This window comes from Halichoerus grypus, chromosome 7 (genome assembly GCF_964656455.1).
Source record: "Halichoerus grypus chromosome 7, mHalGry1.hap1.1, whole genome shotgun sequence".
NCBI lineage: Eukaryota > Metazoa > Chordata > Mammalia > Carnivora > Phocidae > Halichoerus > Halichoerus grypus.
Genome location: NC_135718.1, coordinates 72,891,282 through 72,951,327, shown reverse-complemented (window position 1 = coordinate 72,951,327; position 60,046 = coordinate 72,891,282). Strand labels below are relative to the sequence as shown.

The 60,046-nt window shown below is 48.5% G+C and overlaps 1 protein-coding gene across 2 annotated transcripts; it reads right to left on the bottom strand.

Annotated features, from left to right (window-relative positions):
* Window positions 1–300: 300 nt before the first annotated feature.
* Window positions 301–46,885, bottom strand: GPR137B (G protein-coupled receptor 137B). 2 transcript variants are annotated; one of them, XR_004924978.2, is made up of 8 exons: window positions 46,340–46,885; window positions 26,371–26,420; window positions 20,742–20,964; window positions 18,633–18,782; window positions 15,930–16,058; window positions 6,843–6,879; window positions 4,240–4,364; window positions 301–2,626 (listed from the first exon to the last, which is right to left on the bottom strand). XR_004924978.2 is itself a non-coding variant. In XM_036116946.2 (7 exons), exons 1-7 carry the CDS (start codon window positions 46,745–46,747, stop codon window positions 2,515–2,517), a joined length of 1,197 nt encoding a protein of 398 aa, XP_035972839.1. In that variant the 5' UTR covers window positions 46,748–46,873; the 3' UTR covers window positions 301–2,514. The 2 variants fall into 2 exon arrangements, 1 of the variants encoding a protein (XP_035972839.1); XM_036116946.2 differs by lacking the exon at window positions 6,843–6,879 and having other exon boundaries at window positions 46,340–46,873.
* Between the last annotated feature and the right edge of the window lie 13,161 nt (window positions 46,886–60,046).

Below are 60,046 nucleotides of genomic sequence, written 5' to 3'. Positions count from 1 at the left end.
TAGACAATCACCTGCAGAAGGAGACACCTCTTATGCCTATTTCCAGTAGGTGCCCAGAAACACTCACATGCAGCCTTTAGTGTTGAATCAGACTTAGTACAAAATTTTCAGTGACACTGCCTCTTCTCCATATATTTTTAACTTTCAAATGACCAGGGTTTTAATTTCATCATGTTGCCTTAAAAAGACATTTAGGTATTTTACAACTGGTAATCCCCATTTCCTTGCCGCCTTTGAGCCTTTAATATTTCACAGGAGGAGTTTTGTTAGTGTACCTCCTTAACAGCACAACACAACTAGGAAATTAAAGAAATTTTAATGTCCCCTTTCATACCTACCATACCTATAATGTTTCCCAGGGTATACATGGTCATTTACTTTGAGAGAAAGACAGTTTAATACAATCCTATTTTTTATATTCTAGATGTGTTTACAATACTTGTGCTTTAGCAATACTTTTTTAAAAAGGGAAGAAGAGAAAAATAGGCTCTTAGAACATTTTTATCCTTTCCAATAAAAAAATAGTTCAAACAGCAGCTTTATCATAAAAATAGATTATGGCTTTTATCACTTAATGCTGGTTATTTCAATTTTCCTGCCAGTAATAGCAGGATAATAATGTGTTGATACAGCATGAATATAATAATTGGATGATTTTAATGATTTTTTTATTACTGTATTTTTAAAAATATACCTACCCTTGAATGACCTAATTGAAGTACTTTCTGAAAGCATGACTTAAAGTTTTAAGTGTATGCTGGGTCTGCCTTTAAATTCTCCCAAGAGAATTAGTAACAGACAGCATGACAAGTAGGGTGTTCTTAAAGCTTTGTAGAATAATAACAACTTATAACATTTTAAGGCAACCCACATAATCAGTGCAAATTTTGCTTCAGTCTAGAATTTTCCCTGACAGTGACCCCAATTCTTCCATATGCTGAAAGGCAAGAACACTGTTTTGTTATGTTATGTGTGATTATGTAGGATAAAGGCATTCCATACAAATGAAAAACCCAATCACAAGCCATTTAAAACTTGAGATGGCAATTTTAATTACCATCAAGAGAAGTAGACTTGATCTCTGTGAAATCAGTGCCCAGAGAGAAATCCTTTCTGAAGACCAAAATGGGAAATAAGAGACCTTTTGGAAATGGGTTTCGTCATGAAGGCAGAACTTATTAACATAACTTTCTCTTCATCTGCTGCTCCTCCTCCCATCCCGAGAGGTGAGATTCTCTAGGCAGAGCAGATACTGTCTCTCTGGAGACAGTCCTTCCTCCAGTACCTTCTCTCGGTTTTACAGAAAATCAGAGCATTTAACCTCCCTGACAGAGTTTCCTATCATAGGCAGTGTTACCTGTATAGATCTTGGAGGTTTTAGAATCACACCCGTGGCTGGAGAACCAGCTGATTTCACTGAAGCGAAAGACGACTGAGAAAGCAGTTTTCTGGAACATGCCTCTTTACATGGCTAAGGGACAGGAGTCGTGCTCCTGGATACTTAAAGCTGCCGCTTCCAATAGCCTGCCTTCAGAGCTATTTAGAAATACCAGGCATTATTTTAAATAGGATGAGAAATGACAGGAAAACTGTGAGGATTCCATACAGTCTTCTGGATCCAGGGCATTTATTATTCATCCCCTTTTGAGAACCTCTCCTCTGTTCCTTGAATGTAATGAATGGTCCGTGATCTGGGAAAGGTGCCGTCTTGGGAAGTACTGAGGTAACAGATACTAGATTTCACTGGGCTGAAAAACTATGCAAAGTTTCTGAATATAGCAGAGGAGGCTTAGCAGTGTAGGTCAGCTCTATCCATGTTTTTAACATATCCACTTATCACTGAAGTGTATACGTTAGTGCCCTGCTGAAAATCAGAGTAGCACATTCTTGGTGCCATTTAGGAGATTCTTTGAGATAACAACTGTCTGGACCTTAAAGAACTCGAAGGAAGGAACCAATTACCTGGTACGTAGTCTGCTGATTCTCTGCTACATTCTCACCTTTAACACTGGAGTTGTAATGGGCTTTCTAGATGTCAGTTGTGTTTGGAGTCTTCCAGGTGTGCAGCTCAGCATCTGCACGACCTGAAGAGGTAAGGATCTGAAGAATACTTAGGTCCAAAAGCCTTAAACAACCGTCAGACCACGTACTGTAATGCATAAAAGTCCGTGCAAACTACAAACATATTGCAATAACATTCTCAAAAAATCCTAGTATATATTTTAGCATTATTATTTAAGTTATATAAAATACATCTTTATAAAAGTACAGAATTCTTTTTAACGTTTAAATTATACCCACTGAAATGGGCAGCCAGGCTCACTTTTTAGTACTAAAATAAGGTTTTCTCAATCTAAATTATTGCTTAGTCCTATAGAGCCATTAGAAACCTGTAACAAAAATCAATCAAGTCCTATTTCTTAAGGAAAAGTGCCTTAAAAATTCAGCTGTCATTAAGTTAGTTTCTTTGAAGCTCTTCACTTGAGGAATCTTCCATAGAGCTGTTGACTGATGCTACCCATGGCTTGGTTTGTCAGGATCCAAAACGGAGTCTGGTTGGAAAGTTCCCACCGGTGCCAGGAAGCTGTTAGTCTGTTGTCCCCAATCATAGTAGTCTGGAGTAAAACTTAAATAGAAAAAAGGAGATAGATAGTATAATGTTTCAAGTCACCAAACTTTCTATTGATGACATATCTATTTTAGATGGATAAAACTGGGATTTTGTATAAACTGTAGACAATCCCAGTTTTTAAAGTGGCTTCTTGAAGCCCACGTGCAGTGGCTACAAGTTCACCCACAAAGATTACTGAACTCGGGGCGCCTGGGTGGCTTGGTCGGTTAAGCATCCACTCTTGATTTCGGCTCAAGTCCTGAGCTCAGGGTCGTGAGATAAAGCCTTGCGCTGGGCTCTGCGTGTGGAGCCTGCTTAAGATTCTCCCTCCCTGTCCCTCTCCTCCCCCCCCACTCACGCTTGCTCGCTCTACAAAACACACAATACAAACCTGAACTCCACAGAGCCCAGAAGCATAGTATTACTAGAACCATAAGCCAATCACTATGTGTAACAAAGTATTTTGCCAACAAATTGTATCTGGTACCTCTGGACAAATAACTTCTGTGCATCCACTTTATCATCCATATCGTCAGTAATATCAGTGACTGCCTGCTTCGGCTTCTGTGAGTTAACACCTATAAAGTGCTTAGAACAGTAGCTTAATATACAGTAAGCACTCACTAATGTACATTTTATTATTCTCCTCCTGTATGTAGTGGAAAAGGGATCTTCTTCCACCTACGGGGTGAGGGAGCTCAGCAGCATGCTGCCTTTGGCAGGTGAGGGCCTAGGGCTGCTCCCGCGGGCTCTGGAGGGATGTGCAGTGGGGGCACTGGGTAAGAGAGCAGTGGTAGGGGTGAGGCTCAGAACAACTCTGGACCTCGGGAAGTCCGTGTTTACTGGCTCGCTTCCAGACTTCTGTGTTCCTCACATCTGCTGGCGTGGTCTGTGGAGTGCTGCATTTTCTCTTCCTTATTCTATCTGGTGCCCTGCTCCCTCGTGCACCAAGAAAGCAGTATATCCTCCCAGCTTCTCCTCCCTTCTCCTGTCCCCAAACAAGGGCTCTTCCGAGCTCTTTTAAAATTTTCCAAGGACATTTACTGTTCATAATAAAGAGTAGAAAAGCTAGGCTGTCTTCTCTTTTATCATTCCATCCGGGACTGGGGGGGGGTAGTTTATATTAAAATGTTAATGATTGCCTTTAAATGTACAAAGGATTACCAATAATAAGCTTTCACTTCCAAGAAACACAGCCCTGAAGCCGCACCAGGTCCTGGGAGCACAAGCATGGAGTGGAGGGGGGCTCAGTAAGCCCTAGGGCAGCCTTGTTGCTTCTCTCACCCCTGCTGGCCCTGAGGGCCCAGATTCACCGGCAGGAAGAGGGGATGTGATGATCACTGGGCCATGGAGGGTGGCTGAAGCATCACAGGAGAGGGAAGGGAACCCCCGGAGCTCCCACCCCTCCTGTCTGCCACACCGGTAAGGAAGCAGAATCCTGGGCATGGGGCTCTTCTGGTGGCACTTTGTCTCTCATCATCAGGGGCTTCTCCTCCATTTCCTATGTGCCTCACATTCCGTCCGACTCCAGGGTTTTTATGGAAGCATTTTCTCTTGGATTGAATCGATTTCACTGGTGCAGTCCTCAGCCTCCTAACCGTGCCTTCTACCATGAACTAGGGTCTTACCTTCCCTGAAGTCCCTGAGGGGCAATGTTCCAGGCAAGGTCATCATCACTATCATATCTTCGAGGGTTGTCAAAGAAGTAAGATCTGGGACTGAATCCATGGCTGGGGACCATTCCAGGGCTGGTCTACAAAGACAGTTAATTGTTCAGTATACTCTAGACAAAGATAAACAAGATCTCTCTTGTTGGAGACTGAAGATGCTATACTCATCTGAAAGGAGGATGTACCTGTTCAACTACAGTGTTCATTTTAGTTGCTTTTATATTTAACTTTTTCTTTTCTCAGTATGGACAAAATCTTTCAGAGTTCTCTTTGCAGCAATGAATTTATCTTGTTTTAATCCCTTACTAAAACACTAGACAGTGCCCAAATTAACCAAATTAGACATAAAGCTGTATAGTAATGTGGATATTTACAAGATAAAATAATCATGATAATCAAATAATTTTGAAGAGGGTTTGTATCCAGTTTCCATATCCTGCTTCTATAATCATTTCCTCCTGTTTCTGTCCTAAAGCAGAGTTCACCATTCAAAAAATTTCAAATGACTTGTTTCAAAAGTAAGCAGAAGATCAGAACTGTATTATATGGTAAACCAAAACTGGCATAAGATCCAGAATTTATTTGACATCCTTGTACCTATCATCAGTGGTCTATTTTAAAGTTAAACAAGAGTAGGAAACAGGGTTGCCTACCATCTCATGAGTATTTATATGTAAATTCCTCCTTTTCTAGGACTAATCTAGTCAAATAACAGGAAACAAAACATAGATAAGGTGGGATGCGTTAAAATTTCTTATTTGTAGCAGTTCAAGAATGTCTACGTAAAAGAATGAAGTTGGATCCTAACCTCACACCTATACAAAAAGTAACTCAAAATGGATCAAAGACCTAAATATAAGAGTAAAAACTATAAAATTCTGAGAAGAAAAATATAGGAACAGATCCTGACCCAGGATTTGGCAAAGGATTCTTAAATATGATACCAAAAGCATGAGCAACAAAAGAACATAAAATTCATCAAAACTTAAAACTTCAAAAGATACCATCAAGAGAGTGAACACAGCCACAAAAAGGGAAAAAATATTTGCAAAATCACTTTATCTGACAAGGGACTTAGATCTAAAATACATAACATAAAGAACTCTTAAAACAATAAAAAGACAACTCAATTTAAAAATGGGCAAAGATCTGGAGAGACATTTCTCCCAGGAAAAGATATAAATGTCCAATAACACATGGGAAGATGCTTGGCATCATTCGTGACCAGGGCAACAGGCACACCCATCCAGGACATCTAGAATCTAAATGTCCATAACAAGTGCTGGGGAAGATGTGGAGGACCCAGAACCCTCCTGCCCTCCTAGCGCGAGCGTAAAATGGCGCATCCACTGCGGGCAACAGTCGGGCAGGTTTGTTTTTAAAAGTGTAACCTCCACTTCCGGGAAGATGGCAGAGTAGGAGGACCCTAAGCGCACCTCATTTCACTGATACAACTGGATAACACATCCCAGAAAAGGGCCTGAAGACTGGCAGGACCAACTCCACAAGTACATGTAGAGAACTGGACCCATGAGTGAGGGCAGGAAGAGTGGAGACGTGGTTGGGAGCTAAGGGGCCGTGGCCGTCTGCATGCTGAGGGCGGAGATAAACAGATCCTCACTCCTGGGGGCCTCCGAAAACCGGCTGGGCCAAATTTCCCGAGTTCTTACAACCAGCTGGAACTTAAAGCCTGGAACTTTAAATATCAGCAGGCTCAGTTCCCGGAGAGGCTGGAGAGGGAGAGGAAACCGGGTCTCAGAGAGACAGCCCAACAAACCGCCTGCAAAGGTGCAGCCCGGAAGGGCAGTTTGAAAGATGCCTGCGGCAGATGGGAGAGAGTTATTTACTAATCTCAGACCCCGGACCAGAGGGACAGATTTCCCTGGGAGACTCCTCCAGGAACAAAGGAGCTCCCCCGCCCAGCACCCCCAGCAGAACCAGGACGGGGCCAGCATTCATTACATAACTTGCTTCCACCGCGGCCTGCCCCCTGCAGCCGGGCCTGCCTCAGTCCTGGTGCTGCGGGTCCCCTCCCCAGAAGGCCTTTGCAACCTTGCCAACGTGGTGTGACCCTACTGTGTGTTTTGCAGGGCCTCGGTCCTGGCAGCAGCAGCGGGTCACCCCCTGTGGAGGATGCTCGCTCCCTGTTAAGACCACATGCCCTGCCTGCGCATTGCAGAGTGGCCCTGGCCAGCCTGTCTCCTCGAGGCTGTGTGTCACCTGTGCAAGAGGACTGGCATGCAGAACGTGCGGGCACCACACATCTCACTCACACACTTCGTGGAGCAGTCCGGGCTGGCCCAGGACTGGGCAGTGGGGGCACCACCCCTCTGTAAAAGGACAGTGCCACCCTGTTAGAAGTGCGCACCCACCTACTACTTTCAAGAGCTGGATAGGTAGCTGACTAACCTAACAGAAACAGACACAGAGGACTAGACAAAATGAGCAGAGGAATATGTCCCAAATGAAAGAACAGGACAAAACCACAACAAAAGACCTAAGTGAAACAAATATAATATGACTGATAGAGGATTTAAAGTAATGATCATAAAGATACTCACTGGACTTGAGAAAAGAGTAGAGGACATCAGTGAGACCCTTAACAGAGATAAAAAAGAACCAGTCAGAAATAATAAATGAAATTTAAAACGCACTAGATGTAATACGTAGCAGGCTAGAGGAAGCAGAGTAATGGAAAGCAATCTGAGCAGGTGAGAAAAATTATGCTAAATGAGAATAGACTTTGAAGCTCAGTGACTCCATCAAGCATAATAACCGTTGCACTTTAGGGATCCCAGAAGAAGAAGAAAGAGAAAAGGGAGCAGAAAATTTATTTGAAGAAATAATAGCTGAAGCCTCCCTACTCTGAGGAAAGAAACAGATATCCAGATCCAGGAGGCATAGAGATCCCTCAAAAAAATCAACCCAAGGAGGTCCACACCATGACACACAGTAATTAAAGTGGCAAAAAATAGTGATAAAAAATGTTAAAAGCAGCAAGAGAAAAAAGACCATTACATACAAGAGAAACCCCAAAAGGCTATCAGCTGGCTTTTTCAGCACAAACTTTGCAAACCAGAAGGGAGTGGCATGATATATTCAAAGTGCTAAAAGGTAAAAGTCTGTAGCCAAGAATACAAACAATCCTAAAATTTGTATGGAACCACAAATGACCCCAAATAGTCAATGCAATCTTGAAAAAGAAAAACTGTAGGTATCACAATTTCAGACTTCAAGTTCTATTACAAAGCTGCAGTAATCAAAACTAGGGTACTGGCACAAAATACATAGATTGGGGCGCCTGGGTGGCTCAGTTGGTTAAGCATCCGACTCTTGGTTTCAGCTCAGGTCATGATCTCAGGGTTGTGAGATCGAGCCCCACATCAAGCTCTGCGCTCAGTGCGGAGTCTGCTTTAGATTCTTTCCCCCTTCCTCTCCCTCCCTCACGGCTCCTCCCCTGCTCATGCGTCTTGCTCTCTTCTCTCTCTCTCTCAAAAAAAAAAAAAAAAAATAGACCAATGAAACAGAACAGAAAATCCAGAAATAAACCCACAATTATATGGTCAATTAATCTCCAACAAAGGCAAGAATATGCAATAAGAAAAAGTCTCTTCAACAAATGATATTAGGGGTGCGGGCACCTGGGTGGCTCAGCCATTAAGCGTCTGCCTTCAGCTCAGGTCATGATCCCGGGGTCCTGGGATCAAGCCCCGCATCGGGCTCCCTGCTCAGTGGGAAGCCTGCTTCTCCCTCTCCAACTCCCCCTGCTTGTGTTCCTGCTCTATCTCTCTCTGTCAAATAAATAAATAAAATCTTTAAAACAAACAAACAAAAACAAATGATAATAGGAAAACTGGACCACTTTCTTACACCACACATAAAATAAACTCAAAATGGATTAAAGACCTAAATGTGAGACCTGAAACCATAAAAATCCTTGAAGAGAGCACAGGCAGTAATTTCTCTGACACTGGCCATAGCAATGTTTTTCTAGCTATGTCTTCTTTGGCAAGGGAAAGAAAAGCAAAAATAAACCACTGGGACTTCATCAAAATAAAAAGCTTCTGAACAGCAAAGGAGTCAACAAAACTAAAAGACAACTTACTGATTGGGAGAAGATATTCACAAATGACACATCCGATAAAGGGTTACTATCCAAAATACATAAAGAATTTTTACAACTCAACACCCCAAAAAACAAATAATCCAATTAAAAAATGGGCAGAAAACAGGAACAGACATTTCTCTAAAGAAGACATCCAGATGGCCAACAGACACATGAAAAGATGCTCAACATCACTCATAATCAGGGAAATGCAAATCAAAATCACAATGAGCTATCACCTCACACCTGTCCAAATGTCTAAAATCAACAACACAAGAAACCAGTGTTGATAAGGATGTGGAGAAAAAGGAACCCTCATGCACTGTTGATGGGAATGCAAACTGGTGCAGCCACTGTGGAAAACAGTATGGAGTTTCCTCAAAAAAATAAAAACAGAACTACTCTACAAATCCAGTAATTGCACTACTGGGTATTTACCAAAATAATACAAAAACACTAATCTAAAGGGATACATGCACCCCTATGTTTACAGCAGCATTATCTACAACAGACAAACTATGGAAGCAGCCTAAGTGTCCAATGATGGATGAATTGGATAAAGAAGATGTAGTATACATATACAATGGAATACTACACAGCCATAAAACAGAATGAAATCTTGCCATTTGCAATGACATGGATGGAGCTAGAGAGTATAATCCTAAGTGAAATAAGTCCGAGAAAGACAAATACCATGTGATTTCACATATGCAGAATTTAAGAAACAAAACAAACGAGCAAAGCAAAAAAAGCAAAAAAAGAAAAAAAAAGAATGACAACCCAAAAAACAGACTCAGTTATAGAGAACAGAGGGTCACCAGAGGGGAGGTGGGTGGGGGGATGGGGGAGGTGGGTGAAGAGAATTGGGAGTACACTTATCCTGATGAGCACTAAGAAATACAGGGAAGTGCTGAATCACTATATTGTACACTTGAAACTAATACAACACTATATGTTAACTACATTAGAATTAAAAAAAAAGCTCAACACAGAGTTACCATATGACTTAGCAACTGCTCTCCTAGATATGTACCAAAGAGAAATGAAGACTTTTTTTAAAGATTTATTTATTTGAGAGAGAGAGCGCGTGTGCACGCGCGCATGCTTGTGGAGGGGGGATGGGCAGAAGGAGAGGGAGAGAGAATCTCAAGCAGACTCTATGCTGAGCAGGGAGCCCGATGCAGGGCTCGATCCCAGGACCCTGAGATCATGACCTGAGCCTAAACCAAGAGTCCGATGCTTAACCGACTGAGCCACCCAGGCGCCTCTGAAGACATGCTCACACAGAAACCTATACATTGATGTTTATAGCAGCACCGTTCCTAAGAGCTAAGAAATGGAAACAAGATGGGACATATCCATACAATGAAATATGATTCAGCCATAAAAAGGAATAAAGTACTTATACATACTACAATATGGATGAACCCTGAAAACCTTATGTTAAGTGAAAGAAGCCAGTCACAAAAACCAGACACTGTAAAGTCCCATTCCTGTGGAACTGCAGTGTAGGGAAACCTACAGACACAGATGAATAGTAGCTTAGGGGCCGGGGGAGGGGAAGTGATAGCTAATGGGTATGGGTTTCTTTTTGAGGTGACAAAAAATGTTCTCAAAACTGGGGTGATGCTTGTACATATCTGAATACACCCCAAACCACTGAACTGTACACGTGACACGGCTGAATTGCATGATATGGGAATTCTATCCCAATAAAGCCGTTCAAGCAACAACAACAAAAAACATGGAGATTCTCAAACTTCACAGTGCTTTCAAATCACCTGGGATGCTTCGTATTTAAAACGTGGATTCCCAGAAGCTACCCCAAGTACCCTCAGGACTCCGATGTGGATGGCAGAGAGCCGCACTTTGAATACAGTTACATTGGCCGAGTGCTGCTGGGTGGGGAGGCTTATTTACACCGACCGAATTATGGATCCAAATGGTAGATAACAGTTTAAAGAAATTCCCCACCTGCAATGTGCTTTTTTTTAAAGTCAATGAATAGGAGTTGGGTTATAAATTCCCCCCCCCCAACACCCACGCTAAGAAATATTAGACTGTTTTTTTCCTCCAAGCAATTATAGGAATTACAGATAGCAATAAGATTATTACTGAGTCATACAAAGTAGCAATTTAGTTTCTCCAAACCTTATGCCAAAGAAAGCCACAGCACAGCACCGTAATTAACATTATGGACTTGGGAGCCAGACTGCCTGGGTTTGATCCCAGCCCTGTCTCCGCCAGGCCACGTGATCTGGAGCCTGTTTGCTCATCTAAGCGTGATAATAGTTTCTATCTCAGAGGCTGAGTGTGAGGATTAAAGAACAGAATATATTTAAAGTGCCTAGCACATGGAAGCACTCTACAATGCTTGGCTGATTTTACCAAATTCTGCAGGTGCAGATGGCCTAAGGCTAGTTTACAAACACTGGCACTTCCCCAAGCCAAATCTGACACCCACATTCCCTGCTAATGAGAGTTCCTTCATGAGTAGAAATGGGAAAATGTTTTTCTATTTAGGATTATGCATCCCTCCCGCTGAAGTCACTTCCTTGTAAATTAGGAGGAAAGATTGTTAAGGGCATGAAGAATCATTTTAATTCACCACTCTGTTGTTGTAGATGAGCACTTATCCTCAGTGTGGTCCCTGAGATCTTTTCAGGCATCTTCAAGGTTGTAACTATTTTCACGATTAGCGATTAGGGTATTAAGATGTGACTTGCCTTTTCCATGGTCTCAACACCAGCACGAATGTCACGAAAGCCTGTTGCTCGGGCACATGATCAAACAGTGGCACCAGCTGCCCGGCCACCACTGTGGTCACCACCACTACACAGTCAGTTAGAAACCATTTCACTTAGGGGCGCCTGGGTGGCTCAGTCGGTTAAGCATCTGCCCTCGGACAGGGGCGCCCGGGTGGTGCCATCAGTTAAGCACCTGACTTGGTTTCGGCTCAGGTCGTGATCTCAGGGTCGTGAGATCCAGCCCCGCATCGGGCTCCACGCTCAGCGGGGAGTCTGCTTGGACTCTCGTTCTCCCTCTGCCCCTGCCTACCACCTACTTACTCTTGCTTGCTCTCTCTCAAAAATAAATAAATCTCAAAAAAAAAAAGAATGCCTGTGACAAAGCAATCCAAGTTATTAGTTTTATTAAATCTCAGTCCTTGTCTTTTTAATATGTTAGGTGACAAAATGAGAAGTAAGCATACAGCACGTCTGTTGTGAGAAAAGCTGTTTTCAGGGAGAGACCCCGTACAGCTGTTTGAGTTGTAGCTACATTTTCTCATGCAACTTCACAACTCAGACAAACCATGCTTTTTTGGACATGGGTGTTTGGCAGACCTTGTCTTGAAAGTAACTGAACTGTCAGACGGGTGGACAGTATTTATCACTGATCAAATCTGAGCTTTTAAGCAAAAATGAAAGCTTTGGAAAACTGGTATTCTCCCACCATGAGCTTGATGGCATCCCAGTACTTAAAAGATTTTCCTGAAATGATCAGTGGTGATATTTAATAAGTGAATTTTAGCATTCGGAAGATCTGCATAACTCAGTAAACCAGTATTTTCCAAGTGACCAATATAAAAGGTGTGCGTGGGTAAAAGATATATATTCAAAGTGCAAGATAAACTGATGGATGTTAATGTTTGACAATCTGAGGAGTTTATTGGTATGGTTTTAGATTCCATATTGCAACTGACTTTTAAGAAACCACAACTTGTTCACTTTTGATGCATATCAAAGAAAAATATCCACAATTATGTTAAAAGGTATTAAATTACTGCACTTTACTGCAAATATCTATTTCTGTGAGGCTGGGTTTTCTTTACATACTCAACCAAAACAATGTATCACAACAGACTGAATGCAGAAGCAGATGGAACCCAGCTGTCTTCTATTAAACCAGATACAAAAAATCTGAAAATTTTGAAACAATCCTACTCTCCTATTTTGTTTTGGAAAATGTTCTTTTCTCAGAAAAAAAAATTATGGTAACATGTAATGGGCTTGTTTATAGTGAATTAATATTTTTTAAAATTTTAGACACACACACACACACACATACACCTCCAAATAAGAGCTTTTGCAGGTCCTCAATAATTTATCAGTGTAACCCCGAAGAGTCAAAGAATCTTGAAAAAGAAGAACAAAGCTGGAGGCATCATGCTCCCTGCTTTCAAATGATATTACAGAGCTACAGTAATCCAAACAGTATGGTACTGGCATAAAAACAGACACACAGATCAATGGAGCAGAATAGAGAGCCCAGAAAGAAACCCACACTTACACGGTCAAGTACTTAACAACAAAGGAGCCATGAATACATAATGGGGAAAATGACAGTCTTTTCAATAAACAGTGTTGGGAAAACTGGACAGCCACATGGAAAAGAATGAAATCGGACCACTATCTTACAGCACACACAAAAATTAACTCAACATGGATTAAATACTTGAATGTAAGAACTGAAACCATAAAACCCCTAAAAGAAAACACAAGTGGTAAGCCAAGTGAAGCCACATCAAATGAAAAAGTTTCCACACAGCAAAGGAAACCATAAACAAAATGAAAAGGCAACCAACTCAATAGGAGATGTTTGCAAATCATATATCTGATAAAGGGTCAATACCCAAAACATATGAAGAACTCCTACAACTTGACAGCAAAATATAATCCAATTAAAAAACAGGCAAAGGACCTGAACAGACGTTTTCCCAAAGACCTACAGACGGCCAACAGGTACCTGAAAAGATGCTCAACATCACTCATCATCAGGGAAATGCAAATTAAAACCACAATGAGCCATCACCTCACACCTGTCAGAACGGCTAAAATCAAAAAGACAGGAAACAACAAGTATTGGCAAGGATGTGCAGAAAAGGGAATCCTCGTGCACTCACTGCTGGTGGGAACATAAATGGGTGCAGCCACTGTGGAAAACAGTATGGGAGTTCCTCAAAAAAGTAAAAATAGAACTACCCTATGACCCAGCAATTCCACTTCTGCATATTTCTCTGAAGAAAATGAAAGCATTCATTTGACAAGATACCTGCACCCTCATGTTCACTGCAGCATTATTTACAAGCGCCAAGACATGGAAACAACCTAAAAGCTCACAGATGGATGAAAGGATAGAGAAAATATATCTATAATGGAATATTACTCAACCACCAAAAAAATCCCCATCCAGATCCTGCCCTTTGCAACCACATGGATAAACCTTGAGGACATTATGCAAAGTGAAATAAGTCAGACAGAACAAGATAAATACTGTATGATCTCGCTTATGTGGAATCTAAGAGCAAACAGAGAAAACCCCAGCATGGGTATAGAGAACAGATGGGTGGATGCCTGAGGTGTGGGATGGGGAGTGGGCGAAATGGGTGCAAGGAGTCAAAGGATACAAGTTTCCAGTTATAAAACGACTAAGTCCTGGGGATGTCATGTACGGCACGCTGACTAGTTCGTAACAGTGTGCTGCATATTTCAAGGTAGTCAGAGTGGACCTTGGAAGTTACCACAAGGAAAAACATCGCAACTGTGTAGTGATGGACGGCAAGCAGACTTACCAGGGTCATTTTGTACCATCTACAGATACCCGAGCACTATGTTGTACCCCTGAAACTAGTATGTCAATTATAGCTCAGTACAAAAAATTAATCAGTGTAAAGTATCCTGAGACCAAAATGTTAAGAATCACGGCTCTAAATAATACTCCGAATAGCAGACCTGTTCAAGCACAGTAACTAAGTAACTCCATCTACACAGAGTGTGCTGAGGACGGGTGTCCCTGGATAATGAGATCTGAGAGTACACATTAGTCTGTATTCACTCAGTAAAACCGTACTTTGAACAGTATCACATTAGCCTTCCTCTCGTTAAATTTGGAAATCTACTCTCCTTCAGGCTGCCTTGGGTTTCGGGAGCCCAGTTCTGAAGCCTCTGAAACTCGAGCTGATGAAAAGGTACACGCAGAGCCTGGGGGAGGCCTCCACGAGCTCCGGGAGTCTGCTTTAGCAACCCCTCACAATCCCTTAGGCAAGCAAGGTGCCCAAAAAACTTCAGGGAAGGAAGGAAAACAAGGCAACTGGTCTCTCGGCCTAGAATCCACTGCCTACCTGTCCCATTTCTGCGCCAGGGAACCTGAAGTGTTTAGGATCTGACTTTACAGACGCCTCCAGCTGTTCCCAAAGCAAGTAAAGGTCAGATGAAGTGCAGGGCCACGGTCCTGCAGCTAAAAATAATGGAAGGGGAGGAAACGGATCCCGAGGTCTAGAAAACGCTACCCATTGCCTTCTCTGCAAGGGCCCCAGTCAGGCTGCGCTGCCCCACCCGCCCCAGGCCAGGCTCGCTTTTTTTCCCTGTTTCTGGCTCATCGGTGACTATCCAGAGCTGAGTAAGAAAAAAACAGGGTAGGGGCGCCTGGATGGCTCAGTCGGTTACGTGGCCGACTCTTGGTATCGGCTCAGGTCGTGATCTCAGGGTCATGGGGCTCCACACTCAGTGGGGGGGTGTGCTTGAGATTCTCTCTCTCCCTCTGCGCCTCCCTGCCGCTAGCATTCTCTCTCTCAAATAAATCTTCAAAAAAAAAAAAAAAAGAAAGAAAAAGAAACAGAGTAGAACACAATGGGTTGGTGACTATATCTGCTTTCCTTCCCGCCCACCCACACTTGTCTCTCATTGGCCAAAAACCATTCACTACACCTTTCCGTGGGTTTCATAGATCAGTGACTCAAAATGCTACCACTCGTTAGTGTGGCTGGAATAATTTACGGAGCAGAAGCTCCCAGGAGTTTCCTCACTCTCGCAAGTTGTGCATTTTCTGTCCTATCCTCATAGACACATTTATGCAAAGCTGGCTGAGCAGACACAGGACCAAACCAGGGGAGGGGGGTTAGCATCCCTCATGATGTTTTTATTTCCTTATCACCGAGTTCCCAACTCACCGTCTAGCATAACACAGGAATGAAGAACTCGAGTACAATTTTCTATTTTCCTTTGTTAAAATAAAAGCTTATATATTTAGTTTGCCCCAAGTCAAGGCTCAGATACCAGGGAGACTGTTGTTGCATTAGGAAAAATAATCACTATCTCCAGGCCTTGAGATGCAACTTTCATTTCTTCTGGAAAAGCTAAGCTGAAAAAAATGAATTTCCCTCAAAAAGAGTTAAAGCAAAAGACCATCTCAGACAGACAAGGGAACTTTTTACATCACAACAGGATGGAAGAGGCACGCTCCTGAAAAATCAGAGGAGAAAACCAGATTGCATGCTTTGTGATTAGAAGCAGGAGATATTTTTTGCAACTAGAAGATGGTTTACTGGGCGCCTGGGTGGCTCAGTCATTAAGCGTCTGCCTTCGGCTCAGGTCATGGTCCCAGGGTCCTGGAATCAAGCCCCGCATCAGGCTCCCTGCTCAATGGGAAGCCTGCTTCTCCCTCTCCCTCTCCCCCTGCTTGTGTTCCCTCTCTCGCTGTGTCTCTGTCAAGTAAATAAAATCTTTAAAAAAAAAAAAAAAGAAGAAGAAGATGGTTTACTTACAAGGTCCTTCGTAGGGTTTCTAACTCGGAAGAAGTAAACGACTAAGGTGGTGGGTAAGAGCTCCCACACAAAAAGGACCACTCCAAATACCACGTATCCAGCATCTCCCAGCTGATTCTTCAGATCTGCCTGTTGAGAAGCAAGGGGAGGACCTGGAGTCAGCAGGCTGAGAGCGGAGGGAAGAAGTTTTGCTGTGATTCTTCCTAACATGCACAGAGACTAATTCTAATACAGTGATTCCTCTCCCCTACAACATGCATGTTGAAATCAGGTAATACTCATGGTCAGGACCTCAGGAGGGGAGTTATTCCAACCACACAGGGCAGATAATTCTCATCTTCAAAACAGTCAAAGACAGGAACTGCCAATCTCTGATGTTTATTACTTCACCCTCCAAAACCTTCCTTATATCCAAGTTAAGTCTCTCAAATTTAAGTTGATTTTCTTTCCTTCAACAATCAAATAAAGGAGATGTTAGGTCACTCCCTCCCAAATTTTTGAGAACAGCATACAACCGTGACCCTGTCTCATCCCTGGGATAAACACATCAATTTTTAAACTTCTCTTCCCATTCTCCACATCCTGTTCTTTATCCTTTAAAGCTTGTTGCAGGCGAGATCGTCTGGAAAAAAAGCTGTTCGGAGCCCAGGATGTTTGTCTGGACCAGTGGGATGGCTGAATGGGCCTTGTGTATCATCTGTCCCCCTCCTGCAGGGCCCGGGGCTCAGGGCACAGGTGCACAGTCATGTCTGGGCAGCTCTCCCACAAAGGGCAGCATTTCGAACAAAGTGCACCAAAAACGAAGCCATGAAGGGCCGATCACCTCAACGGAGTCCTTTTGCCTTCTCTAGGGCATCGTGTTTGCAGGGCAGTAGCCAAAGCTGATCAGGCTGCTCCAGGACGCCGCCTCCCCAACTCCGCACCTCGCACCCCATCTCTAACTCAGCCCAGCAGCACACTGTCCTTCTTCGCTTCTACACGGACAACGTGCTGCTCGTGGCCGCCTGTTAGGTTTGCTCCTAGGTTATTTTGGTTGCAACACACAGGTCTAGATAGTCATAAATAAATATCCCCCCGCTAAAAACAAAATTTTAAAAATTGTGTTATTTTAAATGTGTTATCATTATAAGCCCTCAGCTGAAACAAACACTGAAATAATTATTTTGTTAAAACCTAACCTCTCGTTTGATGGGTACAGAGGAGTTTCAGTTTGGGAAGATGAGCACGTTCTGGAGATGGCCGGCAGTGACCGATGCCCAGCAAGAGGACCGTACCCTTGAAAGTGGTTACGACAGTAGCTATGATGGATATTTTACTGCAATGCAATCCTTTCGGTCTTATGAATAAGTCTCTAATTTATTGTTTCAAGTTTTGATTTTTATATATTTGATTTTCTCAAAACAGGGCACACCACCTTCGGCAGTGCCTTGCCCGAATTTCTCCCATCCTGTACGGGTGGGATCGGTTTGGGTGGTGGTGGTGGTGGTGGTTTTAATCCTTCCTAACTCTAACACCTTCCCCGTGCCCCTTCTGAATTTCGCCTTGTCCTCACATGTTTATTGGGGTCATTTAATGCCTTCTTCTAGAGTGTGACTCCGGTCCACGGTGTGATCACTGCTGGGATTTTAGAAGTGTATTTGTATATAGTTGAGCATTCAGCATTTTTCCAGGAAAAGTTAAGGAGCTTTTTGCAATTCAATCCAGTAGACGCCTATCATGAAACAGAAGTTCTGTTTATTGTAATGGCTTACTTGTGTGTCTGTTTTCCTCAGGGGACAGAAACTGCTGTGGGCAGGGGGGCAGCCTGTGCGTGTTTGTCCCCCCAGCACTCGGTCCAGCGTGACAGAGAATCGCTGTTTCTCAACTGAGAGGATGTCACCTCATTCTCATTCTTTTTTATTTTCAGCTTTTGGGAACAAGAATGCCAGATGATACGTCACTGCCTTTGTTCACTGCTTTGTAACTGATAATTCATGAGTTTCTAGAATATATTAAATGGGAGAGAGTATCATAGGGAGACCATTGGTAAAATGAGCTTTTACCAACACCTTCATCCCCTGGTCATTTTTGTCTCAATTTCCTCAAATGCTGTCTCCATGCTCCATTTTAAAAAAGCCACAGTTTTAGGGGCATCTGGGTGGCTCAGCTGGTGAACTGTCTGCTTTCAGCTCAGGTCATGGTCACGGGGTCCTGGGATTGAGTCCCGGGTCCTGCTCCCTGCCCAGCGGGGGAGTCTGCTTCTCCCTCTACCCCTCCCCCCTGCTTGTGATCTCTCTCTCTCTCTCTGACAAACAAATAAAATCTTAAAATAAATAAATAAATAAAAGCCACAGCTTTATGTATTTTCTGAAACCTGCATACAATCTGTTTTACCTTGGCAAATTTCACCCTTTAATAAAGCCATCTTACATTTATATGGAAACACTTAAAAACTTCCTAAGTACTGCTTGTCAAGAGAGCCCCAGAAACTAGAAGTACATGTGCACGTCCATGTGTACACCTAGACGCTAGTTCTCTCAGAACACGTGAACTGGAGCAAGGCAGGTACTATGATCCCATTTGACAGATGAGGATGCAGATACCACACAGGTAAGTGATGGTCAAGGTCACCCAGCAACTGAGCAGCAGAAGCGAAGAGCTAATACCTCTTGGTCACATGGGGTGCTGCGAAGCAAAGAGTCGCCGCTCAGGGTGCCCACTGACCTGGTCTGATACGTTGTACCAGTCGTAATCAAAGGAATGGACGTTCTTGCTCTGGGAGAACGACAGGATGAACAGGTTGTAGCAGGCTCGGGAGGTGTAAAGCAGGATGATGGTCACTCCGATGGCTGTCACTTGACACACAGAGGAGCCCTGGAAAACAGGGAGCCATGAAGGGAGCACCCATTCCAGGTCTAAGACACCAGCCTCGTCCCAGAACCCGGCCTGGGTTCAGAGCTCATAAACCCACGCCCAAGCCTCACCTCATCCCACAGCCCCTCCTCAAATGTCAAATGATCTTCATACAGACGCTTCAAAATCTGGCAGTTGATTTGGAGATGCCTTAAAATATGGGCCATTGGCCTAAAGCCCAGGTTTGTAAGAATGAGAAAGTCAGGTGGCTTATGCTATTCAACCTCCAAGATGACCCCCCGACTTAGGAGCCCACTGCCCAGCCTCTGGCCTGGGGACAACTGAGCCCAGCAGGATGGCACCTGGGAGAGTGGGGTCCCGCAGACCGTGGCCCCGGGGAAGGGAGCGCTTCCTCAAATTCCAGAATCTTCTAGGCTGGAAGCACTGGAATTCCAGTATCACTCCAGACTTGGAATTACATGGATATCGGTGATTTGTCCCATTTATGAAGCTACCAATTTACAGTCAAAGGGCCCCTAGCAAGAAACGTATAGTTAACGTGACCAAAAAACTGAAACTGATTTTTGAAATTTGACTTTGGAAGTCACTCATTAACCAGGTATTATTTTATTTTGTCAGTAGCAGTTTAATAGCTTGTTTGCCACAGGGGTGATCTAAATGGTCATTTGGCAGCTGAAATGTAACCCTTCCCGTAAAAACCATGATTCTGTTTTTAAAAGCCCGGGATAGCCCTCACATGGGAGACAATATAAACAAGAAAAAGTTAAGGCAAAATCCAGTCAAAAATCTGTCAAAACTCAACAATGAACAAACTACTCCTGCCATACTCAAGTCTCGTGGGACCTTGCAGAGGTCAGCCAGATCTCGGCTGCCTCGCTAAGGCTCGGTGTTTCTAAAGTCAGAGGCCCAGATTTTAGTCTACTGGTCACCACTGAAGACACGATATCGTGGGAGACGGAGCTCCTCACGGTCTTCAGACGGAAGACTGATTACAGCCAGGTGGGCCGAGTGGCAAATAAGGCAGACGGTGGAGGGGGGGGGTCCCGCCAGTCAGGGGGGTCCACCACAGGACACGGTTCCAGAAGGTTAGAAGCAGAGGAGTTACAGAAATCACTCAATCATTGCACAAGTGAGAAAACCAAGGCCCCCCTCCCAGGCCTCCACACTTCCCTGGGCTTCCCAACCAAGGGACACTTGGGATGAGGCTGAGTGGGGGCCCACGAGCGTGTCTGCCCTTCCCTATAACTCCGGGGAAGGGCAGAGAGAACAGAGATTCTAGGGTGTGCGGCAGAGCAGCAAACCAAACTTGCCTCCCATCCCGTCTGGCTCCATCTCTGACCCATCAGCAGGAGATGCTTGCTGTCCTGAACTCCAGGGGGCAGTGTCCACTGTCCTGTCACAGGATCATCAGTGCCGAGGTGAGCCTCCATCTGAATCTGATGGAGCCCGCGGCCAGACTGCCCAGTCCGAAGCCGGGCTCTCCACCTACGGGCTGCGGAGGGCAAGCCAGGGCGAGCTGTGCCCCGGTCTCCCGGTCTGTACAGTGGGGAGGATACCTACTCCCGGGGATCTGGGAGGACTCCCTGAGCTTATGCATGCCGAATGCTGATCTCAAAGTGCCTGGAACACAGCGCACACCAGGCGTGAGTTTGTGCCAGTATCACCACAAGCAATCCTGCAAGTCCTTTAAAATGGTGGCTAAACACTGTATCTATAAACCGGAGATTACCCCCCTGCCGGTAATTCTGCACACTCCAATACACCTGCAGCCACCTCGAAGGAACTCTTCTTGCGTGCAAAGTTCAACGAGCTACCTAGCTCTGTGTTTGGGCAACCAGAGTACGGCCAATCATCTGTGGGGGGTCAGGTGTGGAAGGTATTTGCTGAGTTCTGTTGGCAACCAGGAAACTACTTTTATAGTCAGTTTAACCAAGGGCTCTTGACCACATTCCCACCTACCTTTGACTCCAAGTAAATGTTGGCTAAGGACATCTTGGAGATTTTGTAGAGACAGATGGAGAGAGAGACGGCACACAGCACAAAGAGGGTGTCGTTAATGGCCACGCGCACAGAGACAATGACCTCCCTCTCCCAGTTTCCTGTCTTCACCAGCACCGCGCAGGTTACATTCACCAACAGGAACACGAGGCTGATGAAGAGCGAGGCCAGGTAGAGGGGTAACCTAGAAAGGACCAGAGAGAAGTGTAAGGCACAGCGCCCCGCAGGCTGGCTGTACGTTCTGGATCAATCCAGAAGGAAAATGCGGTATTTTTTTGGTTAACTGCTAGAAGCAGAACATGCCACAGTTAACACCCAAGAGTGCAGATGTTGGAGGTAGCCGTTCTCAGATTCAGATGACAAATCAGCTACAAACAGTGCCCTCAGGAAGGTGCCCTCTGAGCCTCGCTTGTCCTCTCTCCGGGAGGTGGTGCAGATCTGCCACAGCCCCTTGCCCAAGGCTGAACGGAGGCAAGCTGGCCGGGTCCCTGGCCATTTTTAACCTGTAGATTCCCGGAGCCACATACTTCTTTAGTGACTGGTGCAAGGTCTATAGAAAGACTTCTCAGACTGACTAAAACCAAAGTCAGCAGCCTCAAGCTTCTCTTCAGGACTGTCCATATTGTTTACTTCCTTCAATAAACATGCAAATAAGGAACAGAATTGCTTGGCTCAAAAACAGACTGGGTCTAAGTTGACTACATTTTAAATCCAAAAGATGAAAACTCTCAACTATAGGTGGTTTTGAAGCTAGAGAGTGTCTTCCAAAGCTGTAACAGACCAGGACACAGAAACCTGCATAAAGGGCACCGGGGTGGCTCAGTCGGTTAAGCGTCTGCCTTCAGCTCAGGTCATGATTCCAGGGTCCTGGGATCGAGCCCCGCATCGGGCTCTCTGCTCAGCGGGCAGTCTGCTTCTCCCTCTTCCTCTGACCCCCTCCCCGTGCTTGTGCTCTCTCTCTCCTTTTCTCTCTCAAATAAATAAATAAAAATCTTTAAAAAAAAAAAAAAAAGAATCCTGGATTATAATCCCAGCTCCAGACGTCATCACTGACAGGACCCATGGAGGGGGGTACACAGGGAGAAAGACAACGTGTAAGTAAAGGGTGAAGAAGCCAGGCGTAACTCAAAACCGACCAAGTGGCACCCACGACAGCTAGTATGATGTGGCTCCAAGCCTCCATCCCACACTCCTTCCTTCTCCTCCCCACCTGCCCTCATCTGCCCGGTGCGACCCAGAGACACACAGAGCCGAGACATCAGGCCAGTCTCTCGGCCACTCTGGGCTGCGTGTCCTTATCCATAAAAGAGAGATGAGGACTCTCATCCTACCTCAAAGAGCGGCGGTGAGAATCCAGTGGGTCCTGTGCCTTCTTGTTATGCCTCTGTCCTCACTCCACAGAGCCTCGAGGTCTCACCCCAGCTTCCCCTTTTGTCAACAGCAACTTCTACAAAGTCTTCACCTCATCCCGTCATTCCTTCCTCCACAGGAACTCCCCTGCTGACCCCACGTTCTCCCAGGCCCCCATGACCTACTCCCAAATGGAAAGGGGTCAACTCTTGGCCGCCATCTTTGCCCGCCTTCCTGGAGCTCCCTTGTCCATCGCTCCACAGCCCTGCGCCTGCACCCTGTTCCTCTGTCTGAGCTTGCTCCTGGTTCCTCTTCCTCCCCCAAAGTGACAACACCCTTGGCTCTCTCCTCTACCCCCTGGGAAATATGCTTACTCTTGCAGGTTCAGTTACAGCCTCGGACGCCTAAGTTCATGAAGCTCATCTCGAGCTGTCGCCCTGTCCTACATCCAGACTCACGTTCCAAACAGCCTGCCACGGAGGCCCTGCCACCTCAGACCATGTCCAAGCCTAACTCCCGATGTTCCCCCTCCAGCACTCCGCTTGGTTTTCCTATTTCTCTGAAAGGCACCACAATTTTTTGTAGACTCCTAAACTATAAAGATCTCTTTGACTGCACCCCCAATTTAATCAGTTGTCAAGTTCAACAGATTCTTTATTCCTACTTCCCTAGTTGTGAGCCCCCTTTCCCATCGTCACCAACCACAGGGCCTCATGCTTCTGCCTAAAACCAATGTGATGGGTGTCCAGACTGACCGCCACCCTCAACCCCACCCTGGCACCCTCCAATCCCTTATACTTCCAATCAGTCTATGGAGCCAGGTCAATCGATGGGCGTCCCACTGTCCGATATTTTTAGGATTTTATTTATTTATTTGAGAGTGCGTGTGCACACACAAAAGCAGGGGGAGAGGCAGAGAGAGAAGAGAAGCAGGTTCCCCGCTGAGCAGGGAGCCTGACGATGACATGAGGCTCAATCCCAGGACCCCGGGATCACGACCTGAGCTGAACTGCATGGTATTGTCTTAAAGAAATCGGCCGTGTTGTGAGACTTGAAACAACATGGGCAAAGTACTTGTAATCCAACATTAAGGTCAAAGTCAGAAAGCAAAATCATAAATGTGGCAGAACAACTCTGTTCTGGGAAGTGGATACGAAAACCTACGATGGAAAACATCACTGTGTCTCCTCAGAGTTGGAGGAGGATTCTGTGGGGCAGGAGGGGGGAGTTCACTAGATTTGGTTTCTTTCTTTCCACATGTCTATATTCACAAACTTCCAATCTTTTTCTATTTTATAATTTTTTCTAATAAGCTTATATAACTTTTATAATGAAAAAAAAAATACCTTGCAAAACTTAACTTTTCCCCCTGGGCCTGCAGCTCTGGATGAGAGAGAGAGATTTGGAGATGTGGAGAGCGAGTGGGCTGTGTGTGGGGGGGGGGGGAGGGGCGGTGCAGAACAGATCATATCGCAAGGGTGCGTTTCCACGGCAATAGCGTTTTACACCCTGCCCCAGAATTACTTCTTCTCAGCTCAAACCATAGGGTCAGGATAAACAGTTTATAATGAGAAAAAAAGACCAACGGAAAAGGAAATCGGTGGGACCCTGCATCTGGGAAGATGACTTTGCTTGTGAGCCCAGAAGGATCGGCAAGCGCAGAGATGAGTCTCTAAGGCAGCTGACCACACGGGGCTGGGGACAGAAGTGCCAGGCTTGCGGGCTGCCAGCTAATTCGACACAGAACTCTGCTACCTCCCACGGTGAGGGGATAGTATTAATGGCTTGTAAAGCGTTGTTTAAATTTCTCTTCTGAGATCTTAGATTCCTTCCAGAACAGAAAAGCAAAGCCCGGTTCATTATGCTTTTTACTCACTAAAAAAATCAAAGATGGAGGGAAAACAGTTAAAAATGCTTAAAATCAGTGTTCTTGAGCTCCCCCTGCCCAGTATTCACACTTCTAAGCCAAAGACTGAAAAATATAAGCTGAGAAAGAGAAAAACTGAGTCAAATGAGTACCAACTCCAGCAAAACTGAGCGCTCACGGGTGTGTCAGGGAAAGGGGGGACTTCAGCGGAAAACGAAGTGGTTCTTGGTTGGGCTGAATATAAATCATCTTCAAAAACATGGAGCAGCTATAGGAGGAGCTTGGGGTGAGAAGTTTCGACTAGTTCTAGACTGATGGTTTGTTTCTTTTCAGATGAGTTGTGGTTCAATTAGGGAAGCCAGTCTATTTAGAAGCCAACATACCAAAGCATCTCAAGGGATAAATCATGGCCTGAAATGTCTGCTGTAGCATCTGGCTTAAGAGAAGTGGGGAATTGAACAGAGAAGACAGAAGATGGGCGTAAACACGAAGAACTCTGAGGATTTCTTCATTATTACATTGGAGTTAATAGGATCCTCCCATTGGTACCTCACCCTCCTCGCTTCGAGAAACTCTTCTATCTTCTCCAGCCCGAACATCTCATCCAACTGAATTTCTCCTGGTCTTCTCCCTTCATCTCTGCAAATCCCCTCCCACTAAAAACAGCCTATCTTGGTGTCTGCACTTTGGTTCAAGGATCAAGCACTGCCCCACGCACACACCGTCTCATCTAATAGACCCCATCCCCCAAGGGCTCAGAGGCTGAAAACTTTTGAAACAGCCTTCCTTTCTGACCAGTGCTTTCGTATTTCACTTCTAGAAGATACCACATTACCTCAGCCTCAACCAACCACTTCCAAGACAAGACCAGCTCCATGATCCAATCAGAATATTCTTCCTCCTCCCCAATCTTCACCCATTTTTGGCTCCCCAGCCCCCCTGTTTGATCTACATTTCTAGTCAAGAGGCTGGAGGTAGAGATTATGGGTGCGGAGGAAAGGCCAGCTATTTTGTTACCAGAGAAGGGAGAGGATCACGTACTTGGAACCGCTCCTTTAAAGGGTTCTCCTTAGGGCCAACATTTTTCTTGGTGGACCCTGAAGTCCCAGTTGAGTAGTCTGGTAGAACCATACACCAAACTACCCAAAAAGTAGTGAACAAAGACTTCAAGATCAGATGAGAAAAACAAACATGGCACCATCAGTCTCATGACTTGTCTCTTGGCCTGAGTATTGTCATATTACTTTCTGAATTTCAGTTTCCTTGGATATCAAATGGAGATCAAAATATACATTTTCATGATCTTAAAAGTTCTCATCACAGGAAACAACAACTTTTGTAACCATGTATGTTATAATGGATGTTAACTAGACTTACTGAGGTGATCATTTTGCCATATACACCAATATCAAATCATTCTGTGGGATACCTGAAACTAATATATCGTTATATGTCAGTTATATCTGGAGAAAAATACGCTTTCAGAACTTTATTTTTTTTAAACGTTTTACTTATCTGAAGGGGGGAGAACACACAAGCAGGGGGAGTGGCAGGCAGAGGGAGAGGGAGAAGCAGGCTCCCCACTGAGCAGAGAGCTCGACGTGGGGCTCGATCCCAGGACCCCGGGATCATGACCTGAGCTGAAAGCAGATGCTTAACCAACTGAGCCACCCAGGTGCCCCACTTTCAGAATTTTAAATAATAAATGTTTATAAATTTAAAATTATATATTTAAATAAAATACAATATGCATACATTTTTACATATTTTTAAAATCACGAAAGAATCAAATTTTCATTTTGATTCACAAAGGTAAGTGGCTAAAATCGCCTTTCCAGAAATGTCTGCCCATGCCATTGGAGCTCTCCTCGGCAGGGACATCAGAACACCGTGTACCTGCCCCATGTCTTCTGAATGCCTTGTCTCCCCTTCCCCTCTGATCAAATCTGACCAATCTTTAAGCCACTGGTTTCTTTGCTCTTGAGGGTGCTGGGGTCACAGACATCTGAAAATGTGGGGAAATCTATGAACCGTCTCCACAGGAAAAACATGCCTATCCACCTCTTCTTATAAACTTGGCATGTGATTTAAGGCATTCCCTTCCAGATTATGAGCCTCTCCTTTCAGCCCGGCACGGACTGACTTCTTCCACAAAATTCCTGGGACTCTCAATAGTACACAGCAGCCCGGGGCAGAGATTGCTCATTCTGTGAGTGGTTGTGTTGTTTAGGACATCTTTACAGAGTGTTTGCTCAAGGACACAGACTACATTTCTGCTTCAGGGTGCCTAACCTGAGTCCTAAATAGTCAAAAATATATTTGCCAAATGAGGATGGAAATCCTGCCCCCCCCCCCCCGGCCCAGGGTACTTACCGGTATTTGAGTAATTCTGGAGAATATTTTGACTTGGCTTTGAAAATCACCTGCAATGACAGAACAACATGGTGGTTGGGGATACAGTATACTGTCACCAACAAACCAACATCATCACTCGGAACTCCTCTTTCCCTTTATACCCAGGTGCCAGGGCCCATGTTCGAAACTGAGATGTCTGCTTTGTGAGAATGTTTGTTAAGCTAAAGATTTTCCAAGCTATCCACACAATTTCCAAAGTAAAGATATTTTAAAATGATGAAAATGGTTAAAAAAGGAAAAAATAAAGGTATTACTGGTCTACCACTGCCAAGTATTTCTCTTATAAGATTTGTATTTGAACCCGTACTTCCCTTAAAGATCAATAGTCTGCCCTCACCCTTTCTTAGAATTTTCACTGGCACCAAATTCATGTTGTTTGAATGTAAGCGTCCACCTACCCAGGCCTCAAATTCTGCAGCCCACTTTCAATGTCTCCGGGCTATAGAAGCATCAGACGACCATTATCTATAGGAGAAATGTCACGTGTTGGAATTTCTCCACATCTTTTGTGTCCTGCACCATTGCTAACGTGTCCACGCAGGGTGCAGCGGCCGGCCTGGCAGAGCCTCTGAGAAGGCGAAGAGGGGAGAGAAGGTAGGCAGCAGCTCACGCTCCAGCCCCAACTGTGACATGGCCACTAGGCCCACAGCGCATGCACACGGGGGCTCCTGAGGCAAGCGCAGGTGCCCACAGGGGTGTTGGGGGCCTGGCTGGGGAACTGGGATGGGGTAAGGTACATGTGCTCATGCTTGTGCTCTCCTGGATCCCTGGTGTCCATGGGGCGGGGGCACCACTGGGAGAAGGGCGATGCCCTTGCTGTGGATGCTATCGGGACCTTCATCCCCTGCTGCCCAACAAGCCCCTCGGCATGGAGATCCTAAAGCCGCCCCCAGCCTCAGCCTGGCCTGCTGGCCCTCTCGGTCCCGCCTCTCCCCACCAGCCCCTCACACGCTCTCCTGCTTCTCAGCTCTCTTTGCATTTGGTGCTTCTCCCAGGTTTTGCTCAGCCCCTGAAAATATCTAAGGAGCAGATACATTGCCTGAGCTGGATGGAGTAAAAGACAAGGGAGAACAGGGTGAGCATGGTTCCTGGGGGAGGGGAGGAGAGAACAGGCAGCTCTGGGACCTCTGAGGCCACCCAGGGGTTAAATATTGTTGCCCCCTTGCCTGAGGAAGATGCAGTGAGAAATCCGTGCAAGAAGGATATCTGAAAGTAAGCCCAGGAAATTCTTCAGCGGATCCCAAGTACGTGGCCAAGTGTGCTGATGCAAATGTGACAAGGGAGCCCCCGCGGGGGCTGTACGGGTCAGTTCCCGGAATACAACGCGACAGGAGAAGCCACTTCCCTCTGGGAGCTTTCTAAAGGGCATTCTTCTGAGGACCCTCAGTAGGGAATTCCCAGACTTACATGTGCATGAGGCCCACTGTGGAAAACAGTATGGAGAGCCTTCAAAACACATAAAAAAAAGAAATACCATACGATCTGGTAATTCCACCACTGGGTATTTACCCAAAGAAAACAAAAACACTAATTTGAAAAGATATCTGCACCCCTATGTTCACTGCAGCATTATTTCCAACAGCCAAGATATAGAAGCAACCTAAGTGTCCCCTGACAGATGAACGGATAAAGACGACGGTATGTATATACAATGGAATATTAATTGGTCTTAAAAAAAGAATGAGATCTTGCCATTTGTGACAACGTGGTTGGACATATGGTGTATTATGCTAAGTGAGATAAGTCAGAGAAAGACAACTACCATATGATTTCATATAGATGTGCAATCTGAGAAAACAGAACAAAACAAACAGACTCTGAAATGCAGGAAAATGGTGGTGGCCAGAGGAGAGGTGGGTGCGGGGCTGGGCAAAATAGGTGAAGGGGATTAAGAGGTACAAGCTCCCAGTTACAGAATAAATAAGTCACACAGATGAGAAGTACAGCACAGGGAAGATACTCAGTATTGTAATCACGTGGTATGGTGACAGATGGTGACTGCACTCATCACGGTGAGCACTGAGTAATGTATAGACTTGTCCAATCACTATGTTGTACACCTAAAATTCTTAACAACACTGTGTGTCAATTATACTTCAATTAAGAGAGGAAAAAAAAAAAAAGAATCACCCGGGGAACTTGCCAAAGATGCAATCTCCTTCAGAGGGGCCAACCCCGTGGGTCTGGGGAGGGGCCCAGGAATCTGCAAGTTAATAAATTCCCCGGCCCAGGTGATTCTGATTCAGCTAGTCCAAGGACCACCTCTTGAGAAATATTGCTCCTCTTGACTAGCTTTGCAATCATTCATTTAAAACACACTGAAAGAGACAATCACAATGATCAGTGGACACAGAGAGTCAGGGCACAGTGCAAAGAACAGAGATCGGGGGACGCTCGAGGTCCCCGGACAGCCCCCCAAACACACACACTCCTGCCCTCCCTCCGACGTCCAGCAATGCGCTGCCACTGGGGGACTCCCAGAAACAGACTCCTGGGGAGGGGGAAGCGCAGGGATTCCCACAGACTTCACAGGAAGCAAATCTACCAAGCTTCACAGGTAAGCATTCTGAACTTAGAAATGATTTTGTTTCTGACATGGGTTCTGTATCTGTCCTAAATTGTTTTTGGAAGGAAGGAGGGGTTGACATCACAAATAAATTGAAATAAGACAAACAGGGGGCAAAGGACACTGCCCTTACTCTAAAGGGGTCCTGAGTCCAGCTTTACCTGACAATCTCCCCTGGGATTTTAGGCAAGTCTCATCACCTTTGGTGTTTCTCTGCAGCCCATAAGGAGAAATGTTACAAAACAACCACTCTTAGGAATAAGGAACAGATTAATACATGACTCCAAAGTTTTGCTACAAAATATGATTCACACAACACAGAACAACAGTTTCAGAAAAATCCTTCTTAAATAGTACTTGGGGACCTCGCTTTTAATAATTCTTGTTTTAAAATTTTAGTAATTCTTAATTAGGAATTCACAGATACTGGGATGCCTGAGTGGCTCAGTCAGTAAAGCGTCTGCCTTCGGCTCAGGTCATGATCCCGGGGTCCTGGAATTGAGCCCCACATCGGGCTCCCTGCTCGGCGGGAAACCTGCTTCTCCCTCTCCCACTCCCCCTGCTTGTGCTCTCTCTCTTTCTCAAATAAATAAAATCTTAAAAAAAAAAAAGAATTCACAGATATCAAAGTGTAGAGAAGAAACTACAGTATTTTTAAAAAGTGCTTAACCTTGTCAATACCCAAATATTTTTCATGTTGTGCCACACTTAGGGGGCTTGGCTGGTAGCAGGTAACTTCAGCCAGAGTGACTTAGGTTACTCATCCACACCAGGCACAGCCCAGAGGCACTCCACGGGACAGCATCCCCCAGACGGGGCATGAGGTGGTCCCATCCTGTGGACTCGGCTCTGTGCAAAGCGCTGGCAGGACTAAGAGAAAAATATGAGCAGTCCTGCCTTCAACAGGCTTAGAGCCGGAGAGGAGAGACCCAGAGGACACAAGATGGGATGCAGACCAGAAAGGCTCCAGCCTCAGCTGGTCCAAGCTCAGGCAGCGAGCAGGTGAGCAAGCCGTGGGCTCTGCCTCGTGGTGGGCACATCGGCCTCCTCTGCTCCCCAGCCCCGTCCTGCCCCCCTCTGGCACTTGCAGCTCCTGGTGGCAGGGAGAAGTATGGGTGCATCAGGGTCAAGTCATGGCGAATCAGGCTCCCTGCTTGCTCCCCCCACCCGCTCGTGCTTGGTCTTCAGGGCCGGGATGTGCAGAATGAAAGACCCAGCCAAGAGCTGAGGAAGGAGGGAAACACAACCCACCTAGTCACCTTCTTTATAAACCCAACAACAGACACTTGTTGACCTCCTGCAGCCCCTGGCCTCTGCAGCTCATCTGCACACGTTGGGCTGGGAGTGGACTGAACAGAGGCAGGTGTGGGAGGACGGCGTCCAAGGCCAGCCTGGACCCAGAACACCCTTCCCGGAACATGGTGAAGGATGGGGTTCCCAGCCGTGACTGTCAAATATTGGGTCTAGTATTGCAGCCATCTAAGCAATCCCATGCTTTGTTCCAACACTTCCACTTCTACAAATTTATTCTGAGGCAGGGCTTCTCAAGGTGTTCCTACAGAATTGAGAACTAATAAATGTTACTGGAAATAAACCTCATGTGATCAAATACATTTAGAAACTGTTAGGCTAAACGGTTTTTCCCTGCAGGAATTTCCCAGTCTTGAAAAGACTAATACCTGTTGTAAATCTTCAAGCAAAACATATGGCATGCAGTTTTCCAAACTTACTTGGCCGCTTATGGTCTTCTGAGTGTTCTGGGGCACAGAGTTTGGGAAACACTGCCCTACGCACCAAGCATGGATGGACACTGTTCACCGCAGCCTTAGTAAGACTCACGGTAATTATAACACAACAAACAAGAAGGAGAACTTTAAAATGATATTCAGACTCCCCCCACCCCCCTACACAGGGCCACCAGCCATGCAGCACACAGAGCTTGAGGGGCCCACGGGTGAGGCGTCCCACCCTGAGGGGGGCCCTGGGCCCCACCCCACCGAGCTCAAACTCATCCCTGCCTGGAGGGAAAAAGTCATCACCAGGGAAAGGCACAATCTGATGGTCAGTAAATCATTTGATCCTCTCGAAACTAAAAGCCAAGGTGATAACCACATCAAAATACAAGCCTTGACCGTGATTTGTAAAAACTCGATCCACTGCTGATCATTTGTGACACATCTATGTCTTAAATGCAATTGGATCTATTCAAGCTGTGCTAAGAAAATCTTCCTTCATCCTTCAAGTTAATTCTTAAGGTTAAGTTCCTCAGAGTTGCATTTAAATTTCTGGCACTTTAAACTGCAATATTCTGTTATTGTGTATATACACACACACACATACACACAGAGCAAGTATACGCACATACAGATACACGTATACGTGCCCACACACGTATAAATACATATATACGTGCATTTTTTACAATACAATTTTTGCCTCCATTAATTAAAATGTATAAACGTCCGGATCAGGTTTCCAGCAAAATAAATCCAAACTCTCCTACACACCCCCACCCCAATCTGTGCATCAAGAGACGTCATTAAAGGTTCTTCGTGCCCAGAACTGGAGCTAAATGTTCTGGGTAAGCCCTGCTCTCTGGCCTGCCGGGGATCCCTTATCTCGCTGCCCATCTCCTACAGTCTGCGCTGGCTCCCGCTGACCTCAGCAGGAACCCGGCTGGGAGGAGACAGCTCCTGAGGGGGAGGCAGACAAAGATTAATTACCCTTTCCCATTTTATTGTGCTCCTGACAGCACGGGCTTTGCCTGCTTAAGACCCATAAAATCGGAGAGAAGGAAGACAGAGACCATGTGAAAAGCTAAGGAAAACTTGAGGCCAGACAAAAATTCATATCATTCCCACATTCAGATTGATCGAATTCACATCAGGTCCACCGCATGGTGCACTGAATCCGGACTCAAGAACTGTAAAAATGGGGACGAGCTGGTCTCTGACCTCAAGAAACTCACAACCAGACACAGACATGCCAGCAGTGTGAGAAGAGGAGAGGTGTAGAGAGGTGTGAGGTGATCTGAGGAGGTGTGAGTAGGTGTGGGGAGATGTGGACAGGTGTGAGGGGGTGTGCAGAGGTGTGGAGAGGTGCAAGGAGGCATGAGATGGTGTGGAGAGGTGCAGGGAGGAATGAGGAGGTGTGAGAGGGTGTGGGGAGGTGTGAGAGGGTGTGAGGAGATGTGAGAGTGTGTGAGGAGGTGTGATAGGATGTGGAAAGGGGTGAGAAAGTGTGAGGGGGTATGGGGAGGTGTGAGGAGGCACGAGATGGTGTAGGGAGGCGTAGAGAGGTATGAAGAGGAGGTGTGAGGGGATGAAGTGTGAAGGGGTATGAGGAGATAGGAGAGGTGTGAGGGGGCGTGATAAGGCATGAGGGGATGTGAGAGGGTATGGGGGGGTGTGAGAGGGTGTGGAAAGGGGTGAGAAGGTGTGAGGGGGTATGGGGAGGTGTGAGGAGGCACGAGATTGTTAGGGAGGCGTAGAGAGGTATGAAGAGGAGGTATAAGGAGATAGGAGAGGGGAGGTGTGAGGGGGCATGATGAGGCGTGATGAGGCATGAGGGGGTGTGAGGGGGTGTGAGGGGGTGTGAGGGGGTGTGAGGGGGTGTGAGGGGGTGTGGGGGGTGTGAGATGGGGGGAAGGGGCACGAGCCAGGGGCTGTGGGGGAATGTGAATATGGCCCGAGGAGGCATGAGGCAGGGAGGCGTGAGGAGAGGAGGCTGCCTGGCGGGGGCACCTCAGCGCCCTGGGGAGGGCCGCGTCACAGCAGCGGGGCTAGGCCAAGGGGCAGCAGAGCGAGGCAAGGAAGGCCTGACAGGCCCTGGGCGGCAGCGCAGGAGGGGTGCGGTGGGGGTAACACTCAGCAAGCAGAGCTGTGCTTTAAGAGGGCGCAGGGGTGAGGACGAGAAGCAAAGTGCCGCTGGTGGGTTGAGCAGGAAGGTGAAAACGGACGCATGTGTTTAAAGGCACATCAAAGACAGAAGGTAGGGGAGTGGTGACTCAGGTCAGGGGGGTTTGGGGAGACACAGGGAATGACCGCTCGGGCTACAGGGTTTCTTTGGGGGGGGTGATAAAAATGTTCTAAAATTGGCGGCAGGGATGGCCGCACAGGGCTGGGAATACAGCATCCCTGAAACGGGGTGCCTCCTGGAAGGCGGGTTATGTCCCCACAAATGTGCAGGAGCAGGAGGGAAGTGAGCAGCGGACCAGGGAGAGAGGGGCCTGGGTGGGGACATGCCCAGGGTGGGGGGGGGACTGCGGGTGGGAGGGTGCTTTTGGGAAATGAAAGAGAGGGGCCATTCAGGGGGACTGGGGCCTTGGTTTTAAGATTGGGAGACCCAGACATCATGAGAAGGGATCTCGACCCTGCACCAACGGAGGGAGGGAGAGGCCAGACAGCAGAGGGCGGTGGAGGGTGCCCCCAGAGGGAGGTGGACGGTGGGGAAACTGAGGCAGGAAGGAGAGCCCAAGAGGGGGTCACAGAGATGGCAGGGGAGGTGGCCCTGGGGGACCGGGAGGCCTGGCTGGAACGCTGACCTGAAGGGAGAGTCCCAGCTGCTTCTTAGGGAAACAGAAGGGCAGACAATGGGGTCAGGTCTCCTTTCCCTGCCATCCCTTTGGTGTCTACACAGCTGGGGAGAACCCCAGGGTTTTCAGGAGCCGCTGTGGCCATGAGGGCTGGAGGGCAGGGCAGGGCAGGGCGCGAGCACGCAGCCACTTCCATGGGAAGCTGATGCTGTGTCTCAGAAATACACTTCCCGTCGCAGACGCCTGTGGCCTCAGCATCACCTCCACTGTGGCGTAAAGTCCTGCCTAAAACTGGTACCATGGGAAGAAAACTCGGTGATTTCCCAAGAGGCCATCCAGGGGTGCAGACATCACTGTGAGCGATCCTGGCTCCTCGGGTTCTGATTTAAGACCAAGTTCTGGGTTGGCATGAGGTGAAGCCGGAAGCTGCCCCAGGCTGACCCCTGAGACTGGGCTGTAATGTGGGCAACCTCCTGCCCCACCTGCAGGCCTGCCCAGGGTCCCGTCAGTAACCCCAGGGCCCTTGCACCCCCTTTCAGATGACGCAGGAGGGCCCAGTAGGTGACGTCCTTGCTGGGACAGAAGCAGAGTCTCTAGAGCGGCTGCTGACCTCAGCCTCCCTCCCCCCATAAATTACAGTCCCTGACCCTCTCACCAACTCTGTTCCACCCTTTGCAGTCTTGCCTGCCTGTTCGTCCTCCTACTGACTCAAGCTGGCATTTGCTGCCTCACGATCATTTTTCCTAATGTCATGTTGGCTGCTTCTGGCAGAAACGACCATGCTATTCTTTGTGGGTATGACAGTGTCCCTTGTGCATTCAGACAAACTAAACAAAAGTAACCTCTCTGTCCCCAGAGGCAGTGTCTGTGGCGACTGAATGGAGCACTATGCTTCCAGACTTGCACTTGATTCAGAGGCGCTGTATGTAGCCATTCTGCCCTATAAACTCCCCCCACCCCACATGACCCGGGTCCCCGGGTCTGCCCTTCTGGGCCCCCACTCCCTGGAAATGAACAGGCTGAGCGGACACTCCCCAACCGTCCCAGCCCTAACAGGCTCCAGACTGCACACACCTGCCCTGCTGGGCCGAGGTCTGGCCGTGGGCTGGGGCCCCCGGGGAGACCCTCCCAGGAGCTGAGCGGGTCGGAGGCTGTGTGCGCCGAGCGGGTCGGAGGCTGTGTGCGCCAAGCAGGCCGAAGTCGAAAGAAACCAGTATGTCTCTCTCGCTCACACACGCACTCTCTCTTCAAATGTATGTACGCAGATTCACTTGAAAATGCTCCAAATTTATGGTAGGGTTAAGATTCATTATAAAGTACGTACGTCATGTACACCCAAAGAAACTACCTACCCCAGGGAAGCCTGGGTGGCTCAGTAGGTTAAGCGTCTGCCTTTGGCTCAGGTCATGATCCTGGGGTCCTCAGATCGAGTCCTGCGTCAGGCTCCCTGCTCAGTGGGGAGCCTGCTTCTCCCTCTGCCTGCCCCTCCCCCTGGCTTGTGTTCTCTCTTTCTCTCTCTGACAAATTTTTTAAAAATCTTAAAAAAAAAAAAAAAGAAACTACCTAGCCCACACTCATGTACCCACCGCACAGGTTCAACCTGGAACACAGCCATCTTTGTTCCAACTCGGTTTTCATTTTTAACAAATGAAAAAGGTATCCCTGAAGCCCCTGGCATCTCTCTCGCTGGTTCTAATCCCTCCTCTTCGGAGGTAATCCCTTTCTGAATCTAGCCTTACCATACCCAGGAAGGCTTATAATTTTACCACGTACGTGTGCATTTACAAATAACACCTAATATATCAATATACCATATGTAAAAAATAGAGAGTACCATCTTGTGTGGGTTTTCACTTCATCTGAACAATATTAACACTTTCCACACCCTTGTGCAACTTGTTTGTTCGCCCATGATGACATGTTCGCAACACACATTCTCACTAAGGCCCGGTGTCCGACTGACCATAGGCCACAGCTGTGTGCCTTTCTCTGGCACAGAGACATGTAAAGATGATCAAGAGTGTGCACTCAAGCTGGCTCACCTGGACCTGAATCCTGGCTCCACCAATTGTCAGCTGTGTGACTTTGGAAAAGTTACCTAACCTCTCTGTGCCTCAAGTACCTCACCTGTCAAACGAAATTAATCACAGTACCCATCTAGTAGGTTTCTGTAAGGATTAGGTGAATTAACCCAGGTCTTGCACTTAGACAAATGCCGGTCACCTCACAGACACTCTGTGTTTATGTGTTTGCTACCATCATTAGTCCTTGTCCGTGTTCTCCAACCATGATTCTAAATGCACAACTACTAAACCATGACCACAGAGGCCTTCTTGACCATAAAAGGAACTTTCACACTCAGAAAGGTTAGGAACCAAGACACATTCGCCGTTCGCTCTTATGGTCCCTCCGTGCTGCCCACTTCCTGATATACTGGGGAAATTACGCAAACCCGAGGCCCTGGTGTCCCCAGGTGACAGCCAGTGGTCAGCTGCCTCCGTCTGAGTTTCCCCATGCTGAGCACCCTCATTCACCAGAGCAGGGTGACACAACAACCAGAGTCCCTGAGACCCAAATGGCACATTTCTCCCCTTCTGCAGGAATCCCCAAGGACGAGCATAAGCCAACTCCAGGGGGTCAGCCATCAGGACAGCTCTCTGCGAAAGCGAGGCAAGCATGGTGTCTTCATGTGCGTGGAGACGGACCGTGCATTTAAAGCCATGGAATGCCATGAAGGAAAAAGGCGTATACGCTGTTCCTGCCACAGAATTACGGGGTGCAGTAGCCTGAAGCCAAGGTGAGCTCTGTCCGGGTCCTGGGCTGGCCACACGTGAGGGGTCCCCAGGGAGGTGACTGGGCTCCAGGGTCAGGTCTTCACCATTTCAATTCCTGCCTTTGAACTTGGCAAGCTCACGGCTCGAGGAGCGGGCCTTCCTGGCCTCGTGCTGTCCCGAGGAACAGAGTCCCCAGCAATTAAGTGAGCTGCTTTTGCACGTGATCTTGGGATGCACAGTGATCTTACCTCCGCTCTGAACTTCCCTGCAAGTGCTGTTAGCCAGCTCCAGCCCTCCCAAGAGCTCTGCTGTACTGTCCCGTCTGCTGACCCAGCACCTAAGACGCCCTTCCAGGCACCCGCGTGCACGCACATACGCACATGCATGTCAGTGCCACCGCACAGTGGGACAAGGAGCAGGAGCTGGGTCTCTTGCCTAAACTGCCCCCGACTCTCAGTGCTCACTCAGGGAACAGAGGGAAAGGTCTCACAGGAAAGAGGCATCTCTGCTTGCTTCCTCCCGTCCTCTCCTGTTTCCAGTTCCCACCAGTCCAGCCAAGTTCTGCTCCCGCCTCCACGCATCCAGTGGCTCGGGAGGGCCTCCCTGTCCTCGTCAACAGAACTGGGCTCCATCTGACAGCGCCCACACCAGCCAGGCTGCCCCAGAAGGCTCTAGGCCGGCAGGCAGCCCAGGAGGGGCAGTGGCGCCCTGGGGAGCGCCCCTCACAGTCAACCAGCAACACACGGAGCCTGGCCTTCAATTTTCTTGCTTTTCCTCGTCATCAGGCACCTGAGTGTCTGGATTCAAGGGTGTGGCTGGCCAGACAGACATGAACCTGCTTGGCTCAGCCCTGATGACCTGTCTTCGCCTTTCTGGGCCTTGGTGTCCATCCGTGAGACAAAAGGGTTAGTCCCAATACCCATTCAGGTGCCTTCTACCTTTAAAACTCTAGACATGAAGGGCACCTGGATGGCTCAGTAGGTTCAGCATCTGCCTTCAGCTCAGGTCATGATCCCGAGGTCCTGAGATCAAGTCCCGCATCAGGCCCCCTGCTTCTCCCTCTAACCTCTGCCCTGGCTCATGCTCTCTCTCTCCCCGAAATAAATTAATAAAATGTTTAAAAAAAAAAAACCCAAAACTCTAGGACATGAAGAGCCTTCCCAGAGGGCAGCCTGTGGCCTCTGCCCTGGGAAGCCCCACCCGTCCGCTGCAGCCTTGCTTCTCAGGGGGCGTGGGCCCCACCTGTCAGGGGGAGGAAGGAGCTGGGCCTGGGTCACAGAAGCCCAGTCCTGTCCTGGGGCCTGCTGACTCCCCTGGGCAGAGGCCACAGGGAGAAGCACCTGCCGTCTCGCTGGGACAGATAGAGACTGACCATGCAGATCAACCTCCCTGGCAGCATTCTCTCTTCAGCCTCGTGAATGGAAAGGACCTTGACCATACAAGGTGCCATGATCATCACTATGTTTCTGAGCCGCTCCTATGGCAACCGCCACTGTGGGGCACGATCTGCAGGTCAGGGCCCTGCCTGCAATTGTTCCAAATGTGCATGACACGCACATAAAAGAGCACCTTAGTAGCAAGGAGGAGACCTTTTCCAGCAAGGGGAGTTTAGCCGGGGGGGGGGGGGGGGGGGGGGGGTCAGTGGCCGGCCAGGCCCAAAGGCTCCTGGAAGGAAGGCCCCGCGGCTACGTTTTATCACGGCCACGATCTGTGCACCAAAGTACGCAGAACTACAATATAAGTTAGCAGTGAAAGTGCCCCAGGTGTCTTTCCCTCCCCAAAACAACTTCCTGCCTCAGGAGTGAGGAGCATTCTGACATTCCCTGGGGACTTTTGCCCTAGCTGGAGGCAGTGTGGTACCGGCTACGGACGGCCTGCTGGGGTCCCCCCCAAATCACAGGCTGAAATCCCGCTCCTCCATGTGATGGCATCAGCAGGTGAGGCCTCTGGGAGGCAGTTAGGTCAGGAGGGTGAAGCCCACGTGAAGAGCAACAGTGTCCTCATGAAACGGGCCCTGGAGAGCGCTCTCCCTGCTCCCCACCACGTGAGGACCCAAGGAGAAGCTGCCACGTGCAACCAGGTACAGGCTCTCACCAGAGCCCAACCATGGTGACACCCTGACATCAGACTCCCAGCTCCAGAACGGAGAGAAATAAGTGGCTGTGAAGCCACCGTGGTATTCGGTTAGAGCAGCCTGAGCTGCCCAAGACGGCCCCGACGGGGCTCCTTGTATCCACCCCGGACAGAACGGCCCTCAATACTTGCCAGAGAGGAAGCAATGTGGCGGAACGCTGGGAGTGAGGCCTCCTTCTGCTCCGGGAGCTGCCCCTGGCTCACCGTGGGCCACTGGGTGGGGCCGACGGGCACCAGGACAGTGAAAACCACATCCCATCAGAAACAATGAAAGGAACTGAGAATGTCCCACCCCTTGCGGACAGGTCCTGGGAGAATACATCTGCTGCCACAACTGCAAAGGGCTGTCCTGGGGAAGAGGGACTGTATCTGCTCGGAACGGCCCCAAGGGGAGGAACTGGAGCTACCCAGACTTCCCCCAAGCACCACCTTTCCATCCCGATGCTCTGAACCCCAGGACGCTGCCGCCAGGAACAAACCAGAGCAAAGAGATTTGCCTTTACACTTAAATAGTAACAAACGCCACTGGTTCTTTTAAAAACATGCAACGTGCATCCTAGAGGGACAATCGTAGAGATGAAGGAGTGACCGTTGGAGACATCCCACTTTGTCTCACTGCTGTAAGGACTGTCACCAAGTAATGTCAGCCCTCATGACATTACTTGACCTACTCATGAGACAGGGTGCAGCCTGGGGAGCTGAGGTCCCTGTGTGTGGGGATTTCTGCCCTGCGGATTATGCATAGCCAAGTGTGTCTGCCAGGAAAGGGGTAGAGGGCTGATGATGTCACAAGACATCAAGCCAGTGGAGGGTCCTCGTCTGTGTCTCCCCAGCCCCTGGCCGGCAGGAGACAGGTTCCCTTCTGTGTGCTGTGGGTGGCATGTGGCTCAGGGCACTCCCATTTCCGTGTGTCCTTCCCCATAGTCAGTGGCCCTTCGGGGAAGAAATCCCAACTTACTGCCTCTGGCCTCAGGCACCTGCGTAGGTGATCAGTAAGATTTGTTCAAAGCGAACAGCACTCTCTAAGCAGGAGATAAAAACCCAAGCCCAATTCCAACTTGTCCCGGCAACAATAACAGGATAAAGATGGGGTGGGAGCTTGGTGATAAATGCTGGGTTTGTTCTAACCTGGGCCCAAGGACCAAATCCAGCCCACAGCCTGTTTTTGTATGGCCTGTGAGCTAAGAGCAGTTTTTATCTTTTAAAAGAGACGTATGAAAAAAAAGAATACACAGCAGAGACTGTATGGGGCTCACAAGGCCTAAGATACTGACGCAGGCATCCCGCGCTCCTTCCTTCCTTGCGCCCCCCCCCCCCATGAGCAAATTTGAGGACATCAACCCACTGGTAGAGAAAATCCACTCAGGCTTCATCTGTCCTCATTGGCAAACAGACTCGAAACTTTAGCCCCGGGATAATTAAAAAGTAAAATACTGACAAGCCTCTGCAGACCTCCCTGAATGCAGTGTGGCAGGTATCGTCTGGACCGTTTGCTGAGGCTATTTCTGTCCCGAGAAAACCTGACCTGCCAGAATATCAGGCCTGAGACAGACCCACAAACCAGGAAGAGGCTCCTCTCGCTAGAGCTGCAAGGAGAACAGGAACCGACTGACCAAAGCCACTCTCCAGATCACATGATTTGCAGTTCTCAAAAAGCGGAAAGTCTCTGAGTGATGTCACAAGGATGAGTAGCCTCCCATTCCGTCAATGTCCTTCTCTGGTCAGGCCGTCCCTCACCGCCCTGATGACGTCACCTCCAAGATGATCCCCTCCCAGGCACCGGAGGCCTTTGGGGGCTAAGACGACGGACACACAACAGCCCCCCAGTTGGGGAGGGCACGTGCTGTCAGACGCAGCCGCGGACAACCCCCCGCCCCCTCTAGTCCCTGCTTGCCTGACCTGGGGAAAGACAGGGGCGCTCAAAGATGCCACAAAACCCTGTAGGTGGCAGGGTGTATGGGACCCAGACCAAGGTTCCCGATGGGAACAGGAGCCGCAGGTTTGTGCTCGGTGCACAAGGACACAGCCGGTAGGCTCAGCTCAGCTTCTGCTGTTGGGAAAATCAAGGCTTCGTGGTCAGTGGGGTTGGATTTCGGGTTCGCTATGAGAGTCTAATCATTCCCAAGAGTGCTGAGGCCGTTCATGAAATGTGGTTCACCTTAGGTCGGCACTGAAGCAATAGTAACGGGAGTGGAGAGAATTAAAAGCTTGTGCTTCGAGGAGAGATCTTGGACAACTGGGCTGTAGAATCAGAGGCCTCTTCTTAGGGAAATTTTTAGAAGTGAGGCTGGGAAGCTACTTCCTGGGAGGGGCTGGTGGTGGATGGTCGACTGAATGCAAGTAAGGAAAATTCTCCTGGGTTCCATGTGTGCCTGCCCTGGCAGAGGCACACACAAGGTACACACACACATGCACACTGCTCTGGAGGCTGTGAGCCCACTGAGTGACCACAAGGAGCCAGAGACCAAGAGGTCATGGGTGTGGTGCACAGAGGTGAGGCCGAATATACTTCCTGCCCTGGTGGGACTGTTGGGTCCCAGCTTTGAAATAAGGTACTTGGGGACTAACGCTTGCCTTGTGTGTTCCTAAGCTTCTTACTTCTTCATAATCACCAACAGGCCTAGAAGCGTCCCTCCTCACACCTCCTGGATTTGGACCTGGCACACAATAGTATTTGGTAAACATTTCTTGATCTTGATTAAATGGACTGCCAAGAAGCACAGCAAGACTCACGTATTCCTAAAATCAATACCTCCCTTTTCCTGGTAGGGGTGGAGAGAAGGTCCCTGGATTAGATTTTGGCTACCTCCTGGTTCCCTATCAGCAAGGATGAGGACAGGGGTGCACTTCGAGTTGGGGGTGGCATGTGCAACAAGCACAAGCTCACAGGTGCTGGGCCTCGACCTGGCTCTTCATACCAGACTGAGTGACCTTGGACAAGTCACTAGAATTCTCCTGGCCTCGGTTGGCTCATCTGCAAAATGAAGGGCTGGGCCGCTGAACCTCCCACTCTCCCCAGCTCTTGGCTTCAGGAGCTGCAGCTATGAGGAGCTGCTCACTTCCACACTCCCTCTAAGGGCAAGCCAAGTGTCACTGTCCTTTTATAAATATAAATGTTGCAACATGGCGGTAGAAGTCATTTTGATGACACGGTAGGGGTGATACAAGGCAGAGCTGGTACTGGGGTCTGACCTTTAAGACTGTGGTTTGGTATCTGGGCAAGAGCCAGAGTCCCTCCTGTTAGATGCAGAAAGAGCACCTTAACTGAGGTGCAAAGGGTTACAACACCGACGGTGTCTCCTTTAACCTGCTCCCACCAGGGGGATAAGCACCGTGGTCATGGTCGTTGATTTCCTGGTGAGGAATGTCAGTAACCAGCCATGGGAGCTGCACTAGGGGTGAAGCCAGGATTCAAACTCGGTCCTGCCCACACAGTCCCTGCTCCTTCCATTCCCAGCGCTGCCAACCCATTTATAGGCCTTTGCTGGCACACCATGACCCCCAGACTCCCACGATATGCTCCAACAGCCCCCATGAGCCTCAGCTCCCCCCCACCACCCGCCCTAACCGCCCTGCAGCTTCCCAGCCGCCCTCTAAGATGTGCTGGAGTCCTGGCTTCTGCGTCAGCATCCATTAATCACACCACATCTCCCCCCCCGCCCCGGTCCCGAGAGTTCACTTCTCCTTTTCCTTCCTCAAAATACCCTTCTGTCATGGCAGGAATTTGTCATCGGGCTCAAGACAACGCTGAACCAGTGAGACGTTGAGCCCACTCTGCTCCACCAAACTCAGGGGCCCTGAGGGTCTGAGGTCCAAGGGCAAACGGCTGGAAGACACAGCTGCCCAGGTATTGCTGAGCCCATGGCCACACCAGGAGCACTACAGACAGATCTGCTTGCCCAGGGGCTGCCCTGGAACAGAGCTGGCAACCTCTGCTACTGGGCCTCGACCCGACAGCCTGGGGTGGAGGGCACCCCAATACCCCATGCGCAGAGATTACCCCATGCTCCCGCTGTCGGGGTCCTGCTCTGCTGGAAACCTCTATGTGAAGAGCAGGCTCTGGAGGACAGACCTCGGTTCAAGCCTCAGCCCTACCACTTCCTGGTGCAGCAAAGAGCTGAGTGGGAGGGGCGCCTGGGTGGCTCAGTCGCTTAAGCATCTGCCTGCGGCTCAGGTCATGATCCCAGGGTCCTGGGATGGAGCCCCACATCGGGCTCCCTGCTCAGCGGAGAGTCGGCTTCTTCCTCTTCCTCTACCTGCCGCTCCCCCTGCTTGTGCTCTCTCCCTCTCTCTGACAAATAAATAAAATCTTTAAAAAAAAAAAAAAACGGCAAAAAGAGCTGAGTGGGAGTTTAGCTGTACCCCACACTGGTGCTGGGGACCAGAGCCAGAAACGACAGGTACTCAACACTCCATGTTCCAAAGACAGCCCCGGACATTTGGGGCCAGCCGTTCACACACCTCACACAGGGCCAGCTAAGAGTCAGCAGAACCAGTCCTACCACTAGCCTCCTCCCCACCTTCCAGCCTATCCGAGAAGGTGGAGAGCGGAGAAAAGGAGTCATCAGCCCGTCCTCGGCGGGAGAGTGGCATTCACGGTGGGACATGCGACCCTCACCCCGGGTCACTGAGGAGAAAACCCCAGGGGAACTGCTCAGGTGGATTAGGAAGCAGGGGGCCTCACCACCCCACTCCACGGACAGGTGCTTGCTGAGCTGGGAAGGCTCAGACCCAAGGGGTGTAGACATGAGAACAAATTGGGTTGCAGAGAGAGTCCTAGCAGAGGCCACCCTGGGCCGTGGGGGGTCTGAGGGCACCAGGACCTCAGGGGGCGGTATCTTCCTCCACTTGGGGTTTCTGTGGGCGGCAGAGAAGGAAAGGGGGCGGGTGGGGACCTGGGAGGAGACCCCGGTGGGGGGACACCAGCCCATGGCCTATGTGGCCAGACCTGAAGAAGGGATTGGACAGAAGGCGGATAGGCAGAGAGAGCCAGGATAAAATAGAGTCGGCCATGTAGACGCGGCCCCATGGCAGGGTCACCCACAGAGCCAGAGGCGGAGCAAGGCTGAAAGTGAACAGGCAGAGCGTCACTTGAGACAACCCTGCCCCTCCTCGGGCCAGCCCCAGAAGAGCCAGATTCCAAAGATGGTGGGGGAGAGGCTAAGAGCGCAGGACGCACCGCACGCTTCCACTCCAAGCCCCAGAGGGACGGGACCGTGGCCCTCCAGCAGCTGGGGGGGGGGGGGGGAGGAGGTGCAGAGGCTGCGGGGCACTGTGGACGAGCTCCTCACCATCCCGCCCCTCGGAGGGCAGATAATACCCTTAGCCCAGGTTATCAGCGAGGCTCCGTGGAGACACATGAGGAAGCCCCAGGCGTGGGGCCAGGCACAGAGCACAGGACAATGACGGTGAAGACTTCCTCCAGCTCCAGGAGCACCTTCCATCCCTCCCAAAACTTCTGTCATGCTGCTCCTCGGCCACTGCCCTCTCCTTCTCCCCACCCGGCCCCCCGAAATGCCACAAGCCCGCCTCTTCTCTGACAGCTCAGGGCCCACTCAAGCCTCCCAGAGCTTCAATATACACTCTCCAAGTCCCCCGAGTTATCGCTTAACTGTGTGGGGTATACAGTTCGTCTCTCCCCAGCCGGGGGTTCAGCTCCCAGAGAACAGGGGCTGCATCTATGGTAAGTATGTTGTCCCATCTGAACACTGTACCACAAGGCACAGGCCATCACTCAGATGCCAGAGATGTGGGCGGCCTCCCAGTGCCTCCATGGCCGGGCCACGTAAACTTGAGCGAGCCATTGAACCTCTCTGACCCTCCACAAAACGGGGAGACCATCTCAGCACTTCCGTCAGAGGGCTCTTGCGGATAATAGGACAAACCAATTAGAACCGAGCCCAGCCCCCAGTGTGTACTTCTTCATTATTCGCTGCTCGCCCCCTCCCTCCCAAATCTGATGGACTTGTTCTGAGATGTGCCCTGGGGAAGCCATAATTCTTAAAGGTCCCGGGCCATTCCAGTGGTTGAGAACCTTGTCTAAGAGAAGGCACATGGGAGGGAGAGGAAGGGAGAGACATCAGAGCTGAGAGTCAAAGGGTGACCCCCTTTATACCTCCCCAGAAATATCAGTATTTGTCAGGAAGCCAGGGCGTGGCCTTGCTCTACAGAGTCTCGGAGGCCAGCACTTAGGTACCCCCTTCTCCTGCCAGCCACCCTGGAGATATGAAGAGAAACAAGACTTGGAAGATCCAAAGAAGCCAGGGCCAGGGCTTGAGGCCTCTTGGCTGGAGTGGCTCTGTCTGCCTGGTCACTCTTTCCCTCACTCAGCATTTACTTGCCAACCAGCAGATGGTGCAGAAAATGTGCAGCTCTGCCCCTAATCCAGCTAGTGCAGAATTTGCATGTGATTAGCACGGAGCCATGGCACTGGCCTGCATTTTCCTTTTTTCTTCTTCCTTCCCCCCCACCTTTTTTTTTTTTCTTAAAAAGGGACACAAATAAAGACCTCCATACAAAATACGATCACGGCCCCAGTTCTTGAAAGAACATCAACCTACCTGACCTTTGTATCTTGCTGGAACTACCTCTTTGGATCCGATTAAAAAGCTAGAGTGTCTGCAATGGAGCTGATGACTGCCTGAGTAACTAGCTTTTGGGCTCAAAGGTAGTTTTTGGACAGATAATACCGATGACTCGTGGACTGGAAAATATGTGGATACACCAGACTTATCAGAAGGCTACAAGTGCAGAGCTGTTTTTGTAAGACAATAATAGCTACTAACTAGTACATACGCTATTTTGTAGCCAGACATATTTCCTGCAGATTTTCTCCGGGGCTTCCACCACACCAGGGCAATCCTTTTCTAGCCTTTTTTGAGGCGAAGACCGTTTTCTTACCGTTTTCTTTAGAGAAACAGGGACGCTGTGAAAAGGAGAATGCCGCCTGCACAAAGCCTCTCTCCGTGAGAGAGCTCTTAAACTACCCTCACCAGGTGACACGGGTAGAGTCCTAGTGAAAACGGACATTTTAGTGCTCAGAAAGCTAATGAGAATCAGAGATGACCAGGACGGCGTTGTGTAATTAAACCTTTTTGCAATACTTCACTTGGTATTTGCAAAGCACTTTACAATTACTGCCCTTTTCTTATTCACATGTTCTCCCATTAGCTTATTAACAATATACCTCATAAACTGGTTTCTCTGTGCCCGTAAAAGAGCCCCAGTAAACTTTATGGCTTTTTCTTGGGGCCTCTCCGACCAGCTCAGACAGCAAGCTTGACCTCCTGCTGCAGCAGCTGGGGAGCTGGGTGTTACCCCAGACTGCCGTTTAGCAACCCTGAGAAATGAATTCGGGAGCCCTAGTTCATTCAGCAGGGCTCCGACGCAGGAGATTAAAAACATCTCATCCCAGACCGGACAGTCCCTCCCTGCCATCACTCAAAAATATAGGTGACTGACCCCAATCTGGAGGTCATCGTGCAGAGGACCTTTCCAGGCTCAGATAGGTGCTTTGGGATGAGGGAACGGAGGAGGAAGGTCTAGAGTTCGAGCCTCCCTGGTGGGCACACCTCCCAGCAGGACCCGTTCGGCCGTGTGCGGGAAGCCCCGCCGCGCCGGCTAATGCGGGGAGCTACACGGGCAGACACCGACTGGTGACTCCGACCCTCACTTTCTTTCTTTCTCGCCCCTTTTGGGAATGGGAGGGCGTTACCTGACAGAAAGGCCTGCAGGGAGGACAGAGCTCGGGCGACCCCAGAGCCAGTGCGCTCTGCCCACACTCTCGGCCCCGCGGCTCCGTGACCGCCCCCAGGCAGCCGCGGCCTCTCCCCTGGCGCCGCGCGCAGGGCGGGGGCCGCTCTGCCAGGTGAGCGCCCTCCCAGGGGCCTCCCGCTCCCCGCGCTGCTGCCCGCGACTCACCTGCGTGAAATACAAGTTCATGAGCGTGAGGGTGAAGAACTGCAAGCACACGGGGAAGCAGTAGAGCAGCCAGAAGACGAAGGGGCTGAGCGCGTTGGCCGCCACGAAATCTTTGAAGTAGAAGGAGAAGAGGACCGTCCGCAGGGAGGCCCAGAAGAGGCAGAGGAAGAGGAAGACGCTCTGGTAGCTAAGCCGCTTGTGGCGGTAGCGCAGCACCAGCCAGAGCTGCACGTAGATGAACACGAAGAGCAGCGAGTAGAACACGGTGTAGACGATGGTGAGGCCGAGCTTCACGTAGGGGGGCACGGCCGGGGTCAGCGTGGGCGGCAGCGAATCGTTGCGGAGGGGGTCCCACGGCGGAGCCTCCATCGGGCCGGGGACGCTGCAGCGGGGCCGGGGGCGCCTCATCTGGGCTCGCGGCCGCCGCCGCCGCCCCCGTGGGGGTCTCCGAGCATCGCGCTCCGCCCGGAGCCCGGCGACTGGAGGAAAGAAAACAAGCCGCACTTCCTCCCCCGGCACCACATGATTCACTGGGGCGGCCTTTGTCTGCGATTGGCAGCGCCGCGCCCGCCGCCCCCGCGCGCCCCTGCACTGCCCGGGGCGCCCGCGGGCACCCACCCCGCCGCGCCGCGGCCCCGCGGCCCCGCGCCGAACGCCCACCCCGCCCCGCCCCCGCACTGCGCGTCCCCGGCGCCGCCCCGCCCCCCCGTCATCCACCGCCCCCCGTCCCGCCCCACGTCAGACACCAAGCCGCGCGCCCCCCCACACTGCCCTCCCCAGACCCCGCACCGCCTCCCGCCCCCCGCCAGATCCCGCACTGCCCCAAGTTAGACACCCAGCCGCGCGCCCCACCCACTGCCCCTTCCAGACACCGCCCCGCCCCCCTGCACAGCCCCCAGGCAGACACCACGCCGGGCGCCCCCTCCCCCGCACCGTCCCCACCAGACACCACCCCCACCGGCCCCACGCGAGACACCGCGCCCCGCACTGCCCGCTCCAGACACCGCCCCGCCCCCCGCCAGGCACCGCGCGCCCCCGCTCCACACAGCACCTGAAGCCCCCGGAACCGCCCGCCCTCGTTCGGTGCTTCCCGCTGACCCCCGCTAACTGCTGACGATGACTTACTTGTTTTGCAGAAGTTCATTCTTTTATTTCAAAACAACAACTTTGTAAGTCCTTCTTTTTTCCATTAAAATTAAAACTGACTATGAAGTGGCCGGCGTTTTTCCTTGGAAATCTCAGGCTGGGGTGATGTTTATTTCTAAATCCCGAAATGCCCAAGACAGAGCTTGTGTTTCTGAAGTTGTGTGTACCCAGAGTGAGGAAAGGAATGGTTCCTGTGGCTACGGCCTCGCTTCGGTGTTGACCAGGGCCCACGAGGGCATTTTTTCTCCTGGAGATCCACACAGCGCGCGCTGCGCCCCTCACCTCCCAGCAGCGCGCTAGTACCTCGAGGAGCTGGGGAAGGGGGCTCAGAGCCATGGAGGCCACAGGGCTCAAAGGTAAGCGTGACTGCTCTGAGCATACGGGCTCCCATTCCAATCCAGCCCAGCCAGCGGGGTGGTCGGTCCGCCAGACCCCAAGTCCGCTCTTTTGCTGCTCCCAAGAGGGTCGCTCCTCCCCGACGGAAAACTTGACTTGGGTTACGCCCCAGGGCGTCTCTCTAGCGTTACCCTGGGGTGCTGGGAGTTGTGGAGGGCTCTGGGCAGAGAGGAGATGCCAGGCTGACCTCTGGAAGCAAGTCTGAACAAGCAGTTCGGATAAACAGAGGAAAGAGGCCCGAATCTCCAAGCCTCCAGGAATTTCTTGGGACTCCTTTTCTCATCTTTATAGTCAGCTTCGTGCCTAATTGTGTGTTTTTTCTAAAACAGGCCCCGTGGAGCCTGGATCCAGCCCTGTTTTTCCTCCAAATTAGTGTTTACACTTTCCCAATATATTTCAGGTGCTTCATCAAGACCACGTGTGCCATTGGTGCTTCTTTTCTCGTTCCTCTTTTTCTTCTCATCGCCAAGAGAAAATAACCCCCCACCTCTGATCTTGTTCCCCTCAAATCCCTTCTGCACAGAGCAGCTGGAGTGATCTTTTTCTTTCTTTCCTTTCTTACCCTTTCCATGTCATTCCCACGCTTAATTCCTTTCGCTTGCCCCTCATCGTTCTGAGGATAAAGTCCACATTCCTACCCTAGCTTACCTCCCGGACTTGTCTCTCTTAATAAGTGTTAGGGTCAAACACCTCTTAACTCCCCTACACCTAGAAAACTCTTTCCACCCCTTCCTCCAACAACTGGCCAAATCCTATTCCTCCAGAAAGTTTTCCCAGACTACACCACCCACCATCTACTCAAGATTAGGTTAGAGCACCTGTGTGCTCACAGAGCAGCCTTGCATAATTGGCCAGCCACCAGACTTGTGTGTAAGCTTCCTTAGGCTAGAAACTATGCCTTGTTTACCAGTGTCTTCCCTGTGCTTGCCTGGGCATTCAAAAAATATCTGTTTATGTTTTATTATACTGAAAGAATGTAATTTGTCATCGGAGGCTCAGGCTCTGATATTTCTCCTCATCTGTAAGACCTCTATTCACAAGACCACCTTACGATCCAAGATGGCTGCTGGCTCTCCAACCATTGCATCCACTTCCCAGGCTGGCATTAGGAAGGACAGGAGAGAACTAGTGGGCACTTGTCCTTTCCTGTTTATGGAGCCTTCCCAGAAATACCACAGAATGCATCCACTTTCACCTCATTGTTAGAACTTAGTTACCTTAATGAGACAACTGCAAGAGAGATTAGGAAATGTAGTTTTGGTGGTGGTTTTTTGGTTTTTTTGTTTGTTTGTTTTTCTTTGTAGTTATTCCATATGGCTAAAAGTCAAGGTTCTGTTACTATGGACAAAGAGGAGAATGGATCTGGGGAGGAACTAGCAGTCTTTACCAGCATCAAATGTGCTTTTTACCATCCTTACATTTTTGAAAATAAAAACCATATAAAATGCTTCCACTTAATATAATGCAACATACCTTGTACACTTGCAAAATACCTTCACTGCTCCCCACAAGAATCATTTTCTGTGTCCAGCTTGAAATCTAGGACCTGTGGGTGATAATCATTCCTCCTTTAATTCTGCCACGACCCCATCTCAATATTCTGATCTCCTAGATTAAGTTATCGATTACTAATTTATCCTATATAAACAGAAGAAAATTAAAAGTAAAAAGCAATTAGTTAAAATAGACATAATTATACATAAGACACAGCAAGAAAGAAAATATAAGTAAAAGTTAGAGTCCTTATTTTTGCAAGTGGTTACAAGACTCTGTTATAAAACTATACAAATTTAGGACTCCTCTCTTAAATGCATATTATAAAATCTCCCTTTTATTAAGCATCTCAGCTAATCAGGGGATAACTCTCATGTCTGAGGGAATCTGTGTATGTTAATTTTTTAAACAAAATCCATTGTTTCCCATTGGACATACCAGTACAAGAGAGCCCATCACAGCTAGATTCTATTGGCTTCCTTTTGCCAATATAACAGCAACCTTACGTCCCCTTGAGTGTCACTATCATCAAAGTCAACACTAACTCCCCCTTTTTGCAATCTCAACCACTGGTATGAAGAGTCTGAAAGAGCCTGTGTCTCCATTTCAATCTCAAGGAAACTATGCTTGAGTCCCCTGCTAGAAGAATTCCTCCTTGGTTGCTGTGACCTTCAAACTAGCAAAGCCCAAAAGAGAAGGGAACAAAAACAAACACTTTGCAAATGTGTCATTTGGTGTATTAGAGATGTCATCCTCTTGGATCCTGTACCTATGGCTCCTGGCTGCAGGAGAAACACCATATATTGGCCCTGAGGTCAGAAGATGTCTTATGAATACAGGACAGTCATATTGTCTATACAGGCATGTCTTCCAGCAGGCACTAAGTCTACAATTGATCATTCCATTATTCTATAAGCCAGCTGCTACCAAGGGATGGATATTAGCCCACTTCATTTCTTCTTTTGGTATAACGTGAGGTCCTTAGTCAGAAGCAATATTGTATGGAATACCATGATGATGAACAAGGCACTCAGAAAGTCTGAACATGATAGCATAGGCATGGTGGGCAAAGAAAGTAAATCCAAGTTCAGAAGCATTGTCTATTCCAGTGAGGACAAATCACTGATCCCCTCCATGAGTAAAGAAGTCTATATAACCTGCTTCCAGGTGGCTGTGTAGGACCTCCTCTGAATTCGGTACCTTTTGGAACACTCACAGTTGTTTAGTGATGCAGGAAAGAAGCCAGGTCAGCCTTGGAAGGGGAAGTCTAAATTGTTAAAAACCTGGATAATTTCAGTCTCTGCCCACTTGGTCACTGTATCCATGACCCACTGAATAAGCTGTGGGCTAGCTGGGGAGAGAAGTTGACTTACACCCATGGGACAAGTTAACCTGTCCTCTTAAATATTGAGAGTCTCCAGTGTTACTGGGTCTTTTGATGACCTGACTTGGTGGCTTGATGGATCAAAATAACATCAGGCTCAAGATGGGCAGATCAGACTGCCTGGTAAATTGACTTTCTTGATAAGGCATTCAGGTTCTTCCATGGCCCAGTAGCAAGCTAAATATTTTTCTCAAAAAGGAAAATAATTACTTGAGAAAGAAGGTATGGGGTTTTTCCAAAACACTGATAGTTGACACTGTGATTCTAATAGGGTTTGTCACAAGTCCCACACATGCTTCCAATCGCCATTGACACTTGGAGCACCACTGGATCCACTAGGTTGAAGATGTAGAGTTGATTGCACTGCGGCCGGAACAAGATGGAGAGTCTTCTTTATCTCTAGGCCAGTCCTCAAAATTAGCACCTTGAGTCACCCAGTAAGTGGGTCAGAGAAGCACACCTAATGTGACAAATGTTCCTTCCACAGGGGACTTTGAAGCATTGTCTCTCTCTCTTTCCCATAGGGGGTTGTGTGAGGTGCAACAGCTCTTCCTTTGCTTTGGAGAAGCTATCTTAACCTACCTAGATCACTAGACTCTCTAAATTGTCTCCTAAGGTCACAAGCCCCTGTAGGTTCCTGAAACTTATATCCCACACTATGATTTGCATGTTTCTTACTAACATATCTAGAATAACTACGATGCGTGCTCTTTAGGTCCTCAAGCATGATATCATCGATGTATTAGTCACTGTGATATCCTAAAGAATGGTGAGATTATCACAATTTCTGTAGACCAGATTGTGGCATGGAATCAGAGTTGCTGGAACTCTGAAGCGAGATGGGAAGCCATCCTTGCCTATGTTTTTGGAGTTCTTTGCTTAATGGGAAATGAGAAAAGAGCATTTCCTCCATGGGCTGTGTGGATTTGCTGTACAAAGTCACCACCTTATTAAGCTTATGATATCCATTGTCACTCTCCAAGACCTGCCCATCTGGACAGTTAAATGTGGATGTTGTAGAAAGTTACTACTTCTGTAGCATTCAAGGTCAGGCCTAAGAATTGCATAGGGGTACAAGCCATCTGTTAATGACTTGTCAGATCTGGAGCATTTTGGTTTGCTTCTATCACATGGATTATGTAGGGCCATAGAGAACTGCCCATCTATTTTGGTGCTAGGGCTCATGATTAACTAGTTTCTGCCAAAGATATCTGATGGGCAGACAATGCTGATTCCCAGACTGGCCCTGAGAATGGTGACAGTCAGCATGCCTTCCACTGAGATGCGCTTACCTCTCCCGGTGGTTGTGCCACCACTGACCTCTGGCACCTGGAATCCTGGCAAATATGAGGGAGTCTGTTTAGTAGCTCTCAACAGCATCCCTGGTGTACACGAAATAGCCATGACCGTGCTTTTGAGAGATGGTGGCATTTCTCTCACCAATGGATTTCTCAATGCCTTGATGAAAGGAGCATCTTTCCGGTCCCTCTCAGGGAACAGAGTTAGGGGACTGGTGAATGGGTCATACACAATATATCCACACCAGCATTCCTATTTCCTTGGATCCTGCTTCTCCATTAGGCCAAAGGAATTCATGTGTTTCAACTTCTCTTGGTGTGGGCCATCAGGTTTCACTCAACCAAGCAAGCAAGCAAACAGAACCACTCTCCCCTACTCCAGGAAGGACATTGAGCTAGAATCTCTTGGGAAGGAAACATCCTGTTCCTCCCTCCATGGTTTAGCCCCCTCAGAATTGATTCCCTCACGTATCCCCAAGACTTCTGCCAATATAAAGAGCAAAATCTTGCCCTTACTTTGATGTGTAAGTCTCCCTCATCCAGGTTTGGCTTTATAACATGAGGAACATGTTGGTTTTGGTCTGAAGACCAATGAGACCAAGACAATGAGAAGAAGGGAGGTACAAAGGGACTTGCCCCCCACCCCTCACCACAAAGCGACTTCCTCAGGCAAGAACATTATAGGTCTTCAAGCAAATGAAGAACAGCAGGGAGAAGGGGCTACTTCCTAAAACAAGGGAAGCTTTGTGCGCTGTGAATCCTCAGTTCCACGTGTCCCATTTCTCACTCTTTCCAATCAGTCCCCTAACCACCAACAAGAAACGAGAGGAGGCTGTGAATCTAACAGATGTTGGGAATCAGGAACCCACAGAATCTGCCTTTTGGTTTGAGATGCTGTTGCAAAAGGTAAGATATTCTTTCAGTAGTCATTGAAAGCCCTTCGTTTTCAGACTGCCTTGAACGATTATTTAAGACTTGGTCATTCACTCCTTAATCTTTCCAGTCATTGGGATCAACCACTCCACCTCACAGTTCTTGACTTTGTGCCCTTCATGCTGTGCTCTGGAAGCAACTGCTTGGTGTCTCAATGCCCTAACTTCAGTGGGAACTTCATTGTACTGGGTGATTGCTACAAGCGACCACAAGTAATCATTTGTGCATGAACTGTCTTAATGCTACTTGAATTTTAATTGTCATTAAATCCAAGCAGGCTAGATAATCAAGCTCAAATTCTCCCCCCATTTCCTGAGGGTGTGTTGCTGCCAACCCTCCTGGTGTCAATTTCTGTATTTTTCAGGGTTCTTGATTGCAAGCAATAGAAATAATTGGGCATCTCTGTACAGTTTTCCTCCTTTTATGAGGATGCCAGTCATATTGGATTAGGACCCACGCTAAGACCTCATCTTCTTTATTTTTTATTAAATGTTGGTTAGTTTAAGCAGATAAAGAATGTATCAAAAGGCACATTACGCAGCTTACAAAATCTTCAGGACTTCTGAAGGAATGTGGAGGCTAGGAGAGAGGAATGATGCCCCAAACAATGCTGCGGAACAATCGAGTACTCCCACCACCAGCTCTGATGTGGTACTATGCATCACAAGCTACACCAAGCCTGGACACTGGAGACTGCCTATATCAGCTGCAAATGAAAACAGTTGCAGAGCACAGAAAACCTGGTTAATAAATAGGTTAAAAAGAAATGCTTCTTTTTCTCCAGTATCTTGAAGTCAGTTGTTGCCAAACCTGGATTCAACTGTCCCCAAAATCTGCCGAGGACCCTGGCTCTTTTGATCTGCTCTACCACCCTCAGCATACTGGCTCTAACAACTCCTCAGGGTTGCGCCCTCATGGTGGCCACATGGCTGCTGCAGCCCTAGATCAGACATTCACGGTCAAGGAAGAAATCGGGAGAAGATGGAGAGGGTGACTCCCATAGCTGAAGAGAGTTTTTTCCCAGGGTTCTCACGACAAACCTCCACCTGTATTCCCCTGGCCACAAGTGTGCCATACGCTCATCTAGTGATGCGAAGGAAGCCGAGAAAGCACACATTTGGCATGACCAGGCTCCACAGTAGGGGCAGGTGAGGGAAAGGGGTTGTGATGGGCGTTGGGTGAGGGAATCTCTCTCTAGAATAAGATGACACAGCATGCTTCTCTGAGTCAAGAACTTCCAATTCAAAGTCTGGGGCAAGGCCATCTGATTGGCAGAGCTTGGACCACGTTCCCACATCCTCGGAGCAGTGGTGGCTGGAAGCATAAGCATCTAGCATCTTCAGTGTCTTTGGTGGGAGCTCCTACTTCCTAAAGTAGGAAGCTCCCCGATGTGGGAAGGGAGTTCAGATGCTGCAAGGCCAACATGGTGACAGAGATCTTCCTGCATTGTTACAGACCTTCCCAGATCATCGTCTCCACGCAGTTGAAAGTTTAGAGTCGACTTTTGGGGAAACAGATATAACATTTACATGAAATGATTATTTCATATATATGTGTGAAATTTTGTAAATTATCTGTCAGCTGTCCTCAGAAATTCTTTCAAATATTTAAAGGGTGAGAAGAAGGCAGTCCAAAGAAGGAAAGCTGCTTTGCCCCTTGGCTGGTTGTTGAGGTCCGGCTACCACGAGGCATCTCTCCCAGCTCCAAACTTCCTGTCCCGACTGAGGGTGCAGCTATCCAGGATCCCCCAGCTGCACAACTGCCCCAGGCCTGTGGGCCACGGCGTGCCCACACTGCAGGCCTTTGCCATACCCTCCCCGTGCTCCATGCCCCCTAAAATGCATCTGTGTTCCACTCCAGAAGACTAGGATTTCCAAGGCGGTAAGAAGCTCATTTAGATAAATAGATCCTTGCTGGTACTCTCCTGGGAAAGAGCAGCCTGTCCTATTCAGTAGGACAGGTGTCCTATTCTGTGCTGATTTCAGCTACTGAAATGTAGGATAGTTAGAAACCACAAAACCATCGCAGCCTGTTCCGTCTAGGATATTAATAAAGGCCCCTAGAAGGCCCACACTCACAGGGAGAAGCAATCAGCTGAAGGAGGCGTGGCCCCCCGAGGCGACAGGAGCTCTGCTTAACCAGATTCATAGATGTCAATTGTTAGACGAAACCTCTCAGCAGTTCCACTAGCCCCAGAATTATTTCTGGCTTACATTTTTAAAATTCACCCCCTGAAAACTTTGTGTCATGTGGCTTTGCCAGATTCCACTCCTGAAAGATTCTGTTTTGCTCTAAGCGAGGACAGTTTTGTCCTGCTTTGCCAAACCAAAACTGACAGAAAAGCCTAACGATCGCTTCATTTTCATGATCAGCACGTAGTAGGTGTTTGATTTATTATCGGATGAGCCACTGATTCACTGGCTGCCGTTCCTGTTCATAGCCATTTCTTGTGGGGTTTTTGGTCTAAATTGCAGTCTTAAACTTTGAACATTAAGGGTTTCAAAGATTTCAGGAATGCTGAGAGATTTAAGGGGGAGTAGGTGAGACAGCATGAGTGAGAAAGGTTTTGCAAGCTGAGATTATTCTTGGGTAAGTTCCTATTTCAACAAATAAATCTTACTTTTTGTGAAATATGAATGACTTGCACACTTGTTTTTTGCTCTCACGCTTGTAATTTCTAAATTAAAAGAGTACAGGGGCGCCTGGGCGGCTCAGTTGGTTGGACATCTGACTCCTGGTTTAGGCTCAGGTCATGATCTCGGGGTCATGGGATCGAGTCCCACATCCGGCTCCTTGCTCAGCGGGGAGCCTGCTTCTCCCTCAGCCTGCCGCTCCCCCTGCTTGTGCTCTCTCTCTCTGACAAATAAATAAATAAAATCTTTAAAAAAAAAAAAGTTTCATCCTTCCCAATAAGAAGCATATCAGATTTTAATTCAGTCAGGTAGCCACAGTGGGATTATTTGTAACAAACTCCAAATCTAGGACAATGCTTAACCTGTGTCTAGCAAACAGACAGATGGTGCAGCCCTCCCAGGGTTGCTCAGAAGTGCTCTTTTCATGATTCAGTAATCTCATTAAAACTTTGGCATTAAGTGGATCTGGGGTAAAAAAGGAACTTAGTACACATTGGGGCCCACAGATGTCAAGAGCGTTGAATACTGCCTACTTGCCTGAAAACAGAACGAAAAGTTGACTACCATTGAATACCCAAAAGCATGTCAACATCATACTCTGCTCCAGGGAAGTAATTTTCAGTGGTTTGCTCAAGTTTCAGAGGGAAAACTAGATCCAGTGCTTTCCAGGATTTCTTGGAAAGGCACTTAAGCTGCCGGCCATTGCTCCACATTCTTCTTCATAACCCGTTATTGTCCCTAGAAAATGTAGTGCTTCAAGTAGGACATGCGGAAGAGGAAGCCGATTCCATCTATGGCATTTCATTATGTCCCAGGGCCTGAGAATAACCATATCTTATTTTCAGAGGTGGAAGGTTCGTGCACAACAGGGAAAACTAGCTGTTAAGATTATATGACAGTTCTCCCGGGCACACACACGGTTAGCCCAGAGAGCGGCTGGAATCTGTCCCATGAGCTCTGCAGAAAGGCTTGCTGACATCAGAAAGGATGAGTACCCAACTTTTACATCAACATGGATGGGACTGGAGGAGATTACGTTAAGTGAAATAAGTCAAGCAGAGAAAGTCAATTATCATATGGTTTCACCTATTTGTGGAACATAAGGAATAGCATGGAGGACATTAGGAGAAGGAAGGGAAAAATGAAGGGGAGGAAATCGGAGGGGGAGAAGAACCATGAGAGACTATGGACTCTGAGAAACAAACTGAGAGTTCTAGAGGGGAGAGGGGTGGGGGGATGGGTTAGCCTGGTGATGGGTATTAAGGAGGGTACGTACTGCATGGAGTACTGGGTGTTATATGAAAACAATGAATTGTGGATCACCACATCAAGAACTAATGATGTACTGTATGGTGACTAACATAATATAATACAGTAAAATTTAAAAGAAAGAAAGAAAGAAAGAAAGTAAGAAAGAAAGAAAGAAAAGCTTGCTGACAGCCACGGCACAGGGCAGAAGGAATGAAGGTGAGGGGTGTGCATCCCAAGTCATTCTGAGAAAGCAGTTCCAGAGACTGAGCTGGAGCCAGGTTTCATGGGTCCTGAAGCTTCCTCAGTGTTGGAGACCCTCTTTAAGGAAAGAAAAACAAACCTACAAATACAAAATTAGTTAAAGTTTAAGAAGCTGACCAGTACCACAAATATCACAAAATCCAGAAGATGAATGCAGTAATTTTACTAATTAATCATCCGAGACATTTCTAAAATACCTTGTTCCCTATATTTTCTGGCTGTCTACGCCTCTTCACAGAAGAATGACTCTGTAATCTTCTGTAGAAACAATAGAAAGATCATTCTTCTCACTTAGCATGATTAATCAAATACTGGTTTTATTACTGAAGTTCAGACAAGCTTCAGCTTCACAACTAGTTAATGGTAGTCATGTAGATTTTTAGGATTCTTGTCCATTTGGGAAAACTTCAATGAGCTTTTCTTTCCCTTATGGTCCATAGTTTTCAGGGCATGTCCAGTTCTCCTGGGCAGTGCTGAGTGTTAAGTAGTCTTTGAATCAATAGCACTCATTACCCAGTTGGTGGTGATGGCCCTGTCCGGATGTATGAAAAGTTTAAGTTCTCTATATTTCAGGTCCCATCTGCTGCAAGGGAAAACAAAGGCCACAGCAAGGAAAAAACGCAGGCCAGCACTTGGGGCCCCAAGGCTTGGCCACACCCAGAGCCTCATTTGCATTTTTCCTGTGAGGCCGCACATAGTGACGCTTTGTACTTGGAGAGGGAAGAATGAGCTCCCTGCCCACGGTGCCAGGGAGCGGCCTCCACCATCGTCCAGTCTGGAGACCAGGGCAAGAGGGAAAGAAAGAGAAGGAAAGTAGGCAAACCTCGGGACCCTGCGGAGGGTGGGGCAGGGCTGCTGGCGGTCCGTGTGGTCAGGTCTCGTAGGATTTCAGCCGACAGATGCCCTGGGAACAGACCCACCCTTCTAGAGGAGATAGAGAATTGAAACTTGGTGCAAAGCATCTAGCAGCAGATTCTTGACAAAATGCTTGCCAATCATGCTCTCAAAATGTGAAACCGTACCAGGGATAATAATTCCAACAGCTATCGTGCTGATCCCTTGTACTGCCCTGAGAATAAGGAAACTAGCTGTAGGAGTTTGCTAGGGCTGCCATAACGTAGTACCACAGGCCGTGTGGCTTACACAACAGAAAGTCATTTTCTCGCACTTCTAGAGGCTAGGAGTCCAGGATCAGGATGCCAGCACCATGGGGTCCTGGCGAGGACTCTTCCTGGTCACCTGCTTGCTGCATCGTCACATGCTGGAGTGAAAGTAAGCCCTCTGGTGCTTCTTCTTATAAGGGCACTAATCCCACCACGAGGGCCCCACCCTCGTCACCTCTCCTGACCCAATAATCTCCCAAATGCCCCAGCTCCAAATACCATCACATGGGGGGTTAGGCTTTTGACACATGAATTTTGGGAGAGACCTAATTCAGTTCATAGTGCCAGCTAAATGAAGGAGCTGGTGAGTGACTGAGCCACTCCCCTCTGCCCATAGTAAGAGCACAAAGCCACACCATGGCCACAGCAGCCCTGGCCGGTCCACCACGTGCTGCCTCAGCACATCTCGGTCAGGGGAACATGCCTTCTGCGTGGACAAACTCAACAACCAAGCTTCAGGACAATCTCCCATGATAATGCAGCGAGAGCCCTCCACCAAAGGGCATGCAGCCTGAACCCCCTCCCATCAGTAAGCAGAGTAGATGGCTGAGCCAGATGCCCCAGAGGAGCAAGTAGGCCATTGGCAAGCCCAGTGCTAAGCTGCTGGAAATGGGTCAGAAATGGGTCTCTCTGGGCCCTGTGTGGGGCGGACAGGTACTGTGCCTCACTGCTTTAAACACAGCCTTGCTGATAACCATGGCTCTTCATGTCCAAACTAGGTGATCCATCCACAGGACTATTGTGAAAAGGTGAAAAAGTATGCATGTGAGCCCTTAGCCCTGTATCTGGAAGATTCCACCAGCTGGGAGCAGGGAACAGTGCTGCCGCTGACAGTTCCGTGGTGGTGATGGGGGACCATTGGTGGTGAGGGGTGTATGCTGGTCCGTCTGTCCCCTCTGATCTCATTGCCCCTATAATGAAAGTGATTCAGCTGCACGTGCCCTGAAATGAGCAGTCACTTAGGAGACCGTGTGATTCCTCAGCTCCAGGGCTGAGAATCACGAGATTAAGATGCGAAGAGAAGGAAGTGTAGCACTAGGGAGGGCTCAAGGGACAAGCAAGAACTAGGAGTGCAAAAAAAGGAAGGCGTGGTGGACAGAGGAGAAGAGGGGTCAGATAGGACGGGTTGTGTGGGCTGTGGGGAGAGACGGGAAGCAGGTTTGGGATCACCCAGAGGAAGCCGGAGCGTGAGAAGGTGGGGGGGAGCAGGGCCAAGGACTGGAATTAAATATGCTCGAGGAAAAGCAAACAAGCAAACAAACCAACAACAATCATCTCTAAGGTGTTAGAAGAAAACATCTTCAAGCATAGTATTTCAGGCATTTCTAAGTATATCCCCATTCATTTAATATACTGTTCTCTCTGGCCAACAGTGATGAAAGGCTCAGAGAGGTTAGGAGACTTCCCTGAAGGCACACAGCTCACTGAGGGCAGTGCTGGACTAGGAAGCCTCATGTCTAGCTCTGAGCCACTGCACAATGCTGCCCCAAACCCTCCCCCACAAACCCTCCCCCACCCCCGCCAGCCCAGGATGAGACCACAGCCAATTCCTGGGGCCACTGGGGCAGGTGACTTTATAAACTGTAACTGGCCCCCACCTGGCCTGCTGTCCTTTAATATGTAGCCATGTGCTGGACTCTGGTCAGCCCAGCAAGGACAGTGAGCCCCAGGGCACGGGGCAGCCCGCTCTGCTGTGCTCCAGTAAGAGCTGTTCAAGTGAGCACTTTGCAGTGGCATTTTAACTATGA

Coding starts and splice junctions, on each gene's coding strand:
- GPR137B (XM_036116946.2), bottom strand. CDS start 46,747: ATGAGGCGCCCCCGGCCCCGCTGCAGCGTCCCCGGCCCGATGGAGGCT. Junction 20,965..26,370: donor CCAGAATTACTCAAATACCG/GTAAGTACCCTG, acceptor GGTCCTTTCTAG/GTTACCCCTCTACCTGGCCT. Junction 18,783..20,741: donor ACATTTACTTGGAGTCAAAG/GTAGGTGGGAAT, acceptor CCTGTTTTCCAG/GGCTCCTCTGTGTGTCAAGT.